The following is a 62,038-nucleotide window of genomic DNA, read 5'->3' as shown; positions in this document are numbered from 1 at the left end:
ATTCAATTGATTGGACATGATTTGGAAAGGCACACACCTGTCTATATAAGTCCCACAGTTGACAATGCATGTCAGAGCAAAAACCTAGAAGGGCCTTGGTCAGGGAGGTGACCAAGAACCCAATGGTCACTCTGACAGAGCTCTAGAGTTCCCCTGTGGAGATTGGAGAACCTTCCAGAAGGACAATCATCTCTGCAGCACTCCACCAATCAGGCCTTTATGGTAGAGTGGCCAGACGGAAGCCACTCCTCAGTAAAAGGCACACGACAGCCTGCTTGGAGTTTACCAAAAGGCAACTAAAGACTCTTGGCATTCAGGCCAAACAGCTCAATCTTGGTTTCATCAGTCCAGAGAATCTTGTTTCTCATGGTCTGAGAGTCCTTTATGTGCCTTTTGGTAAACTCCAAGCGTGCTGTCGTGCATTTTACTGAGGAGTAGCTTCTGTCTGGCCACTCTACCATAAAGCCCTGATTGCTGTAGTGCTGCAGAGATGGTTGTCCTTCTGGAAGGTTCTCCCATCTGTATAGAGGAACTCTGGAGCTCTGTCAGAGTGACCATTGGGTTTTAATAAATACATTGGCGCATTAATTAATTAGCGACAGCCTTTATGACCTTCCACTAATCTGTTTCATGTCTCAGGTAGCCCGTGAAAGCAAGCATGGTTAGAATGCAATAATTGACTAATATTTGACATATTCAAATAATTCCCATGTGCCAACGTATCGTCACGGTTGGTGCCATGGTGAAACCTGCACTCCTGTAGATCTGTTCTGCAAAGAAACATTATTTTTATAGTAAAAAAAGGCAATTTTGCTAGCTGTAGGCATTTAGAATTAAATGTGGAGTGGAGTTTTATAGTTACGGGGTGACATCACGTGCCCTGTGTACCTTCAAAATGATTCAGCAATCATAATTTATTTAAAAAAAAATGTAATATCATCATTTGTTGCAATAAAGAAAGCTCAACAAATGAAAAATCCACCCCTGTATAATGTATAAAAATGTTGTCGATCTTTAGAACATTTCTGCTAAATTTGTCATTGCCATTACACATATCGAAATGATTTGTTTGCGACATTGCTTTTGTCTAATAAAAATGGGTCAATGGAAACATGGCAGCAAAACAATTTTAGATTTTTCAGTTATCTAAACTAATCATGGCCGAATACTGACCGGGGACGCAGGGCATGTGCCCAGGGGCTCTGACCTCCAGGGGGCCCCCATTGATTTTGTTAGTCACTCTCACTCATATATCATTAACATGATATACGTCATGGCAAAATGTTTAGAATTGAATGAAATTTGCTTTAAAACTGCAAAAATGTATCTCTGCCCCATGGCAAAATAAGTAGAATTGCATGAAATATGTTATAAAAGGTCAACATGTTCTCTCCGCCCCATGGCAAAATGTGTCATTCTGCAGAAAGCTTGCTTTAAAACTGAAAAAAATGTAATTTTATAAGCAAAATTATTAGAATTGCATGAAATTTGTTATAAAATTGCAAAAAAAAAATCTGCCCCATGGCAAATTGTGTAAAATATAATTTTTTCTCTCCACCGTCAAGAGGAGACACACAAAAAATGTGCCCGCTTGGTTGGGGGGGGGGGGGGGACAACCAAATCTCACTTAGGTATCCCAAAATGCTAGAGCAGGCCCTGATGTTGACCACCGAAACATTTCACAGGATGTCCCACTTGGTAAACATTTTATGGTAAACACCTGTGTAATGCTGTTTAATTAGCTTCTTGAAATGCCACACCTGTCAGGTGGATACTGTAGATTATCTTGGCAAAGGAGAAATGCTCACTAAGAGGGATGTAAACACATTTCTGCACAGAATTTGAGAGAAATGAGCTTTTTGTGCATATGGAAAAGTTCTGGGATCTTTTATTTGAGCTCATAAATCATGGGAACAACACTTTACATGTTGTGTTTATATTTTTGTTCAGTATACATAGACTCAACAGACAAACTTTGATAGGCCTACCCTTGGAGAACCCAGAATTGGTAGCCTACAAATGTCCAGAAGTGGATAGAAATATAAAAGGGAAATGTGTGCTTATGAGGTGCTTTTAAGACAAGGTGACAACAAATGTTTCTTCTCTGATACCTGCAGGGCCAAAGCCTCTCGTGTTCACAGTAGACCAGCATGGAGTATTGATTTGTCGAGAATCACTCAGATCTGAGAGAAATGTGTTGATTGTTTCCCAGCAGGTCCCTCTTCTAGTGATGCGGTGGGATAGAAGAGGTAAGAGGTAAAGCCATCTCTAACCAAGATGCAGCTCGATTTGAGGAGTTGGGCCCTAGTGATATAGAGGTTAAAAAGGCATACCACAGCCACAGCATACACAGGTAAAGTTTTCACTTCCTCACCTTGAAAGATGGAAGACCAATGATAGTCTGGTAGTCTTGATATCACACCCATACCTGAATCTGACATTACAGAGCACAAGTGTTTTAGTTTAATACATTGGGGGAATTAAGCCCTATATGACTATTTTTATTAGCCTATTTTCAGTATTATAGAATTAAAGGAAAGGGGGATACCTAGTCAGTTGTACAACTGAATGCATTAAACTGAAACGTCTGTTCCGCATTTAACCCAACCCCTCTGAATCAGAGAGGTGCGGGGGGCTGCCATAATCGACATCCACGTCTTCGGTGGCCGGGGAACAGTGGGTTAACTGCCTTGCTCAGGGGAAGAATGGCATATTTTTACCTTGTCAGCTCTGGGATTCAATCCAGCAACCTTTTGGTTACTACTACTACTACTACTAGTAGTAGTAGTAGTAGTAGTAGTAGTAGTAGTAGTAGTAGTAGTATAATTGCAGCAGCCACACATTCGTTGTAGTAATTGCAGCAGTAAATATGTGGTAGTAGTAATAGCAGCAGCAAATATGTGTTTGCAGTAGGCTATGCAGTGGTTCTCAAACCTCTCCTCGGGCCCCCCAGACATTTCACAGTTTTGTTGTAGCCATGAGCTAGCTCACCTGATTCAAGGGCTTGATAATTAGCTGACAAGATTAATCAAATGTGCTAGCTCTGGAATTGTTAAATACATAGAATGGCTGGGAATCACTGAGCCGAGGTTTGAGAACTACTGGGCTAGTGAAGACTGGAGGAGGTGCAGTCCATTTGGCAAAAAAAACTCTGAGACCCATAATGCCACACGTTTCTGGTTTCTGTCATGTGATTTTTTCTTATGACTGGCACCGTTACGTTTGTCAACAAGGGGCTGCTTTGTGAATATACTGGCATTTGGTGAATTCGTTTAGTTTTCTTTTGAGCAACATTAGCTCAATATCTAAATTGACTAATGGATAGTTGCAAATAGAACGCTGTTTTGCTTTCTCTTCCAATCATCATGGCAGAAGTAGAGGAGAAGGTAAGCCTCATCTTGTCTGTCAGACATTACCACAATGTTTTGCAGTCAATTCAATCGACTTTATCTTCATGTATCGGTTTTCTAGGAAATAATTCAAAAGTGTAACTGGTTTAATTGCATTTGCGACCTCGTGTGCAACCATGTATTGTAATAGAGAATGCCTGGACATTGCTAAACAACGTAAACAAAGACAACATAAGACTTAACAGTATTTTCCTAGCTAGCTACTCTTGTACTATTGCTCTATTATGCATGTAATGAGTTTGCTCTAGCAGATTGTAAAGTCTTGCCCCGGTCCATTAATAAACACGTGTAATTTAGGGCAGGAAACCAAGTGAAGAATCCACAGATGAGTCTGAGGTAAGTGTTGTGTGCCAACAATAAGACATTTCATTCATTTAGGCTGAAGTAACTGTAGCAAACATCTATACTGTCTGCATTGATGCTATCCCCACCTGTAAACATAATACAGCAACCTCTTATTTTACAGAAAAAACAGCAGATTTAGAGAAATGTTCTTATGCAATTTTCTGGATGTTTGTCATGTTGTGGAGAAAAAAAAAGTCTGGATCAACAGCAGAATATACCATGTCTGACCGTGTCAGAGATGCATGCGGTTGTGAAGTACACTGTTCCAACAAACATTTAGATTTTTGGATATGTTTTCTATCGTCCTGCTCCTTTAATTTTGTGTCTGCGAAGCGCTAAATAAAATATAGCATGCCAGACTGCTAGGGTGAGGAGCAGCCTCTCTTTAAATGATACAGAGAATGAAATGTCAGGAACAGCCAGTACATTGAACAATTCCACCCCTACTCCCCAAAATAAAAACAATTCAGAATGGGGGGGGGGGGAGAAATCTCAACCAGTAAATGAAAATTCTGCTGCCCCCTATCACCAGTCCGCTCTACTACTTTAACACACAAACACTGACAGGCAAAAAAAAAGCACCTGGGACTGCATGATTGTATGTCCCCTTTGAATTGTTACAAGGCCCTGTTTATTTATTTTTTGTGTTGTAGCTTGCCCGTTTGCTATTCGCCTGTCTCCGTCGCAGGGTTGTCAGCGGACAAACTTGATGAAGGCAGTGAGAGTGCAGTCTATGTGTTTAAGGCTTTGCCAGAGATTACTAGATAGGAACCAAGTAAGATGCTCCCACTAGTCTCTTGGCCCATGCTCTGTAGACCGATTCACATTCCCTCAATTTTTTTCCCCTCATGGGTTGTTGTGATATACATTTTCTGTCAGACTCCTAATTTAGCATGCCCTACTGAATATTTATTAATTTAAAAATGTGTTGATGTGGTAGAGCCTCATCAGCCTAAAAAAGAAAAGAAAAGGAGCTTACCACACTAACAGAAGTCTGCAAAACAGTGCATGTAGTCTCTGTATGGGGCAAGAGTTTGTTGTTGTTCTGTGTTATGGCTCGGTAAACCGTGACAAATGCCCACGCATTAGAAATTTCACAATGAGAATAAACAGGAAATGGACATGGCGGTGTGGAGTGGGAAAGGATGGTTCTTGGAAATGACATTCTCTCCACACGTTGCAAGCCCTCACCTTCTGCCATAGTGCTCGTAATAGCAGTCTTTGTTTTGTGTTGATGCACCATATAGGCGGCCACAGTCTATGCAGCATTGGTTATAAACTGGGTTATGGGGAATATTCCGACTGTGACCGCAAATGTACACTGGAGAATATGGCAGCAGCGCATATTCTCTGGATTCTAGGGAGGGCTGTAATCCATTTCAGTTCCTGGGACAGTGTGTGAAGCAGGCAGTAGAGAGTTTGGATGATCTGGTTACAGGTGGAGAGTTGACTGACCTTTGACATTTGTGTGACTGTGTGTCTCTAGAAACATTTACCTTGCTGATAAGGAATGGGAATTTTGAATGAGATGTATTGAATTCCCTACCTTGCTGATAGGGAGTGGGAATAGAAATTCTATAAATTCCATACAAAATTCCCATTCCCTGTCAGCAAGGTAAATGCATGAATCTGTGCCAGTGTAATAGTCTGTATATTATAGATGAATCATGTTGGATTGTTTCAACTGAATCCCCCTTTAAACTAGGAGGAGGACAGTGTGGAGGAGCCTAAGCTGAAGTATGAACGATTGGCCAATGGGGTGACTGAAATTCTCCAAAAGGATGCTGCCAGCTGTATGACTGTCCATGAAAAGGTACAGATCCTAACCCACCAGGGCTTTTCAGGCTAAACTAAAATAGATTTCAAATGTAATTGTTTGTGCAAATGTTTGATACATATTCAATGTTGTTTGGCATTCTCTCTGTAAAGTATGGAGAGGCAGGCCATTCCTTTCTCACCCACCACACATCAGCAGCCACCAGCCATTGTCTTTTTTCCCTTGTTCCATTTCATCCATCTTTTCGCTCCCCTCTTCTCTTTTTGAATGTTGATATTTTTCCGTGGGCCACTCTGACCTGGATGGCTAATCGTCATGGCACCGAGTGCACTCATGCACGTCTGAACAGAGGACGAGTCATACCTGGTTCTGTCTGCTCACCTGATGTTTTATTAGCCACTATTGATTTTCATGTATTTATATATTTTTTTCCCCCTTTTTCTCCCTCTTTCATCCTATAAAAAAATAAAGTGTGTCAGAGTGAGAGACGAGACATTGCTGTGCTGAAATGCCAGATTTGATCTGACTCTCTTTCTTACCAGTGTTTTTGTGCTTGTGTACCTACCTCCTGCGGGCTACAGTACCTGCACTGTCACACAGGCCCCCAACCCAGCCAACCCCCAGCACCTTTAAAACCACCAACACCCCGCATTGCCTGATGTTGCCTCATACTTTAAGTGCCTGAATCGGGATTTAATTTGAACAATTCCGTTCTGATAAATCCTTTTAAAAGTCACTCCGCCTCGCAAGGTTGACCCCTTTATTTATTTATTTTTGGTTATTTTATTTGGGGAGATTGCAGGGGCTCTGTTTGACATGCTCAGCTGTGCCTGTAAATATAAGCATTTCATTACAGACTGCACTGAAGCATGGTGGGCTCACCGCACACGCAGGCCTGGGGATGGGGGGAGGGAGGGAGGGATTAGGGGGAGGGTCTGAAGCTGGGCCTGGGTGGAAAAATGCACACATAATCTAATGCCAAAAAGTCACCCAGTTTTTATAATTTCTTGTCCCAGTGGACCTACACACACACACACATACTCAAACACACACATACTCTCATACGTGGCAGAAGCAGGAAACATGGGGAGCCAGTTTCTGCTCTGTAGAAAATAATAGCTTTATGGTGGGCAGGAGAGGCAGTGGTTGGGTTGCTGGCGACGCGAGGAGAAGCCAGATGTACAGTGCATTTATTATGTTTAACCCTTTTAATTTGAGAGACAAAATACCATTTCACACTGTCTGCTTTAATAAATAGGGTTTTCCCTCCCCCTGTAATTTCACAGTTTTTGCCCCAGAGCAAACTGATTCCACCCCACTCTACCCGCCTCCCTCAGCTACGCTAGACAGGGTGCATTTTTAATCCTCTTGCCACAGCTTTCGTCAGTATAACATTTTTGCAAAAATCTTGGATTGTTCCCAGGTGTTTTAAAGATTAATCTCAGGTTCATTCCATTTCAGTTCCTTGCGCTGGGCACTCACTTTGGGAAAGTTTTCCTTCTGGACATCCAAGGCAATGTGACTCAGAAGTTTGAAATTGTAAGTACTCCACACAATCCCAAAAGAGTCACTTGCTCTCTGCCTCAGAACTTTCCCAGTCATTTAGTGTCAATGTTGTTGCGGTCTCTCCTCAGAGTCCAGTGAGGATCAACCAGATCAGCCTAGATGAGAGCGGAGAGCATGTTGGGATCTGCTCTGAGGACGGCAAGGTGAGAGCTAGCTCTCTGCTCAGAACTGGTGGCCATAAAGGAGGGCTGTGTCCTAAATGGCACCCTATTCCTATATAGCCCACAGGGCTCTGGTCAAAAGTAGTGCACTATGTAAGACAGGGGTAGGCAACCCTGATCCTGGCGTGCCACGAGCACTTCGTGTTTGTGATCTTACCGACCTGGAAGACCAGGTGTGTTGAATTTAGGCAATCACTGAACTGATCAATTAGCTCAGATGGTCAGGTGTGGTGCCTAGTTGGAACAAGATCCTGCGGCACTCCAGGAAAAGGGTTGCCTACCGCTGATGTAGGGAATAGGATGCCATTTGGGATGCATCCTAGATTTCTGCACCACCATTAGGTGGTATGCATGACACATTCGGACGTTCAACATCACTTTCCACTTACCCCTTTCCACTTGCAATTCTACAATTTAATGAACTCCTATCATCAATTCCAAAAGCAAAGAATATTCCTGTTCATATTTAGGATTGAATAGAACTTGTTACCTGGAGAAAAGTAATTTAGAAATCTGTGCCCAAGTTCTCATAGAAGACTTACAAACCAGAAGCTGTATCTTCTTCATGCCTGTTTACTTTCGTAAATCTACACATTTCTAGGGATTTTGAACAAGCACATGTTCGGTGCTCGTGTTGTGAGGGGAACGACTCTCCCATCCATCTGCCTGTCAGTCATCAGATCTCTATGGATACCCTGTCAGTGTTCTCTGCCTTGTTGTTATCTCTCCTCTCCTGATCATTATTACCATCCTTCATGGATCCTGCAGTCCAGATATGCTCTCTGATATCGCCCCCTCACACGCACTCCAGCAGCAAAACAAGATCTTGTCGACACTGAAAGTTGCGCCGACAATTAAAATTGTCGCCACCGCAGTTGTTCATCCTCGACCAATTCAGTTTGCCGTTAATCCATGTCAATCCTTTCAGATAATCCAGAATCGTCTATGCGATTCAAGATTGAGAGTGCAAAGGCCGTGATGTTGTTTGTTTGCCTTTTTTTGACTCGCGGACAGTCAAGCTGTGGCACAGTATAATTGTTGCATTAGATATTGCTGTAGCTAAGCTAACTGCGGCTGTGGTAAAAACCTGGTATCAAAGCACCGGAGGGTTCAGAGAATCAACCTGTCCACTAATTGGTGACCCGGCAGATGGCTAGCAGTGATCCAATCAAAGTCTTACTGTCCAGAACCCCCCCCCCTTCATACACAACAGTGACTCTGTAACTCTGACTGCTCCCAGACCAGCTGCGGACAGACGTTAATTAGGGACAGAGATGTATTTTGCCCGAAGACCCTGGTCTATTCAATGAACCCTGTAAACTAGGTTGAAGGAATAAGTTGGAAAAACATATATATATATATATATTAGTTTCATTATTTTTCATTTCATGCTATACTGACTTATCCTTTCTTGTCATTCTATCATGTCTTTATTGCAGGTTCAAGTGTTTGGACTCTACACAAGGGAAGGCTTCCATGAGAACTTTGACTGTCCTGTCAAAGTAAGCAGATTTCAATATTCTTTTAACGTCATACTTTTATGACAAGTTGAGAGTATATGTACCGGGTGGTATAATAATAGCCCGCACCATAACTTGTATGCGTTCTAAATTGATCTAATTCCCATATCCTCCAGGTGGTGGCGTTACACCCTCGGTTCAGCAGTTCAAACTACAAACAATTTGTCACTGGAGGCAACAAGGTGAGATTGAAAGGGATTTTTCAATGTGGGTACAGTATACAGCCCATCTCAACAGTGTTAGCAGGAGTGTAGTTGAAAACTGTTGCGGATGAGCTAATGTGTACAGAACTCTATATTCATGTTTTAGTTAACAAATATTCAGCATAAATTAGCCGTTGTTTTTCAAAATAATGAATTTAGATTTGGTTCTGGTGAAACAGATTCACTTGAGCCCCCCCGTGCTTGGTTGATGGCTGTGCACACACAGGCCTTTGTTGACTGGTGTGAAAGCCTCCTACTTTTCCCTGTCTCTCGTCTGGAGTGCACTCCGGGGCAAGCGGCCCATTTTCACAAAGTGCTGCTCGCTCAACAGTGTTTGAAAGGCAGTGCTTCACAAGCACACCAAATAGATGTCATTATCAGGAGGACCCATAGTCTTAGGGTCCCGGGTAGGCTGACACAGCAGTCTCTTCTCTAACATACCCATAAATGTGTCTCAGATTCAGAAAACACTTTATGTTAGGTACTAATGTTCCCTTTCCATTGCCAAAGACTGCAGTCTGCCGCAACGCCACTTAGTGCAAATGGCACAACAGACAAAAAATTCTGTACAGTACGGTACAATCCCCCCCAACAACATTGGAGAAAAAAGTTATATACATACCTACAACACTGGCGACGGTGAAAGTGTTTAAGCTGCTCGACTTATAAAACGCTCATTGTTAGTGTTATTTTTCCATTTTCTCACAATTGGTACTGATTTCTTCCTTCTCCGTGTGCTCAAGACCCTCCGTAAAGCACCCTGTGAGGAAAATCAATAAGGCTCAAATGGAGCCACATCCTGTCAAAGGCAATTCAATTCCGTCTCCACAGTTCTTCCAGTGTCATATCCTCTCTTTGTGGAGAGAACTGTTAACATTTCCAGACTGTTGAATTAAAGGCCGGGGCTGTCTCCCTATCACCGACCCCCCCCGTTCATAATAACTAAAGGCTATTGTACATCCATCTGTATGACTGTGACACTGAGAGATGCTTTTTATGTATATGGCCTTCTCTGAGGTGAAGCCACAGCCGACTGAAAAGGGGGACTACAGCCATCGTTATGTCTCAAAGCCGTTGACGAGAATCAGTGATTCAGAGAAATACCACGTAGGCCGTCAAACCTTCTGAAGTAATGAGGTTCTCGACAATTGATTTTGTCAGTCTTGTATGAAGACCACAATCTTTCATGCCATCTTTAGTTTACCCTTCCAGTTCTTTACTCACATCATGTCATACATAAACACTGATCGGTTAGTTGAATCAGGTAAAGATGAGATCATGTCTGCTCACTGAGCTGCGCTGGACGGTGTTGAAAGACAATGTCTGTTTACTTAATATTTATGATAAAGCTCAAGTTGAATACAATCCTCCCACTCTGGGAGACCCACTGACACAACAGACTGTCCTCCTGTCCCTGTGCTCTACTGCCCTCTGGTGGTGGGAATACAAGAACCACAAGCCACTGCTCTAAGGACACGGTTGCTTGTGCCTGTCTTCAATCCATGGTGGTAAGTTGGATATTAATGGCACATGGTTCTGATGTGAAATGTTTTTTTTTTATGTTGCTCTCCCAAGCTTCTTCTGTATGAGAGGAACTGGCTGAACCGCTGGAAGACATCCACTCTGCACGAAGGGGAGGGCGCCATCACTAACGTCCAGTGGAGGGCCAATCTCATCGCCTGGGCCAACAATGTGGTAAGGACAGCAGTCAAAGCTTCAGAATCAGATCTTTTTTTTGTTGCGTCATACAGCGTGTCATCTTAAATAGACGCGTTGACATGTCTGTCACAAACATGAAATGCGTAGTGCGTTAGACATGCAAAGAGTGAATATACTCTCTTTGTCTTGGCCTCTTTCAGGGGGTGAAAATCTATGACATCAGCACCAAACAACGAATCACCAACGTCTTACGGGATAACGTCAGCCTGCGGCCTGATATGTACCCATGCAGTCTGTGCTGGAAAGACAACTCCACCCTCATCATCGGCTGGGGCTCCTCCGTTAAGATCTGTGCCGTGAAGGAGAGGGACCACGCGGAGATGAGAGACCTTCCTAGCCGTTATGTGGAAATTGGTGAGGGCGGGGCGTGCATGTACTAGTCACAGTATTAATGTAACGACATGTTTTGTGGGGTTTTACTGTAACAGGATGTGGAGGTGATGTGGAGTCATTTGGGCTTCTCTCTTGCAGTGTCTGCGTTTGAAACCGAGTTCTTCATCAGTGGCCTGGCGCCTCTAGCAGACCAGCTGGTCAACCTGTACTTTGTGAAGGAAAACTCTGACCACATGGTACTGTTTGGGTAGATACTGTGTGATGGAATGGCTTAAGTGGTCACAGACATGATATTTGAATGTTGATCTAGTCGACATATTTACGCGCGCGCGTGTGTGTGTGTGTTTGATCAGGAGGAGTTCAGAGCGCGGCCTCGTCTGGACATCATCCAGCCTCTCCCAGAGGGCTTTGAGGAGATCTCATCAGACGCCCTGACTGTCCGCAACTTCCAGGAGAACGAGTGTCGAGACTACCGGCTGGGTGAGTCAGTCAGAAACCTCCCCCCGGCAAACACTACTCCGAGAGACAGTCTGCATTTCCACATTCTAGCTACTTTAACCTACTATGCAGGATAGATCACATGCTCTGTCCTGTACCCTCGTGTCAACAGAACATTCCGAGGGAGAGTCCCTTTTCTACATCATCAGCCCTAAAGACATTGTGGTGGCCAAAGAGAGAGACCAGGATGACCACATTGACTGGCTGCTGGACAAGAAGAAGTATGAGGTCAGTGTTTTTTTTTTAAGGATCCAATCAAGCAGACTTGGTATGAGGATTTCAGTATTTCCCTGCGTTGTACAGTATCTTCTCAGTGATCAGTTGAGAGCAGCTTTTCAGCAAATGTGTTGCATTGAGATACATATTATAAACCTTATAAGACATACTAAGATATGCGTGCTTATAACGGGTAATAATGCATTATACAGGAAGCTCTGATGGCTGCTGAGATCAGCTTCAAGAACGTTAAACGCCATGAAGTCCAGGTACTGTATAGGCATTGGTCATGTTTTATTCGTACCTTCAATAGTGCTATTCACTCTCTATTCTTGCTCCTATTTTACCTACACATATGTATTTTACCGGATCCCACCATAAGTCAACCCGCTTTAGCAAATTAACGACGCAAAGGTTAGTAAAGTAACCTTTGTCTTCTCAGCTGGTTAAAATCACATGATACACACCAGATGAAACTACAGAAGATTCAACACTTGATGAAATGACAGAAGACACAGTCCATTACTCATGTTTTGTTCCCTAATGGAGTTTCTCTTCTGTTCTAATCAGAAAATTGGGATGGCCTACATAAATCACCTGGTGGAGAAGGGTGACTACGACACCGCTGCCAGGTACTACAGCCTTTTAGTTCTTTCAGTTGTGTTTCTTCTGCAAAATACCAGTACAAGGAGTAGATTAAGTGATTGTTTCCCCTCTCTCTCGCTCTCGTTCTCTTCAATCCAGGAAGTGTCAGAAGGTGCTGGGTAAAAACATGGAACTCTGGGAGAATGAGGTGTACAGGTTTAAAACCATTGGGCAGTTGAAGGTGAGTCAGTTCACCTTGTGACATCGCAAAGTGATAGGGCCAGGACGATACCCGTTTTCGCGATACTCCTCAGTATCGTGGCAAGGAAACCAAACACAAAGCAGATTTAACTTTAGGAAAACACCCCTAATGTTGGAAACAAACATCATTATGTTGTCATCCAGTCAAATGTATTTATTTTCCAAGCTATAACACAATATTTTCCATACAGCAGGTTTTAAAGAACCAAAGAGTTTGGTCTGCTTCGTGTTTTCATTTTTTGCCATATTGCGACACGGGTGTCATCCCGGCCCTAAAAAGTGATAAATTACGGCATTAAACACTAAGCAAGTTTTAGAAGTAACAATACTCTGTGTTGCCCTCAGTATTAACTGTTATAAGTATCTCTATCATTTTCTCCTCCCCATATATATTCGTATAACTCTCTCTCGTCTCCTTTTGTCCTCTCCTCCGGTCTCTGCCTCTCCTCCGGTCTCTGCCTCTCCTCCGGTCTCTGCCTCTCCTCCGGTCTCTGCCTCTCCTCCGGTCTCTGCCTCTCCTCCGGTCTCTGCCTCTCCTCTGGTCTCTGCCTCTCCAGGCCATCAGCCAATACTTGCCCAGAGGGGACCTGCGTCTCAGACCTGCCATATATGAGATGATCTTAAATGAGTTTCTAAAGACGGACTATGAGGTATATCTGTCTGTCTCTTCCTGATGTTCTTCTTACTGCCGTGTTGTAGTATTATATCAAGTACTCAAGAAGAACCAAATATAGTAGCGGCAAATATGAACTCATTTACCCAGCCTCTCTCTCTCTCTCTCTCTCTCCAAGGGCTTTGCCACGTTGATCCGCGAGTGGCCAGGAGAGCTCTACAATAACATGACCATTGTTCAGGCAGTCGCCGACCACCTCAAGAAGGACCCCACGAACAGCACCCTGCTCACCACACTGGCTGAACTGTGAGTGACTCTCCACTGGTTTCACAATGTGGATTGACATCATAACCTCTCAATTGTTGCAATGTCCATTTCCCTTTGATAAATTGAGAGCGTTTGAAATGCCACTAAGAATGCGTCTTTGTAATGTCCATGCAGGTATACCTATGACCAGCGGTATGACCGAGCCCTGGAGATCTACCTGAGACTGAGGCATAAAGATGTTTACCAGTTGATCCACAAACACAACCTCTTCTCCTCCATAGAAGACAAGATTGTGCTCCTCATGGACTTTGATAAAGAGGTGGGTAGCCAGAACATCATGCATAATCTTTTGATAAAGTCGACTCCTTGCTGTATCATGGGACCTTGCACCTGTATAGCTGTGTTGTGTATACTTGTCCTTACTTGAATAGTAACATCATCTAGCCTTTTTTTTAAAGTCTGTCTTTGGAGTGCTTTAAGCTGTGCAGAAGTCATGGGAAACCTTTGCCTTGAGTCATCGTGCCTTGCACACCTCTTAATGCATTTGGATTGGAAGACCATAAAGGTCATAAGTCACTTTGTGTTTATCCCCGTCTGAAGAATGGGTTGATTTGTGTTGACAGAAAGCTGTCGACATGCTCCTGGATAATGAAGACAAAATATCGGTATGTTTACCTTGCTACCCTTGATCTTTCATAGTTTCAAATAAAATAAAAAAAACCTGCTAACCACGTTTCTGTCTTCGATGTGCTACAGACCGACAGAGTAGTGGAGGAACTCCGGGACAGACCTGAGCTGCTACACATTGTGAGTCGCACTTTACAAGTTCTTTTCGCGATTTTAAAGTTTCTCGTTTCCTGTGAAATTGTATGACTTTAACAATGCACCCCCCCCCCCCCCTCCTTCAGTACTTACACAAACTGTTCAAGAGGGACCACCACAAGGGTCGGCGGTACCATGAGAGACAAATTGGCCTGTATGCTGAGTATGATCGGCCCAACCTGCTGCCATTCCTGAGGGACAGCATCCACTGCCCACTAGAAAAGGTACTTAGAGACACTTTCACAGTGCGCGCTCAAATACAAATGTCCGTGAAGTACATTTCTTTGAGTTGACATTCATATGATCTTATCAAGTATGTCAGATATATTAGAACCATGATGAATCATCTTACGTGCACAATCCTTCAGGCTCTGGAGATTTGTCAGGAGAGAAACTTTGTGGAGGAGACGGTCTTCCTGCTCAGTAAGTGTCCCCGTACAGTTTATGTTCGTAACGCTCATGAATAAGCCATTATAAATGCTCATAAGTGCTTTATAAATTGTTACAAAGGCTTCTAGATATGGGGAGGGGGGAGGGGGAGGGGCGGGGGCAAGCTGAACTAAACCACCAGCCAGTCAGGTAATTGACTTCATTTGGTCTGAGGAAACTGACCCACTGTAACTTGCCCCTCATAGGCAGGATGGGGAACTGTAGACGGGCCCTTCAGATGATCATGGAGGAACTGGAGGATGTGGACAAGGCCATAGAGTTTGCTAAGGAGCAGGATGACGCTGAGCTGTGGGAGGATCTCATCTCCTATTCCATTGATAAGCCACGTAAGTCACATGAATACACAAGCACTTTCAAACTAACATGGTCCAAGCACACCAAGACAGTTGTGAAGAGGGCACGACAAAACCTATTCCTCCTCAGGAGACTGAAAAGATTTGGCATGGGTCCTCAGATCCTCAAAGGGTTCTACAGCTGCACCATCGAGAGCATCCTGACTGGTTGCAGTCTATACCAGGCGGTGTTAGAGGAAGGACCAAAAAATTGGCAAGGACTCCAGCCACCCTAGTCATAGACTGTTTCTGTCTGCTACCGCACAGCAAGCGGTACCGGAGTGCCAAGTCTAGGTCCAAAGAGGCTTCTAAACAGCTTCTACCCCCAAGCCATAAGACTCCTGAACATCTAATCAAATGGCTACCCAGACTATTTGCATTGTCTCTCCCCCTCTTTTACACCGCTGCTACTCTCTGTTATCATCTATGCATAGTCACTTTAATAACTCTACCTACATGTACATATTACCTCAACTAACTGGTTCCCCCGCACATTGACTCTGTACCGGTACCCCCCCTGTATATAGTCTCGCTATTGATATTTTAATGCTGCTCTGTAATGACTTGTTACTTTCATTTCTTTTATCCTTATTTTTTTTAACTGCATTGTTGGTAAGGGGCTCGTAAGTAAGCATTTCACTGTAAGGTCTACACCTGTTGTATTCGGCGCATGTGACTAATACAATAAGCAGGTCTACAACATAGTGTTTCCATCACTGTCATTTTAAGTTCCTCTTTTTTCCCCTCTTTCTCAAGCCTTCATTACTGGTCTCCTTAATAACATTGGGACACATGTGGATCCCATCTTGCTCATCCACCGCATAAAGGAGGGAATGGAGATTCCTAACCTCCGAGATTCTCTAGTCAAGATCCTACATGACTACAACCTGCAGGTCAGAATATCAGCCATCACATATTGCACCTAGAATATCACTATAACAACAGATGAACAGTCCAACCTTACCTCTTCTCTTATTTGTTTCTCTGTATCTCAGATCTTGCTGCGGGAGGGCTGTAAGAAAATCTTAGTGGCTGACTCGCTCTCCCTGCTCCAAAAGATGCATAGGACTCAGATGAGAGGAGTCCGAGTGGATGGTGGGTAGATGATCAGTTTGAATATGTGTTAATGTTTACTGCTTAAGATTGACTTAAACCTTGTTATTGTTTTCTTTTTCAGAAGACGGCATCTGTGAATCCTGTCATGCATCAATATTACCATCAGGTGGGATTACCTTTAACATATGTTTTATATTGTTATACTGTAGTGTAGACACTATCATAATTGGGATGCTTCTTCCCATCATTATATTTTAACCTATTAAACATACCTCTATTCAGTAATGGCTCTAGCTAATAAACTCATCTGATGAGGCTTGCTGGGTGGAGCTAGATTATTTTATGCTGAATTAGTCTCAGACATCTGTTAGCAATTTATGTTATTCTTCAATAACACAAACTCCAAAGCAAATCAGGGGGAGAAAAATAGGTTTATTCAGAGAGGACAAATCAAGATGTTATGCTGGGAGATAGATGTTCAGATGTCAGTCTCCCCTGTCCTCAGCTTTTCCTCACCGAACAAAGGAACAAGATGCCATTTATAACCCCCCACCTTAGCCTGGGGTTGCCAATCAGAAGTCCTTGTAGTACAACTTGGCCAATGGCCAAATAACAAGCATCCTGCCCCCGACTCAATGTACAGACCAATGACAAGGTGGCACACGTAGGACATGTTGCTCTGAGTTCAGGAGTGACATTCCACAGATCCTAAACGGATGTTGAACTGAAACTGAAACTCCTATTTCCAATTCGCTATTGACCATTAGTACTCTAGTTTTTAGTCCTCTCATCCTCTGCGTTATGTGTATTTATCTTCAAAATGTTCTTATACGTCCATTAATGCATTTGCTCCTTTTATTGTAGATATGGCTCTGAACTTCAGTGTGGCTGTCTTCCACTGCAGACACATGTTCCACAAGGAGTGTTTACCTTCTCCTGGAACAGTAAGTATCTACCCCCATCATCTCCCCTTCTCTTTCTCACTCCATATGGACTTTCAGATGAGAGCAGCAGACTAGGGACTAATATGGCTTTTGCTTTTCACTTTCAGATTCCTGGAGTCCAGTTTTGCAACATCTGCAGTGCAAAGCGGAGAGGACCAGGAAGTGGGATACTGGAGATGAAAAAGTGACAGGAAATGCTCACCTTATCGTGCCATCGCTTCGTCTTTCACCAGTTGGGATGAATGGCAGTCTCTGGGTTGATAGATTTGATCTTTCTCCTTTGCTACGGTGTGATCTTCTGAATCAATGCATAATATATCATTATATTAACTGTTACCAAAATAAAATAATAAATGTTGCACTATGACCTCTTAATACACTTCTTGCAATTTGCTTTGAAATCCTAAATTCAATGAATTTAGGATTCCAAATAAAAGGCTTTTGAAATCTCAATGTGTGCTCAAAGTGATCTATGATTTTAACTGTAGCTCATTGAAGAATCTATTCGGTCCTACAAGGAAAACATTTACTTTTGGTCTTCAGTGACAACACATTTGTGGCTCAGTCGGCAAAGCATGGCGCTTGCAACACCACAGGTCGTGGGTTTGATTCCCATTGGGGCCACCCATACGTTAAAATGTATGCATGCATGACTGCAAGTCGCTTTGGATAAAAGCGTGTACTAATTCAGGAGAGGGCATGCTGCACCATCATAGGAGGATATTCCAGTTATACAGACACACTGCAGACTCTGTCCCTACTGGACACAGCTCTGCACTGACTTCGCTGTCAGACTCCTCAACCCTCCATTCAGAGACTGGCTACCCCTGACCGAAACCGTGACTGGCAGGAGCAGCCTAAGCCAACTGACCTTACCAAACTCGAACTGAATGGTACAAGAGGTCACCCATCCCATATTTCTGCTAATTAATGAATGTCACTTTAAGACCGCAGGACATTTTTGATTTATTAGAAGTTCACAGTGAAGCCAACTGGTTTGCGACTATGACTTCCCATTGTAGCCAATTCAACCGCATAATTATAAAAAAGTTTGGTCAAATTACTCAAGCATAGATTGACATGTTTTTTTTCTTCGAATTTGGCACAGAAACTAGAGGCCATGAGTAACTTGGTCAAAAAGAATGGCACCGATTGGCCTATAGGTGGCGGTGTTATAAGCAGTCTCACTTAAACCTTCATATCTGCCGCCCATAGACAATTGAAACTTTGTCTGTAGGTGTCTTTCCTCATGCTCAAAAAATTTGCCTAAAGGTCCTCGGGATCATAGAGAATGATAGAGGCCTCTAGTGGCCAGAAGGCAGTGTTAGCATGGGCAGCACCATTGAGGGCTTAGGAAATATATGAATAGGAAATATAGTCAAGACGTTGACAAGTTTATAAATAATGATTTTTAATTGAAATAATAATTGTCCTTCAAACTTGCTTTGGCATTCTAGTTGTCAATTTGTTGAGGTAATCTGAATAGATTTCACCCTATGCTTCCAGAAGCACCTCCCACAAGTTGGATTGGCTTGATGGGCACTTCTTACGTAACATACGGTCAAGCTGCTCCCACAACAGCTCAATAGGGTGAGATCCAGTGATTGTGCTGGCCACGCCTTTATAGACAGAACACCATCTGACTGCTTCTTCCCTAAATAGTTTTGCATAGTTTGGAGCTGTGCTTTGAGTTATTGTCCTGTTGTAGGAGGAAATTGGCTCCAATTAAGCGCCGTCCATAGCGTATGGCATAGCATTGCAAAATGGAGTGATAGCCTTCCTTCTTCAAGATCCCTTTTACCCTGTACAAATCTCCCACTTTACCACCAACAAAGCACACCCATACCACCACATTGCCCCCACCATGCTTGACAGATGGCGTCAAGCACTCCTCCAGCCTCTTTTCATTTTTTCTGCATCTCACGAATGTTCTTCTTTGTGATCTGAACACCTCAAACTTAGATTCGTCTGTACATTGAGAAACAAATGCCTCACTGGCAGCTTCAATAAATAGTACCCGCAAAACACCAGTCTCAATGTCAACAGTGAATAGGCGACTCTGGGATGCTGGCCTTCTAGGCAGAGTTCCTCAGTGTTCTTCTGTGTCTGTGTTCTTTTGCCCATCTTAATCTTTTCTTTTTATTGGCCAGTCTGAGATATGGCTTTTTCTTTGCAACTCTGCCTAGAAGGCCAGCATCCCGGAGTCGCCTCTTCACTGTTGACGTGCTCAGTGCTCAGATACTCAACTATGCTCCAGATACTCAACTAGTCTAAAGAATTAGAACAACAGTTTTCAGCTGTGCTAATATCATTGCAAAGGTTTTCTAATGATCAATTAGCATTTTAAAATGATAAACTTGGATTAGCTAACACAACGTGCCATTGGAACAAAGGAGTCATGGTTGCTGATAATGGGCCTCTGTACGCCTATGTAGATATTCCATTAAAAATCAGCCGTTTCCAGCTACAATAGTCATTTACAGCGTTAACAATATTTAGACTGTATTTCTGATCAACTTGATGTTATTTTGTAAGTGACCCCAAGGACATTGACATTTGTAAGTGACTCCAAACTTTTGAACGGCAGTGTGTGTGTATATATATATATATATATATATATATATATATATATATATATATATATATATATCAGTGAGGGAAAAAAGTATTTGATCCCCTGCTGATTTTGTACATTTGCCCACAGACAAAGAAATGATCAGTCTATAATTTTAATGGTAGGTATATTTGAACAGTGAGAGACAGAATAACAACAAAAAAATCCAGAAAAACTCATGTCAAAAATGTTATAAATTGATTTGCATTTTAATGAGGGAAATAAGTATTTGACCCCCTCTCAATCAGAAAGATTTCTGGCTCCCAGGTGTCTTTTATACAGGTAACGAGCTGAGATTAGGAGCACACTCTTAAAGGGAGTGCTCCTAATCTCAGTTTGTTACCTGTATAAAAGACACCTGTCCACAGAAGCAATCAATCAATCAGATTCCAAACTCTCCACCATGGCCAAGACCAAAGACCTCTCCAAGGATGTCAAGGACAAGATTGTAGACCTAGGCTGAAATGGGCTACAAGACCATCGCCAAGCAGCTTGGTGACAACAGTTGGTGCGATTATTCGCAAATGGAAGAAACACAAAAGAACTGTCAATCTCCCTCGGCGGGCTCCATGCAAGATCTCACCTCGTGGAGTTGCAATGATCATGAGAACGGTGAGGAATCAGCTCAGAACTACATGGGAGGATCTTGTCAACGATTTCAAGGCAGCTGGGACCATAGTCACCAAGAAAACAATTGGTAACACACTACGCCGTGAAGGACTGAAATCCTGCAGCGCCTGCAAGGTCCCCCTGCTCAAGAAAGCACATATACCAGCTCGTCTGAAGTTTGCCAATGAACATCTGAATGATTCAGAGGACAACTGGGTGAAAGTGTTGTGGTCAGATGAGACCAAAATGGAGCTCTTTGGCATCAACTCAACTCGCCGTGTTTGGAGGAGGAGGAATGCTGCCTATGACCCCAAAAGCACCATCCCCACCGTCAAACATGGAGGTGGAAACATTATGCTTTGGGGGTGTTTTTCTGCTAAGGGGACAGGACAACTTCACCGCATCAAAGGGACGATGGACGGGGCCATGTACCGTCAGATCTTGGGTGAGAATATCCTTCCCTCAGCCAGGGCATTGAAAATGGGTCGTGGATGGGTATTCCAGCATGACAATGACCCAAAACACACGGCCAAGGCAACAAAGGAGTGGCTCAAGAAGAAGCACATTAAGGTCCTGGAGTGGCCAAGCCAGTCTCCAGACCTTAATCCCATAGAAAATCTGTGGAGGGAGCTTAAGGTTCGAGTTGCCAAACGTCAGCCTCGAAACCTTAATGACTTGGAGAAGATCTGCAAAGAGGAGTGGGACAAAATCCCTCCTGAGATGTGTGCAAACCTGGTGGCCAACTACAAGAAACGTCTGACCTCTGTGATTGCCAACAAGGGTTTTGCCACCAAGTACTAAGTCATGTTTTGCAGAGGGGTCAAATACTTATTTCCCTCATTAAAATGCAAATCAATTTATACATTTTTTTCCCCCACCTGGCTACCCCTACCGCGGTCAACAGCACTGCACCCCCCACAGCTACTCGCCCAAGCCGTCCCCATTTCTCCTTCTCCCAAATCCAGTCAGCTGATGTTCTGAAAGAGCTGCAAAATCTGGACCCCTACAAATCAGCCGGGCTAGACAATCTGGACCCTTTCTTTCTAAAATTATCTGCTGAAGTTGTTGCAACCCCTACTACGAGCCTGTTCAACCTTTCTTTCGTGTCGTCTGAGATTCCCAAAGATTGGAAAGCAGCTGCTGTCATCCCCCTCTTTAAAGGAGGGGACACTCTTGACCCAAACTGCTACAGACCTATATCTATCCTACCCTGCCTTTCTAAGGTCTTTGAAAGCCAAGTCAACAAACAGATTACCGACCATTTCGAATCCCACCGCACCTTCTCCGCTATGCAATCTGGTTTCAGAGCTGGTCATGGGTGCACTTCAGCCACGCTCAAGGTCCTAAACAATATCGTAACTGCCTTCGATAAGAAACAATACTGTGCTGCCGTATTCATTGACCTGGCCAAGGCTTTCCACTCTGTCAATCACCACATCCTCATCGGCAGTCTCAGTAGCCTTGGTTTCTCAATTGATTGCCTCGCCTGGTTCACCAACTACTTCTCTGATAGAGTTCAATGTGTCAAATCGGATGACCTGTTGTCCGGGCATCTGGTAGTCTCTATGGGAGTGTCACAGGGTTCAATTCTTGGGCCAACTCTTTTCTCTGTATACATCAATGATGTCGCTCTTGCTGCTGGTGAGTCTCTGATCCACCTCTACGCAGACGACACCATTCTGTATACTTCTGGCCCTTCTTTGGACACTGTGTTATTAACAACCCTCCAGACGAGCTTCAATGCCATACAACTCTCCTTCCGTGGCCTCCAACTGCTCTTAAATACAAGTAAAACTAAATGCATGCTCTTCAACCGATCGCTGCCCGCACCTGCCCGCCCGTCCAGCATCACTACTCTGGACAATTCTGACTTAGAATATGTGGACAACTACAAATACCTAGGTGTCTGGTTAGACTGTAAGCTCTCCTTCTAGACTCACATCAAACATCTCCAATCCAAAGTTAAATCTAGAATTGGCTTCCTATTTCGCAACAAAGCATCCTTCACTCATGCTGCCAAACATACCCTCGTAAAACTGACCATCCTACCGATCCTCGACTTCGGCGATGTCATTTACAAAATAGCCTCCAATACCCTACTCAATAAACTGGATGCAGTCTATCACAGTGCCATCCGTTTTGTCACCAAAGCCCCATATACTACCCTCCACTGCGACCTGTACGCTCTCGTTGGCTTGCCCACGCTTCATACTCGTCGCCAAACCCACTGGCTCCAGGTCATCTACAAGACCCTGCTAGGTAAAGTCCCCCCTTATCTCAGCTCACTGGTCACCATAGCAGCACCCACCTGTAGCACACACTCCAGCAGGTATATCTCTCTGATCACCCCAAAGCCAATTCCTCCTTTGGCCGTCTCTCCTTCCAGTTCTCTGCTGCCAATGACTGGAACGAACTACAAAAATATCTGAAACTGGAAACACTTATCTCCCTCACTAGCTTTAAGCACCAGCTGTCAGAGCAGCTCACAGATCACTGCACCTGTACATAGCCCATCTATAATTTAGCCCAAACAATCTACCTCTTCCCCTACTGTATTTATTTATTTTGCTCCTTTGCACCCCATTATTTCTATTTCTACTTTGCACTTTCTTCCACTACAAATCTACCATTCCAGTGTTTTACTTGCTATATTGTATTTACTTTGCCACCATGGCCTTTTTTTGCCTTTACCTCCCTTATCTCACCTCATTTGCTCACATTGTATATAGACTTATTTTTCTACTGTATTATTGACTGTATGTTTGTTTTACTCCATGTGTAACTCTGTGTTGTTGTATGTGTCGAACTGCTTTGCTTTATCTTGGCCAGGTCGCAATTGTAAATGAGAACTTGTTCTCAACTTGCCTTAAATAAAGGTGAAATAAATAAAAAAATATAAAAAAAAATACATTTTTTACATGTGATTTTCTGGAATTCTTTTTGTTGTTATTCTGTCTCTCACTGTTCAAATAAACCTAGCATTAAAATTATAGACTGATCATTTCTTTGTCAGTGGGCAAACGTACAAAATCGGCAGGGAATCAAATACTTTTTTCCCTCACTGTATATATGTGTGTATATATATATGTGTGTATATATATATGTGTGTATATATATATGTGTGTATATATATATGTGTGTATATATATATGTGTGTGTATATATATGTGTGTGTATATATATATATGTATATATATGTATATATATATATATATATATATATATATATATATATATATATATATATATATGTGTGTGTCTGTCCATAGTGTTTACTTGTGGATATATCGTATGTTTCAAGAGAAAATAGCCTAATTAAAGAAAAAAGCATCTAATCAACAATGGCATTATTTTCATTGAACTCTGTAACTCTCCCAACTATTGACTTCTTTCACAACTGCCACCAAACGTACCCAAAAAGGCCATTAGATGTAATCTTGTAACATTCCCGCAAAAACCCTTAAACGCTACCAAAATTCTGATAGTTTACTGGTAACCCTGTCACTAATTTAGGTATAACTGAGGTATAACTGAGGTATAATAATTACGCTCTTAACACACCTTACCCCCGCCTCCTCAGTTCCGGCATTTTTGCTCCGGAAGTACACCAAATCTTTGGTTCACAGGAAAAGGAAAAAAACAGCTGTTGTTGGGAAACAAAACAGTAAAGTGAGTTTTAGTGACGAATGTGTTTATTTTATAGTTTCATTATAGGACTACGTATCATAACAAATGACGAGACGTGATTTAGTTAAGCATTTTTGTTCCTTGCAAATTATAGCTAGCTAACATTATTAGCTAGCTTGGTACGACACTAGGCTGTAGCCAATTCTCAAGTGTCAACGTTATCGACTGAAAAGCAGTGGTTTGCTTGCAATCTATTCATTATCAACTAACTGGCGTGCTAATCTTTACCTGCATAGTGAATGGACGTGAGTTTGATCATTGGAGTAACTAGATGGGTGGCTAGATAGATAGCTAGGTAGCTAGCTTTCTTGTTATTGTTGCAGCTAACAACATTAGCTAGCTTGCTAGTTGTCTAGCCATCCACTTAGCTGTTGCGCCCATTACAGCAGGCTAGCTAGTTAGTTTTCGTGCTGTACTTAGCTAGGTTACATATTCCAATTACTAACTTTATAGGCTACAGTACAAGATTTGAGCAATAACCACATACCACGCTTCGAGTAAGTGCTTAATTTGATAAATATCTCTGTCATTGGCTGCTTACTCTGATAGTTATGATATGACACTGACACAGAAGCACATACAGTTTACCAATACTCCATGTAGCGTGGTTATTACAGTCTCAATGGTATTGACTGTGTTATACTTTTTCAATAATAACAATGACAACAAACACCTATTGCCATTCATATATTGCATCACCTTTTCTTCATAGAATGCCTGCCCCTAAAAGACAACAGACTTCTCAGGATCCTCAAACTAAGAGAAGAAAGTTGGATCAGAATGAAGTGGCCATGCCGTCTAACAAAATGACACCAGCCTCTGCAACGTCAAGCAAGCCCCATAGAGAAGGACCTTCACAGAGAAGGAATAAGAAAAAGCCCCCAGCACAACGAAAAGACAGAAATAAACCATCAAAGTCCGGCCGTCATTCCTCCAAGACAAGATCAGCCCAAAAGGCCACCACAAGGACCAAGTCCAATCCCCTTGTCAAGAATGCCAAGCTGCCGAAAGCCACAAGTACCTCATCAAATAATCCCAACTCCAAAGGAACCCTAAAAAGACCAGCCAAGATCTCAAAAACAGCTTCCACAGAGTCAGACGAGGAGCTTATCAGAACTCGCAAACCCGATTGCATCAGAAAATACTCTAATGGGGATAGAGGTAAGCGTAAAGGGGCACAGACTAACCCAAGTGAAGCAGCCTTACCCTCAGACCCTGTGCAAATGGATCACAATTATGGTATACCCCCTGCATCTCGTGGTAGTCATTCTGAATGTGAGCAAAGTAAAACTAAGGGAGTCACAGAGTCCACCAGAAGCCCAAAGAGCCAGAGAGATGTAAAGATGGCAACTCAAGCATCTTCAGTGAAGGCTTCAGATCCCGTACCTGGACAACCTGAGCAGGTGAACCAGAGCAGTGAGACACAGGAGATGCAGGGAGATTCTGTGACTACTCCTACAGATGAAGTTAATGAGAGTGTAGAGACCAAGCCTGACACACAAATAATGTCTCCTGCTATATTAGCATCCTCTGAGAAAGCATCAGACCCCATCCCTGAGCAGTTGAACCAGAGCAGGAAGATGCAGGGAGATTCTGTCACTACTCCTACAGATGAAGTTAATGAGAGTGTAGAGACCAAGCCTGACACACAAATAATGTCTCCTCCCGCTTTAGTAGCATCCTCTGAGAGAGCTTCAGACCCCATCCTAGAGCAGTTGAACCAGAGCAGTGAGACACAGGAGATGCAGGGAGATTCTGTGACTACTCCTACAGATGAAGTTAATGAGAGTGTAGAGACCAAGCCTGACACACAAATAATGTCTCCTCCCGCTATAGTAGCATCCTCTGAGAGAGCTTCAGACCCCATCCTAGAGCAGTTGAACCAGAGCAGTAAGATGGAGGGAGATTCTGTGACTACTCCTACAGATGAAGTTAATGAGAGTGTAGAGACAAAGCCTGACACACAAATAATGTCTCCTCCCGCTATAGTAGAGTCCTCTGAGAGAGCTTCAGACCCCATCCCTGAGCAGTTGAACCAGAGCAGTGAGACACAGGAGATGCAGGGAGATTCTGTGACTACTCCTACAGATGAAGTTAATGAGAGTGTAGAGACAAAGCCTGACACACAAATAATGTCTCCTCCCGCTATAGTAGCATCCTCTGAGAGCGCTTCAGACCCCATCCCTGAGCAGTTGAACCAGAGCAGTAAGATGGAGGGAGATTCTGTGACTACTCCTACAGATGAAGTTAATGAGAGTGTAGAGACAAAGCCTGACACACAAATAATGTCTCCTCCCGCTATAGTAGCATCCTCTGAGAGAGCTTCAGACCCCATCCCTGAGCAGTTGAACCAGAGCAGTGAGACGCAGGGTGTTCAGGAAGGTTCTGTGACCACCCCTACAGTTCAAGTTAATGAGAGTGTAGAGAGCAAGCTTGATGCATGTATCAAGTGTGCAGACCCTGTATCTGAACAGAGCACCAAGACGCAGGAGATGCAGGAAAATGCGACAGGTCTTGTTAATGAACGTCTAGAGACTAAGGTCAATGCGAAAATACTCTCTCCTCCAGCTAAAGGCCTAGTAGCATATAGCAGCAGTAGTGATTCCGAAAGTGAAAGTGAGGAAAATGAAAGGAAGGCAGTCGAAGAGTCAAGAGATGTGACAAGAGATGTGACGATGGAAACTCAAGTGTCTTCAGAGAAGATCTCAGACCCTGTACATGAACAGGTGAATCAGAGCAGTACGAGCCAGCAGATACAGGAAGATTCCATGACCACCTCTACATATGAAGTTTGTGAAGGTCCCATGACCACCCCTAGTGAGAGTGTAGACACCAAGCTTGATACAAATATAAAGTCTCCTCCATCTATAGAAGCGTTTTCAGAGGACGCTTCAGACCCTGTCCCTGAACAGGTTAATCAGAGCAGTACGAGCCAGCAGATACAGGAAGATTCCATGACCACCTCTACATATGAAGTTTGTGAAGGTCCCATGACCACCCCTAGTGAGAGTGTAGACACCAAGCTTGATACAAATATAAAGTCTCCTCCATCTATAGAAGCGTTTTCAGAGGATGCTTCAGACCCTGTCCCTGAACAGGTTAATCAGATATGCATCGAAATAGAGGATATGCAGAAAAATTCCATGACCACCTCTCCAGATGAAGTAGTTGAACATTTAGATACCAAGCTTGATGCAAAAATAGATATCCCTCCACCTCTAGAAGCATCCTTTGAGGAGACCCATACAGTTGAAGTCAGTGAGAGTGCAGGGACCACACTTGATGCAAATATAAAGTGTCCACATCCTGCAACTGTACATGTGATGCAGAGCACTGAGATGCAGGAAGATTCTGCGCCCACCCCTGCAGATCAAGTTAGTGAGAGTTTAGACACCAAGCTTGATATCGAAGTAAAATCTCCTCCACCTGTGGAAGTAGCCTCAGAAGAGACTTCAGACAATGTCTCAGAACAGGTGAAGCAGAGCACTGAGAGACAGGAGGTCCAGGACGATTCCATGACCATCCCTACAGATAAACTTAGGGAAAGTTTAGAGACAATGTCGGGTGCTAAGATAAAGTCTCCACCCCTAGAAGCACTTTTCAGTGCTCTGAAGGAGTCCAGTCTTTGCAGACACCCCCTGTCTGATACAATGCGCTCAAATGTCAAAGAGTTTCTGGAGGTAGAGGATTCTTTAGAAATCATGAAAAAAGACTGCGACTTTGGTGTGACAGAGAGTATTGAGTGTACCTTAGACCTGGAGACCCCGATTATTGTTGAGGATATGGAGATCGGTCACTGTGTCGTGGAGGTGGTGGGAGAGAATGGGGAAGATGTGGATATGGATAGTGATCTGGAAATCATAGACAACTCTAAGGAGGTGCCAGAGAAGACAGTCCAGCTAACCAAAGGGTCTGAAGATGAGTGCCGTCTGGATAACAGTGAAGCTGGCACTGAAAAGAAAGGCACAAGTTCCTCCAACCAAGACAGAACTAATAGTGGCAAGAAGGAAGTTGCTAAAAAGACACAGGGTAGCCCGGAAAAACCTAAGAAACAGCAGATGAACCCTCAGGCCCGGACTAAAGCCAGACTAGCAGCGCTAGCTGAGCAAAAGGCAGCCGCCTCCAAAAAAGCGAGCAGGCAGCTCAACCTCCTTGCCTTATGTGAGGAAATAGCGGACGATATCGCCACGGACACCATGCTATTAAAGACGGAGGAAGAGGAGGAGCAGGTTGTAACGGTTGAGGCTGAACCCAGCAAGGAGCCAGAAGGCCCAAAGCCTTTCACACAGGCTGAGACTGTCCCTATCCCTCCAACTCCTGCCGGGCCCAAGGAGCCCTCTACCCCAGTACCCGCTGCTGCAGTTTCTGCTCCAGCCAAGCCCCCAGCTCCAGAGCCACCACAGAGGCGCTTCTTCATCAGCCAAGTGACGGTGCCCCTCAAAATCCACGAGAAGAAGAAGCTTACAAGGTTCCAGAGGCTGCGGCAGGTGGAGCTGCAGCGGGAGAAGAATATGTCCTGGACCATGGTGAAGAAGCTCAAGTCCGATCAGGCCAATCAGAAGATGTTTCCGGAGACAGAGGCTAAACCTGCCCCCACATTACTGTCCACTCCAGCAGTAGCAGCACCCATCCCGGTGACCACAACCCCCCCACCCCCCTCAGCCAGTCCAGCAGCACCCACAGTAGCTGCACCCTGTCCTACCCCAGCTGCAGCCAGCCCAGCAGTAACCCCTAAGCTTGAGCCCCCCAAAGTTGAGCCCCCCAAAGTGACCCCAAGTAAGGGACCCACCCTTAGAAAGAGGACGCTTCCAGCAGTACCCCCGCCGATGCCCAACGGGCTGAAAGCTCAGAAGGCCAAGCCTGTGGCGGAGTATAAGCCTTACAAAGCCAGGCCCAAGTACTCCTTTGATGACTTTCAACTGGATGACGAGCCGAAACCCACAGTGCAGAAAGCAGTACTGTCGACCGTGCAGAGGGCAGCATTGAGACCTACATCTACCACCATTCCGAGGGCAGCAGTGACACTTACGACAGCGGCCAAACATGAGGTAGCTTTCTTGAACGATGATCTTAAATGACAAATTGCACGGATTCGTTTTTGTGTGGCAAAAACTGTATTGAAATTCATTCTAGAAAATGCATTCTAAACCTGTTCTCCTTCCACAGGACTCAAAACCTACCGGCCAGAAGACAGCAGTGCCTACTGGCCAGAAGGCGGCAGTACCAACCATGCAGAAGACGGCAGTACCTACCATGCAGAAGACGGCAGTACCTACCTTGCAGAAGGCGGCAGTACCTACCTTGCAGAAGGCGGCAGTACCTACCTTGCAGAAGGCGGCAGTACCTACCTTGCAGAAGGCGGCAGTACCTACCTTGCAGAAGGCGGCAGTACCTACCGTGCAGAAGACGGCAGTACCTACCGTGCAGAAGACGGCAGTACCTACCGTGCAGAAGCCGGCAGTACCTACCGGCCAGAAGACGGCAGTACCTGCCGTGCAGAAGACGGAAGTACCTGCCGTGCAGAAGACGGCAGTACCTGCCGTGCAGAAGACGGCAGTACCTGCCGTGCAGAAGCCGGCAGTACCTGCCGTGCAGAAGCCGGCAGTACCTGCCGGCCAGAAGCCGGCAGTACGCGCCGCGCAGAAGCCGGCAGTACCTTCCAGCCAGAAGCCGGCAGTACCTGCCGCGCAGAAGCTGGCAGTACCCGCCGCGCAGAAGCCGGCAGTACCTACTGCGCAAAAAATAGTTGTACCTACCACTCAGAAGACCGCACCAACTGTGCAGAAGGCAGTTGTGACAAAACCAACAGTGCAGAAGGCAGTAGAGACACCAACCCCTATGCCCAGAAATGGCAAACATGAGGTAACATTCTTGGTTTTTATTCTCCTTGAAGTAACTTTCTTGGTTTTTATACTATTGAAAACGACTTATAATACAATGAGTGCATACATTTTTTTTTTTATATCCCTGTGGGATTTGAACCCACGACCTGCTAGAGCTTGGCGCTAGCAATGCTCTTACCCACATCCTTCTAATTGATCTAAAAAATATTGTCTTGTGTGGTACAAGTGTCTTCATCTCCCCTCCTCCCACAGGACTCCAAACTCACTGTACAGAAGGCAGAAGTGCCTAAACCCACTGTACAAAAGGAAACAGTGGTACCTACACTTACCCCTCAAACTGAGGAGAAAGCAGAAGCATCACCTACGCCCAAAACTGCCAAAGATGAGGTAACATCCTTGGACCTGTTCTTTCTTTATTAAGATGTAAGAATGGTATTTTTGTTTATCAATTATATTGAAATCTATTCAATAACTGTACAGGAGCCGGTTTCCCGAAAGCATCTTAGGGATAAGTTCATCATATGAACTTAGCCTTAAAATGCTTTTCGGAAACTTAACCCTGGTAACTTCAGTGACACATTTAGAAGCAGTGTGGATGATCATACAGCTGTTTTCATGCCTGACATAGTTTTGGGGATGCAATTTGTCCCTCTTAACCTCTTGTCTTGCCACAGGATTACATAGCACCAGTGTCTTCCCCTCCCTTTGAAGAGGCCCCACGAGATTCTGTTGACAAGGATCAGTGTGAAGAAAAGCCTGCTGGTACCCTCATGTCTGATAACATCCAACCAAATGAAATTTGAACAGTGTTATAACTACGGCTGTCAGAGCGCTTTATCAATTTACCTGATTTTGGTAACCGTTACTTTGGACAAAATCAAGACGTCAATATCCTGGTAGTGCTTTTTGTAGAAAAGAATTCTGAAATTACAGCTCAATTTGAGAAAATTCTGAATTTGCGATTAATCACAGCAAATCCTGCAATTAACTCTATTACGTTTTTTAAATAGTTTGACAGCCCTAGTTATAACACATCCTCAGTGTAACATGCTTTGTTATAGAATCTGTCTCTTTCTTCTCAGTTGCTGAGATTAAACCGGCATCCCCAGAGGTCAAGACAGAGGGCACGACAACAACAGAGTCCTCTGACTCGTAAGAACTTGCACTCAAATTGCAATAAATCTTTTCCACACAAAAAACTATTCTCCAGAGTTAATTCGAACAATTTCTGTGTTTCCGTGGTAGTGTGGTCGTGCAATCAGCAGATAATAGCAGTCCCCTCTCTGACGCATGTCTGCAGAAAGAGATAAAAAAACTAAAGGAGGCCGACAAAGATGAAAATCAAACCACCACTGTGAGTGTTTTGGTCTTTTGCCAAATACTGCCCACTATATTACTGTACTTTGAATAGTTCTCTTTTATAGAAGAGGGGTGTTATCCAAAGACTATATATGTTCCTACCATGGTCCCAGATCTGTTTGTGCTCTTGCCAACTCACTCGCTGTCATTGCCAAGCATTTGGCATGACAACGATTGACAAGGAGTTGATAGCACAAACAGATCTGGCACTCAGGCTAGTAAGTTCCTGTAATTGTATAGAATCTAGGTACCGTATTTATGTCAGAACTGATCCAGTCTGCGTGTCGTCTCCTAGGATGCAGGGCAGAAGCACTTTGGAGCGGTGACCTGCGGTGTGTGTGGGATGCTGTATTCCGCTGCCAACCCGGAGGATGAGTCCCAGCACCTGCACTTCCACAACCAGTTCATCAGTGCTGTCAGATATGTGGTGAGAACTAGCGGTCTAACACAGAATGCATGCGTCCAAAATGGCACCTTACTCCCTATGTAGTACACTACAAGAGTACTGTATATTGGGAACAGGGAGCCATTTGGGACGCGGGCCTTTGCATGCCAGCTCTACCTAACGCGTCACCTCTGACTCAAACAGCATCTCTCACACACATCATGCATCTCTCATCCTATAAGCCACTGATTTGTCATGTCGTCCACAGGGGTGGAAGAAGGAGAGGATTCTGGGAGAGTACCCCGATGGCAAGATCATCCTTGTCCTTCCAGATGACCCCAAATATGCACTGAAGAAGGTGTGCTTCAGGCTCGAACTTTACACATTATCACATGGGAAAACCTTTACTGTAGTACAATCGCAATATATAACAGCATTATTGATCTTAAATATACTTTGAAGCCCCTGATACATATCACAATAGTTTATTTGTCCTGCAGTCAAGGGTTATATTCACTAGGCATCAAACGGAAGAAAACGTACCATAACGGGGAGGGATAAGAAACTCTGGGTTTCGTAGCGAAGCGCTGTCCTGTTGCAAAACGTTTTGATACGATGTGCACGACTGACTACGACCCTGCGAGGATGTCTCACGGTCTGTTTGTTGTGCTGTCAGGTTGAGGAGATCAGAGAGATGGTGGACAACGACTTGGGCTTCCAGCAGCTGGAGACCAAGTGTCCCTCCCAGACCAAAACCTTCCTGTTCATCTCCAATGACAAGAAGGTGGCTGGGTGCCTAATCGCTGAGCACATTCAGGAGGTGAGCAAGACATCTGCGTGGGTTGGGGCTGTACTACTTCCTTCTCCCCCAGTACTTGTTGAGTGTCGTAGTATTCTCTATAGAGCTCAGTGGGAGCATTTCCCAAGCAGTCACAAGTATAGGGATATCACAGTAGACTGTCTGCTCAGTCTGAGTCAGTATAACACTAGTAATTAGTCAGTCCTATAATTAGGACTGCAGGCAGTTTGTTCCCAGTTTATTTCACCGCAGGGTCATGTCATTATAAAAGCCTTATTGTTTCCCAGGGAGCCCATGTAAGTGATCACGTAGTACTGGATGCAGTATCCATCATCTAGCTTGTATTGCAATAACAAAGCCAGGAGTATGTCATTGGCTAATTACTGTAGAAGCCGTTTTGTTGTCTGATTGTAGAAGTCTGGTACCGTGGCCATTGTGAGAGCAGGCTAATTGAATAATAGTCAAACGAGTGAATGAGTGGGTGTGTGGAGTGATTTACCGCACAGAGGAGTGTGCTTATCTCTCCTTCTGCCCCATGGTGGAAACAGGGATGTCACCAGGCAGATTAAAAACTTGGCACAGCTGATACAGAGCGCTGTAAAATGGAAGGGGTGTGGGACCTCTGAGTGTGTTTCTGTCCGCGAATGTTGGGATGATCTGCCGTTACGGGAAGTGTGCGCGTGCGTGGGAAGGGGTTTGAGATGGAGACTTTATTGTAAGGATGTATTTGCTCTTGTTGTGCGTGTGTGTGTGCAGGGCTACAGGGTGATCGAGGAGGCGGTGCCCGAGGGCTCGGAGGGAGAGAAGGTGATGTTTGAGCGTCAGAGAGCCTGGTGCTGTTCCACTGACCCAGAGCCAGCCCTCTGTGGCATCAGCCGCATCTGGGTCTTCAGCATGATGAGACGGACGGGCATCGCCTCGCGCATGATCGAGTCTCTCAGGTCAGTCTTAACTAGCTGCAACACTTTTGTTTTGTGTGTGTGAAAATCTACAGAATTTCATTGTGTAGTGCAGAGCCTGTTGGTTTAGGGGTATAACGCTCGCTCCTTCAGTCACCTATATACACTGCTCCCCACCGGAGACGGTTAAATCGCTGCGTCCACCTTTCCTGCTGTACTCCCACTTGCCTGTCTCCACCTCTGTTTCGGACTGTCCAAATAAGTGTCCAAAGTGTGCTTGTAAAATGTCAAAGAAATATATATTTAAATCTGTAGTTTCTTCTCGTATTGCCCTCCTCAGGAACAACTTCATTTACGGCTCCTACCTGAGCAAGGAGGAGATTGCCTTCTCTGACCCAACGCCCGACGGGAAGCTCTTCGCTACACACTACTGCGGCACATCGCAGTTCCTGGTTTATAACTTTGTCAGTGGGACTCGTTCAGACCAACCAAGTCTTAGCGTGGTGTAAGCAATCGCATCAAGGTGGATTTTTTTGTTGTTGCTGAGGCCCAGTGAGACTTGCCCTCACCAACTAACCAACCAATCTCTGGATCTTGTCGTGGGGACAGCCTGTCACAAGCACATTGTGGTTCTTTTAGACTGAAGAGTTAAGACTCAGACTGACTCTTCTGAAGGGGGACATCTTGGTTTTTAATCTCAGGTTGAAAACAACAACTTGTTGTTTGAAAAATATTTAAATTCTCCCTTTAATCCCTGCATAGTATTTTGAGACAAATAATATTTTTCTTTATGTTTTTTAAATAAGAAACAAGCGTTTTATTGGAAGTATTAAAGCGTTTACATGCATGAAACTTGACAGCAATAGAATACAAAGAGCATTTCACAATTCATAGTTTCCAAACATCGGAGAGAGACACTACATTTTACTCAAACGGTTCGAAAACAATGCTGTGGTCCTGTTCTAATAATGCATTTAATTCATTTTAGCCTCTTAAATCAGGTTGAAAGTTGCTGTACTAAGGTGAAGACGTATTCCTCTTGTGTAGGGGATGTTCTTACACACATCATGTTCATCATCTCTTGACATTTCATTCAGTGATATTATGACCACAGAGGTTCCATTATGTGATGGGGTACATTACTAAACTCAGCAAGAAAAGAAACGTCCTCTCACTGTCAACTGTGTTTATTTTCAGCCAATTTAACATGTGTAAATGTTTGTATGAACATAACAAGAGTCAACAATTGAGACATAAACTGAACAAGTTCCACAGACATGTGACTAACAGAAATTGAATAATTTGTCCCTGAACAAAGGGGGGGGGGGGGGTCAAATCAAAAGTAACAGTCAGTATCTGGTGTGGCCACCAGCTGCATTAAGTACTGCAGTGCATCTCCTCCTCATGGACTGCACCAGATTTGCCAGTTCTTGCTGTGAGATGTTACCCCACTCTTCCACCAAGGCACCTGCAAGTTCCCGGACATTTCTGGGGGGAATGGCCCTAGCCCTCACACTCCGATCCAACAGGTCCCAGACGTGCTCAATGGGATGGAGATCCGGGCTCTTCGCTGGCCATGGCAGAACACTGACATTCCTGTCTTGCAGGAAATCATGCACAGAACGAGCAGTATGGCTGGTGGCATTGTCATGCTGGAGGGTCATGTCAGGATAAGTCTGCAGGAAGGGTACCACATGAGGGAGGAAGATGTCTTCCCTGTAACGCACAGCGTTGAGATTGCCTGCAATGACAACAAGCTCAGTCCGATGATGCTGTGACACACCGCCCCAGACCATGACGGACCCTCCACCTCCAAATCGATCCCGCTCCAGAGTACAGGCCTTGGTGTACCGCTCATTCCTTCAACGATAAACGGGAATCCGACCATCACCCCTGGTGAGACAAAACCGCGACTCGTCAGTGAAGAGCACTTTTTGCCAGTCCTGTCTGGTCCAGCGACGGTGGGTTTGTGCCCATAGGCGACGTTGTTGCCTGTGATGTATGGTGAGGACCTGCCTTACAACAGGCCTACAAGCCCTCAGTCCAGCCTTTCTCAGCCTATTGCGGACAGTCTGAGCACTGATGGAGGGATTGTGCGTTCCTGGTATAACTCGGGCAGTTGTTGTTGCCATCCTGTACCTGTCCCGCAGGTGTGATGTTCGGATGTACCAATCCTGTGCAGGTGTTGTTACACGTGGTCTGCCACTGCGAGGACGATCAGCTGTCTGTCCTGTCTCCCTGTAGCGCTGTCTTAGGCGTCACAGTTCGGACATTGCAATTTATTGCCCTGTACACATCTGCAGTCCTCATTCCTCCTTGCAGTATGCCTAAGGCAAGTTAGCGCAGATGAGCAGGGACCCTGGTCATCTTTCTTTTGGTGTTTTTCAGAGTCAGTAGAAAGAACACTAAAGAGGCCTAAGTTTTCATAACTGTGACCTTAATTGCCTACCCTCTGTAAGTTGTTAGTGTCCCGTTCCACAGGTGCATGTTCATTAATTGTTTATGGTTCATTGAACAAGCACGGGAAAACAGAGTTTAAACCCTTTACATTGAAGATCTGTGAAGTTATTTGGATTTTTACGAATTATCTTTGAAAGACAGGGTCCTGAAAAAGGGACGTTTCTTTTTTTTGCTGAGTTTACAAAAGTTCGCTCACACAATTTCTCATAATGTGTTTGTTTGATTCTGGTGAGTTCTTACTCACTATTTCCTTCACATGAAATTGTCGTTCTCACTCTTGCTGCCATGTGTCCTAAAAGGGAGATTCCCTTTTTGGATAGTTATCCCTAGGCGGTAGCATGGACGGACTAGCAGGCAAGGAAACAGCTAATAACATTGGTTGGATTTCTAGATGGGGCATTTTGCTGTAGTGTTCCTATTCAAGGCTCTTTACCCAAGTTGCCTCAAATATATCTAACTGTACAAATGTTAAATTTGAGCCATGGTATAAGTGAATTGGCAAGGCAGTGAGCATTTGCTTGTTTCCTCTACTGTGTATGTTTGTGCCTGACTGATAGACTGACTTGCGATACTGTAGACTTCCTCAAAAGTTCGCGTTTAAGCTGCCCTCAACGGAGCATCCCCCCCCCCCCCCTGAATTCACATTTTTTTATGATATATGATTTCTTCTGTCGGTAGAAAGTTTTATCAATGAGGTCATGCATTGTCCTAAATGCGAATAATAACTAAGAATTCAAAGTAAATCATGTGATATGAATAATATCAGCAATGCCATTGAAAAGGGTTTAAAAGCTTCGTGTTATTTGGTTTTTTATTAATATTATTATTAATAATATTACTACAGGAAGCCAAGGAACTGTTGCTCAGCCATCAGAAAGGGTTGTGATTCATACATTCTCTTGTATCCATGTGATGTATTAATTCATCACATTGCCCTTCATGTTAAAACATTTTCTTTTAGAAAAATTGTCATGTGTAAGAAAACTAAATGGATTTATACAGAGCTGTCATGTAAATAGTTATTTAAAAATAAACATTTTGAAAAACTATCCTGCTATGGGTAAGTTGATTTTAAGTTGCAATGTCTCCGTTGAGTGTTTTGAACATGCATGTAGCAATCATAATATTATAGCTAACATTGACAAGGAAAGCTTTGTGGTTATATGTCACATCTATTCTATACCACCTTGGAATAGGTTGGGTGACGAAAGCTTCTTCCACCACCTAGTGGACACAATACATGTCAACAGATTTTCTTTGTTCTGTGCTACCAGTGGTGGCCAGTACAGACAAAGCCCAACGTTACCAGGAAGTTTGACGAGATATTTCTGTGCATCTCTTATCAGTCATGGTGGCTCTGACAGACAGGTTTCTATCCGTTTTGCTGTTGAATGTTCTAATTGAAGCCACAGTCATTATTACCCCAATCAGCATGAGTGGGTGGGTGTTGTATTACTGTCAGTCCAATGTGTCCGAATAGTCAATCACACGTTTCCTTATGAGTTTCATATCAGCTCTCTGAGACTGGCTGATACTAGAACGGGAAATAATTGATGCTACGACACCAGTCAACCATCACGATTTAGGTCCCGAAATCCATCTGGCCACCATGTTCTCATTCTGTTTCTTTGTAGATGGATCGACGTAAACACTCTCCTGTTAGTGCATTCCACGGCTCTCCTGTCACAACACCGGGCCTGCTCGAAAGTTACTTCAGAGAAACAAAATAACCTTAGAACAACACGGACACTTCCTCAGGCGGAGGGCGTGAGAAAACACTGAGCAACGTTGATCCTCAGAGCTGCTCTGATACTGATCAGGAAATATTGTGGAAATGACTGAACATTTACAACAAAAAATAACAGGCCGGCCGAACTTTTCAGTAAATCTGAAAAGATCAAAACCAGGAGGTTAATCTCTATTACAGTGTAATACATTACTGCTTCCAAACGCTATATAGAGGAAATATAGTTCATATAATTATTTTCACAAATGCAGGGTCTACTGGTTAGCCACTAAACGTGACCACACACATAATCAGTATATTCACCCAAAATGTGCATCTACAGTATATGAGCCCTTTACAGATGAATCTTGTACACTTGTCAACCTGTGGCTACATTAAACACAGAGAATAGACAAACAGGTTGGACAAAAACAGGTATAGCTTTTGTTTTTATTTACAAATTACAGAAATTCAGTAAAGAAACACTCAATAGAATAAATCACAGCTGCCAGAAATGTACACCTATGATAGAAGTAGTGTAATAAAAGTTTGTTATCGCAAGTTGTGCTTAGGGCTATCGTTTATAAATGCAAATCTAGAGATTTGCTTTCTGAATTCATTCTATACTTTATGAATTCACTCTCATGTAATGATGCGAGAGAAATGCATTTACACAAATAAATGAACTGTACAGCTAATACACTATACAACGTTAAGTACCAGGGGGTTACTGACAGACAATACATTTCTAGAGCTTGTGATCAAGCACCGTTTTGACCACACTGCACAGGCATGACCATGAACCTTGAAGGGGGGTCATTCCACCAATTAGGTGCCTTTTGAGTAGTGTAACTTGGTGAAACAAAACAAACATTTTGTTTCACCTAATAAAAAAATTCTGTCATAAAGAGCACATGTTCAACTTAATAAAAAATGTTTTCCCATCTCAAGAGGTTTAAACCCTGTTACACATCACCATAACAGGGTTGATGGCTTCATCTTAAATCATCCATAAATCCCCTTGTGACAGGAGGAGGCAATTGAATGCTAGCTTCCCAATTGTTTTTTTTATTGTTAAAACATTTATAGCCTGTCTATCTATGGGCAACAGCGTTGATGTGTTATGCTAGACCTGCTCAGTTTTCCACCGCAAATTGCTCAAAATAGTAGAACCAGCTCGCCTGCTTTTACACGGTTTGACTATTAGATGTTCAGTGTTTTGTTGTTTTTTTTATTTAAAAAATATATAGAAATGTAAAAAAGGAATTGTTTACCATATTGAGTTGAGTTCACGTTATAGGGCTCACCTTGTGGTCCCGTGTGGCTCAGTTGGTAGAGCATGGTGTTTGCAACACCAAGGTTGTGGGTTCGATTCCCACGGGGGACCAGTACAGAGAAAAAATGTATCAAATGTATGCATTCACTACTGTAAGTCGCTCTGGATAAGATTGTCTGGTAAAATGTAAAAGAGGGACGGTTGTTGTTTTTTTATCTTAAAATGAATCACTAATCACATGAAATAAATTATCTTTATTCATATAAAAAATCAGATTTATAGAATTTTCCATGTGGTCTATATTAAAGGGAACTTTATTTAATATAGCACTTTTAAATTCTATATTTGTGCACAGTTTCTACTTAAAATATCAAAGGGACGCAGAAGGCACTGATTTTGTGGTACGACCCAGAGGCATGTTAGGTTCTGAGTAAAGGGGATTGCCATTGCGTGACATCAGTGAGGACCTGATCTAAAGCGTTTTAAACAAGATTACAGTAATGCACAGGATGCTCATTCTTAGGACAGCCCACCTACCTAGTGCTAATGGAGGGTGGAAAATACACAGTACACAGAAAATACACAGTACACAGAAAATACACAGTCAAGGTGTTATTGTAAATATATGTACAGATGCCATATTTACAGAATATATTAAAAGGTATTAAAAGTTGAACATGGCATAACAGATTGTTGAGTAAAATGTTTTTTGGAAAATTGTACAATTCACATGATATAAAAAAAACTAGTGAAATAAGTTTCATCCATTAGTGTTGTCTATTCCACCGAAGTTATTGTAAAATGTATATTTTCTTAACAATCTATTACAATGTGTTACGATATCATGCTGTATAAGCCATCATAGTGGCAACGTTAATGTTCAGGCACAAAGTATTCATTAATAACTTTATCCCACAGGACACACTGAGTCTTATCCATCTTAAAGAAAAATATGACATCTCCTAGTACCTTGAATGCCCTCAGTAATAAGCTGACTTTTGCAGAGAGCCCATATTTAAGTGTCACAGTCAAAGGATGGGGCAGTGCTGGCCACAGGAGAAGTAGAGAATCTCTAGTACATCTGGCTCCTGTGGAATTTTCTTGACATCTGTCTGACCTTTGCCAGACTGACCTTTGCCAGGCTGGACCACCACAACCTTTCCACCTCCCGGGCCTTCTATCAGAGGGTGCACTTTATTATCTGGCATCTTGAAGTCAGTAGGGGAAAAAGCTGGCAGTGTTCCATTCTTCTCAGCCCACAACTTGGGTTCCTCTGCATTGTCTTTACTGTCCTTCGAGATGTCACCCATGGCACTGCCCTTGCTGACAGAACTTAGGTCATCCTGGTACGGGTCTGAGTCACAGCCATGAGGCAGGTTGAAATAGGTGCACTTTGCCACTAAAGGCTTCACAGTCTTCACCATGTCCTCCCGATCGTTGTGGCCGAAAAGGGAGTAAGGAACATCTTCTTTTGTATGTTTGCACTCATCTTCAGTTAACACAGATGTGTTCTTGTTTATATTAATAGGCTCTGAAACAGACTTTCTGATCACGCACTCTCTGAGGAGCCACCTATTTTCATCTATCGGGACACAGTCTCCAGGCCCGACCTGTGTATTGAAGGCGAGACAACGCGTTGGCTCACTGTATGTGTCAAAAGAGCTTGTGGCATTGAAGTATGATAAGTCCAACATTACTTTGGTCCGTGCATTATGGAATGGGGAAAGGCTGATCTTACCAGGAAATTCTCTGGACTTTGGTCTTGGGACAGATATTGGCTGACTTTCACTGGCAAGGACTTTTTCATTTGTATCTTTCTTCCCATAAAGCCTTTCAATAGTTCTCCTGACAAAGCCTTTTGTGATGGATTTCTTCACGGAATCATCCTCACCACTGGACATCTCAGTTGACGTCAGTGATCGATGACTACCGTCAGAAGTCTCTGGTCTGTTGTCAGACAGATCTGAGCTGTTTGGGCTGGTTAGTCTTGTTTGTCCATACTGAATGTCCACAAGGCTTTTTGCCATAAACATTTCCTTTATTTTCTTGACTCTATTTCCCTCAGGCTCTCTAGTTATACAGCCATCATAGCTAAATGCTAGCGAGGAGGATTGTGGAGCTGGGGGGGACGTGACTACAGTTTCTGATGTATTTATAGGCCACGTTGTCCTTTTACAAGTGTGCACAGAAGCTTTGTCTTGCTCTTTGACATCCTCAATAACATAATTGGTTGTTTGCGTCTCAGATGCTTCCTCCACAAGCTCGGCTTGTTCATTAGATAGATGGGATACGTTTGTTAAATCATCGCCATCTGAGAAAGCGGGAACCTTTATGTGGGCAAACGGTTTGATGCCCGTTGTCTCTGTAGTAATGCTTTTCCTTTGCTCTACATCAGCAATCTTCTTATCCAATAGTTTTACTCGCTCTGCTACAGATGGTAATGGTTCCTCAAAACGGTTGGTTGTTTTTGCCTCAGTCGTTTCGTATTTCGTATCCTCCTCAAACGGCTGTTTCTCTACGAAGCTTTCCTCGTACTCTGCATAACTCTCATCCTCTGTATATGGCTCATCCTTTACGCCAACATGTTCTGCCTCAGAGCTAGGCAGCTTCTCTTCATAGCGTACCTGCTTCTTCTCTGTGCTACGCCGATTATCCTCAACGTTGGCTTCTTCTGCAGTATCAGACTGTTGTTCAAAGCTAACATGCTGCTCACTATCCTTTCCGCTGTCCTTATCCATCCTGTCATCACTAGAATGCTGTTTGACCAAGCTAGGCTTAATTTCTATGACAGTAGACACTATTTCTTTTTCGGTAGTCTGCTTCATCCATAAGTGAGTCTGCTCATCCTTCACGTTAATGTGTGCATTTGCATTGGGAAGGTTGTCTGCCCGGTTTTCCTCTTCCTCGTCTAAGCTAGCCTGGTCGTCTTCAGGGGTAAACTCTCTTTCCTTTCTACTAACCTGCATCTCTATACATTTAACCTCTTTCTCTTCATGACTTGGTTGGTTCTCAATGTGACATTCAAGCTCTTCCTCTAAGCTAGCCTGCTCTTCTTCAAGACTAGACATGCTTTCCTCACTGCTAACCTTTACATCTGTATATTTAACCTCAGGCTTTTCATGGGTTGGTTTGTTCGCAACATGACGTTCCAGCTCTTCATCTGAGCTAGTCTGGTCTTCTTTAGGGGTGGACTTTCCATTCTCACTGCTATCCTGCAGGTCCAAGCATTTGGCCTCTGGGTCCTCATGGTTTTGGCCTATGTGACACTCACATTCTTCCTCTGAGCTAGCCTGGACTTTTTCTACGCTTTCCTTACAGCTGACCTGCTGCTCCATAGATGTAACCTCCTGCCCCACATGACTTGGTGGGTTCTCAATGTAGTATTCCTGGTCTTCCTTCAAGCTTTCCTCCTCCTTACTGCTAACCTTCAACTCAACATATTTAACCTCTGGCTCCTCTTGGTCGTTTGGTTGGTTCTCAAATGGACCTTCCTGTTCTTCCTCTGAGCTAGCCTGGTGTTGTTCAGCAGTGGACTTTCCTTCCTCATTACCAAGCTGGTGCTCCATAGTGTTGATCTCTTGCTCCACATGTGGGTTCTCAATGTAGTATTCTTGCTCTTTCTTCAAGCTTTCTTCCTCCTTCACATAGCCTGCTTGTATGTCCCCATCCTTCTCTTTAGCTGCCACAGAACAGGCTGTCTTGTCCAAATAGCCATCATGCAGTACTAAACTGTAAGCTTGCTCTATCTCTGAGGATGTCTGTTCTTCATCATGGTCAACCTGTTTGTGTGTACATTTAGCCTCCTCTTCCCAGTTGTCAGAACCTTCCTTATTTGCTGCCTGTCTGTTTCTGTGGCAAATGTAATCCTCTTTAAAGATGTGTTCTTCTGAGGAGAAGTACTGCTCTTGCCTACTGCTTGGGCTCTCTGGGATTGGTGACGTTGTATTTTCAGCCACCTCTTTGGGATGGTGAATATTTGTAAATGTTTTAATGATGGATTTAACATCAACATTAGCCTCTATATTAAGCACATTATCATTGGCAGCCTCTTCCTTAGGGACTGCAGTTGAATTGGCATTTACCCTTCCCTCTGGGGATGACTCCACTTTTTCATGAGCTTTTTTAGACATTTTTATTTCATTTCCATCCATGCTCACCCCTGTTGAAAGGGCTGCCAATGCTTCCTTGACCTTTTCAGGCGCATCAAGCTCATTTATTAGCTCATCGATATCCAGTGTTTTTTCTTTAATGTTGTAGTCCTCCAATGGGCGTGTCTCAAACAAGAGATCATGCTCTGAACTGTTCAGTGCTGAGCTGCGACTTCTGACTTTGTCATTGAGTTCCTGGAAGCCCTTCCAACTTTGCAGCAGTTGTGCTGAAGTAGACTTTTGCAAATCTGACAAGCTAGCTTTCAACTCCTCTGCATCCTCTATGTTGGCAATTTCTCTCAGAGACTCTATCATTTTCAAAGCCTCAGCACAGCTTACACTGTTTGCATTCAATTCAGGTATGTTCCAGTTAGTGAAGCATTCCTTTAAGGTAATAACAGATAAGAATGCCAGGAGAGCTTTGGAGGATGACCCAAATGTAGAGGCCACATGGGAGGAGAAATCAGGTAAGCTGTTTGACTTTTCAAGACAAGATGGACGATTGTTGTGTGTGATTTGTCTAATTGACCGAATTGAGAAACAGAGCTTCTCTAGCACAGGTTTCATGTCTGGCTGGGGAGGCAGTTTTTCTCTGTATGATGGTATCTGTGCTTTTGTTAGAGGCTCCTCTGCTGTTACTTTTGTACTGTCTCCCTGATCTGAATTGCTCAGGTTATCATCACCATTTGTCTCTTCATGATTCACCAAAGCGGGACTGGGAGGTATTGGTGTCTTCTTCATGGAGGAATTGAGGTGTACTGGCGTTGACTTAGGCGATAATGGCGTTTGGTGGCTTTTCCTTGGTAAAGGTGTCCTTTTCAAGGTGGGACTTACTGGGGATGATTCGATTTCCAGAGAGTGATTTCTAGATACTGGCTTTTTTTTTGCCTTGAGTCTCATAGGTGGTGACACTATTTCCAAAGTCTGAGAATATGGTGACAGTCTATTTTTCAATGTGCGATTACTAGGTACTGGTATCTTTTCTGAAGAGAGATTACTGGGAGCTGACTTATTTCTCGTCATAAGAGTGGGTAAATTTGTTCTTTCAGGTGAAAAATTGTTGTGCAATTGTGTTTTCAAAGAGATATGTCTTGGTAGTGGTGTCCTTCCTTGTTGAGGACTGCTAGATAATTGGGTCTTTTCTGAAGTGGAGTCACTGGGTAATGAAGACTTATTTGGTGGCGATGTCTCTTCCAATGAGTGGCTGTTAGGTAGTTGTGTTTTATCTACTGCGATTTGACCAGGATTTGATAACTGGGCCTTCTCCAAAGTAGGATTACTGGACAATGAAGACTTCTCCACTGACAATCTTCTGAGTGATAGTTGCTTTTCTAGGGAGGCATTACTGATCAATCGTGTCTTCTTCGTTGGGAGTTTAGGTGATGATGTTTCTTTCAGAGTGGAGTGGTTGAACAATGTTGTTTTTTCCAATACATGGCCAGTGGGTGATAGAGCCTCCTCTGATGAGGGGGAGATTGATAAGGCTCTTTCATCTGATGTGAGATTAGTAGGTGATGTCGAGATGAAACATGAGGGACTACTAGCTAATGAAGCCTCATTTAAGACATTGTTGGATGTTAAGGTTTTAGCAGGCTGTGATGTCTTGTCAGATGAGAGACCATTGGAGATTGGTGCCTTATCCACCAACACTTTTTCCACAGTAGGACCACTGGATATTGAAGACTTCTCAGCTGAGGCTTTCCTGAATGATAGTTGCTTTTCCAGGGAGAGATTACTGAGCAATCGTGTCTTTTTTGTCGAGAGTTTAGGTGATGGTGCTTCTTTCAGAGTGGAGTGGTTGAACAATGTCTTTTCAAATACATGGCCAGTCGGTGACGGAGCCTTGTCTGATGAAGGACTGCTTGGTAAGGGTTGTTCTTCATAACCTAAACTACTAGGCGATGAACACATTAAATATGAGGGACTGCTAGCTACTGAAGACACATCTAAGACTTTGTTGGACAATGGCGTCTTCTCTGTTTGTGTTTTAGCAGGCAGTGGTGTCTTCTCAGGCGAGAGACTGTTTGAGACTGGGATCTTCTCTTTTAAGGAGCTATTTGGTACTAATGTATTTTCCAATGACAGATCATTTGGAATTGGTAGCTTCTCTACTGAGATCTTTATGGGCATTGATGTTTGTTCCAACGAAGGACTGTCAGAGGGTGATGGCTTTTCTACTGAGATTATTGCAGGAGGAAAGACAGAGAAACCGTTGGAGAGAGCTGGATTTTCAGCTGAGGGATTAGTGGGCAACCTTTCCTGTATAGTATCAATGTGTAATGGGGTCTTTTGCAATGATGGGTCAGAAGGACATGGTAATGTTGTGTTTTCCATAGTCAGGTTTGTCTGTGTTGCTATATTTTCAAATGTTCTATGTGGAAATGCTGCTGTTACCAAAGATGGACTACTTGGTGTTTGTGTTTTTTCTTTCAAAAAACAAGACGCATCTTCTTCAATATCCATTTCACAATTGATTTCTGACACATCTGGAACAATGTCCCCCTCAGTTTCTACCTGAGACATTGTTGGTGTCTCCACATTTTGAGTTTCCTCCACTGGGTCTGGGTACACAGTTGGGAGGGCTTTCTCTAGCCAGTTCTCAACATATTCATTGATATTAGAAGAGGATGAAAGGAGTGACGGCAGTGACATATCATGACTCTCTTTTTGAATCCTTCTCTCCTCGTGCACGGACCTCCGCCTTTTCAGTGTTCCCTTCACCTGGGCCTCCGTAGGAAATGAAACGTGCAATAATTTCTTCTTTACTGAAACTGAAGTTTCATTTCCATTTTCACTAACATTTAGTTCTTTCACTGACGATTCCTTTGGGTTTTCAATATTTAATTTGATTTCCTTTCCTTTTAGTTTATTTTTCATTAGACTTCTGGCAGGTTTTGGTCCATAAATTTTCCTTATTGATGCATTGCGGCTAAACCCCCCAGTTTTCACTCTTTTATTGTTTTCAGGGCCATTTGCATTACTCTCTTTACGTCTTTTGTCTGGTGTTGTACTCTTACGAACCTGGTACTTTCTCAATTTGGGCTTTGAGAAACTTTTCTTGACTTTCTTTACACCTTTATTGGTGGAATTTTCTTTGCTTGCTTCAGAGACCAACTTTGGGGTCTCATTGTCTTTGGTGGGCTTGGAGAGACTGGTTTTATGGACATTTAGTACCCTGTTTTTTAGGACAGATCCTCCAGCCTTAAATGTGGGTATGGTGAAGTCAGATGACAGAGACTGGTCAGCCCTCCGCACGCTGATCGACTCTGAGGCTGTAGATAGTCTTTCCAGCTCCATCTCTAAGTCATTACTGGAGGAGAAGCGGGCTGTTTCCGAGGTGGCTGGTCTCCCATACATCAGACCATACATGGACACACCCTGGACACTGTACTGGCTGTTATCAAGGAAATTGTCCTGACAGGTCTGCTGCTCGTATATGTGCATTACACTTTCTCTGACTTCCTCCTCACCATTTTGGATCTGTAAAATCTCAGCCGCCCCAGATTTAAAAGTGGATTGCATCTTATTGTAGTTGTTGATATCCATAGAGCCAACTCTCCTTGGTTTAGGGACTGGCCTGCTGCTGCATTGTCTGACCATGCAGTACTCCTCTTTGACCTCTCCATTCTTAGTTGTCTCTCTGTAGGAGTATGATCCCACAATGTTCTCCTGAATCTCATCTCCTGATGGTGTGTTGATGTTCTCCAATGAGGCCTGCTTCTGTCTGGATCTCCTGGGTCCTGGGGTAGGAGCCCTCCTGAGAGAGACCTCACCGACATGTATTTTAGAATTATCCTCATCTCCTTCCACACTGGTAAGTCCACTGGCCTCTGGAGACATATCATCCTCATCATCATGATCATCCTTTTTAGCATTGTACCCACTGATGGTGCCCATGGCGTTGGGTTGTGTTGGTGGTAGGGCATTGGACTCAGGAGATCTGATCTCCAGCTCAGACTCAGCCACACTGAGCTGGCTGGCCACACTGGACCTGGTCAGGGTGGTGGTCCAGTGGATGGTCTCCTCCTCCTTGATGGTCAGTCGTACCTTCATCTCCACCGTCATGCTGCCATCCTGGTTCACCCGAAAGGACTTCTCAATGTCATCATCACCGGGCATACCGTTGTCTGCCCCTTCATGTCCGTTGTAGGTGTCGGCGTCCGTTTCGGCAACTGACTCCAGAAAATGGCCAGCCTCCAGCACCACAGATCCCGTGTTGTTACTGGGGAGGTCACACTGACTTCCTGCAATGGAGTGGTGTATCTGATTCACAAAGTATCTCTCTGACGATGAGGAGAAAAGACGTGATTTGCTGCTGGATACAGACTTCTTTTTCCCTTTGGAGTGGATCAAAGGAGAGAATGTGAAAAATGATGGATGGACATTTTTTGGAGGCAAGGATGTTTCAGCAGGTCATCAAATCCCCCAGAAGCAAGAAGAAAAAGAGAACAAAAACATTAGTTAGAAAACCAGATCCACTGTCCACACTGTTCTTACTGCATAATGACTGGCCGCATATAAAGATGTAGGTCATCCATGGTATTATGGATGAAACTAACGTCTCAGCACTTTCCCACTGCTTATCCCGTAACGGTACGTAGACAGGGAGGGGATAGATTACCGCTAGTACAGTAGCACTGTAGATGTGACATACATTCATGTCTAACAGTGCATTTTCATATTCTCAAAGTAATGAGAAACATGGCAGTTAAAAGGGATATGCTGTCAAAATTCTATTTAAATCATCAAGGCAAAACATACAAAATGTTGAGTGAACATAGCTAATTGGACTTACGGAGTGCCGGTTGTTTTAGTCTTTTAGATGCCATTCGTCTGGCAGGAAGCCATGTTGGAGCAGAAGATCTCTGTGTCTTGTAGTTTCCAGACTTAAAGGCCTCCCGACCGGCAGCTACTACAATCCCAGAGCATAGAATCAGAGCAGGGAGCCCATCCACCTGTAGACAGACAAATTAAATATTTTTATTGTACTCTAATAATAGTGGAATTCAATTTTGATTTGAAAAACGGCATCTATTAATTATTAAAATAGCCCACTTTTAAAATCCTGCCTTAAAGCTAATACTGTATTTATCCAAATTATTTTCACCAAATATGTACCTAAATCATGTAGGTACCTAAATCATGTGCAGTTTGCTAAAAAATAGAAGTAGAAGAGTTGAAATGATCAATTGAATTGTTTGTAATTGATAAATTGATAATTCAATAAATATTGGACAGCAAGGCTAAATCAATCTCATGACACATTAAAAAAAAGGTGAACTTTCTGAGGTCCCTACTCCCTAGAAACAGTATCCCAGAATGCCTTCTCGGTTAATATGATTAACAATTAAGGAGCTTAGGACTTTCTCTTTCTCTGGCTGTTATGTGTCAGTCAGGCAACATGCTGCCAATCAGTTAAGGCTGGGTCACCTCCAGTCATGACGTGAGGGCATCGCAGGATAATACCAATGTTGAGTGAGGTAAGAGTTGAGTGCCTGAACCTCTAAAGGAGAGGCACACGTGTTTGGTTACAGTATCAACTGTGGTGTCCTGCTCTAACTGGAGCTTGAGGTTGAACATATGAAAGAAGTGTTACTAAACAATAACAAGCAAATCTGAATTATTATTATTATTATCAGTAACTGTAGTGTCCATAGGCATGGAGAGAGCACTTACCCTTCTTCCATCCGGTGTGTGTAGTTTGACCACAGGAAAGTGCATCAACTCGGACACGTAATCCAGCAGCGCCTCAAAGGTGGGAGTGGTCCTTTTCTGTAGCATCATATTGTGTTTGACACTTGGGTCCCCATTCCGAAACACCATTAGCCTCTTAGGTGTGCGCACAGTCACAGGTGTTTTTTTGCGCATGGGCCTGCCAGGGTTCTGTTTGGCCAGTTGCAAGGCCCGACGGCGGGCGCTCATGGGCCTGGCATGGTACCAGGGCGGAAGCTTCTTACAGGCTGCTGCCATGTTGATGGGTTTGACCTTCCGCTGGTCTGAGCAGATGTAGGCCTTCCCATCCTCCAGTTCATCTAGTGTGTGCACCGCATGGACACCCCGCGGGGTGGTGATGTTCCTCACTCCGAACGGCAGCGGGACCTTCTTGGAGAGGCTGTCCAGGAGGGCATCGAAGGTCTTAAAGGTGCGGCTGTTGATGGCCATGCGCAGGCCACTGAACTGAGGGTCACCGCTCTTGTAGAAGCAGACGTGCTTGGAGGCGATGGGGTCTGTGATATAGGGGTGACGTGACGTGGTCACTGTGTGCCCACTCCCCGAGGACTGGTCCTGGGGGGGCCTTCTTGGCCCCACCTCACTCATTTTGGCTGGTTGATAGGCTATGGAGAGAAAGAGGAGATGAATGACAGTGGGTCATTTAATTAGAAGAAATCATGATAAACAGTAGATTGATTATTATCAAATCAAATCACATTTTATTTGTCACGGGCCGAATACAACAGGTGTAGGTAGACCTTACAGTGAAATGCTTACTTACAAGCCCTTAACCAACAATGCCGTTTTAAGAAAATACCTAAAAAAACTAAGTAAAAGTAACAAATAATTAAAGAGCAGCAGTAAAATAACAATAGCGAGGCTATATACAGGGGGTACCGGTACAGAGTCAATGTGCGGGGGCACAGGTTAGTCAAGGTAATTGAGGTAATATGTACATATAGGTAGAGTTATTAAAGTGACTATGCATAGATAATAAACAGAGAGTAGCAGCAGTGTAAAAAAGAGAGGGGGGGCAATGCAAATAGTCTGGGTAGCCATTTGATTAGATGTTCAGGAGTCTTATGGCTTGGGGTAGAAGCTGTTAAGAAGCCTTTTGGACCTAGACTTGGCGCTCCGGTACCGCTTGCCGTGCGGTAGGAGAGAGAACAGTCTATGACTAGCGTGGCTGGAGACTTTGACAATTTTTAGGGTCTTCATCTGACACCGCCTGGTATAGAGGTCCTGGATGGCAGGAAGCTTGGCCCGAGTGATGTAATGGGCCATACGCACTACCCTCTTTAGTGCCTTGCGGTCGGAGGCGAGCAGTTGCTATACCAGCCAGTGATGCAACCAGTCAGGATGCTATTGATGGTGCAGCTGTAGAACCTTTTGAGGATCTGAGGACCCATGTCAAATCTTTTCAGTCTCCTGAGGGGGAATTGGCTTTGTCATGCCCTCTTCACGACTGTCTTAGTGTGTTTGGACCATGATAGTTCATTGGTGATGTGGACACCAATGAACTTGAAGCTCTCAACCTTCTCTACTGCAGCCCCGTCGATGAGAATGGGGGCGGGCTAGGTCCACAATCATCTCCTTTGTCTTGATCACGTTGAGGGAGAGGTTGTTGTCCTGGCACCACACGGCCAGGTCTCTGACCTCCTCCCTATAGGCTTTCTCATCGTTGTTAGTGATCAGGCCTACCACTGTTGTGTCATCTGCAAACTTGATGATGGTGTTGGAGTCGTGCCTGTCCAGCAGTCATGAGTGAACAGGGAGTACAGGTACAGGGAGGGACTGACCACGCACCCCTGAGGGGCCCCCGTGTTGAGGATCAGCGTGGCAGATGTGTTGTTACCTAATCTTACCACCTGGGGGTGGCCCGTCAGGAAGTCCAGGATCCAGTTGCAGAGGGAGGTGTTTAGTCCCAGGGTCCTTAGCTTAGTGATGAGCTTTGAAGGCACTATGGTGTTGAATGCTGAGCTGTAGTCAATGATAGCATTCTCACATAGGTGTTCCTTGTCCAGGTGGGAAATGGTAGTGTTGAGTGCAATAGAGATTGCGTCATCTGTGGATCTGTTGGGGCGGTATGCAAGTTGGAGTGGGTCTAGGGTTTCTGGGATAATGGTGTTGATGTGAGCCATGACCAGCCTTTCAAAGCACTTCATGGCTACAGATGTGAGTGCTACGGGTCGGTAGTCATTTAGGCAGGTTACCTTAGTGTTCTTGGGCACAGGGACTATGCTGGTCTGCTTGAAACATGTTGGTATTACAGACTCAGTCAGGGACAGGTTGAAAATATCAGTGAAGACACTTGCCAGTTGGTCAGCGCATGTTCGGAGTACACGTCCTGGTAATCCGCCTGGCCCTGCGGCCTTGTGAATGTTGACCTGTTTAAAGGTCTTACTCACATTGGCTAAGGAGAGCGTGATCACACAGTCATCCAGAACATCTGATGCTCTCATGCATGCTTCAGTGTTACTTGCCTCGAAGCGATCGTAGACGTAATGTAGCTCATCCGACGAGCATTGGAGTTGGTGCAGTACGATTCAATCTTAGTCCTCTATTGACTCTTTGCCTGTTTGATGGTTTGTCGAAGGGCATATCGGGATTTTTTTTATAAGCTTCCGGGTTAGAGTCCTGCTCCATGAAAGCGGCAGCTCTACTCTTTAGCGCAGTGCGGATGTTGCCTGTAATCCATGGATTCTAGTTGGGGTATGTACGTACGGTCACTGTGGCGACGACGTCATCGATGCACTTATTGATGAAGCCAGTGACTGATGTGGTGCACTCCTCAATGCCATCGGAAGAATCCCGGAACATGTTCCAGTCTGTGCTAGCAAAACAGTCCTGTAGCTTAGCATCTGCTTCATCTGACCACTTTCGTATTGACCGAGTCACTGGTGCTTCCTGCTTTTAGTTTTTGTTCTCATATTAATCTTGTCCATCTATGACAAAAAAGGTTTTTTTTGTTTAAAGTCTATTGGCTATAAATCGATTTCTGAATGTGCTACAGCAACAAAAACCACTCTCTCCTGCTGCGTTATGATGTAAGGATTCCAGGCATATGCGTTGTTAGTGGCTGGGACGTAGGGTTCAGCCGGGAGTTGATGGACAGTCCGAAGATCGAATGAAATGGTAGAAGGGACATCCCAGCTTAAAGTGGTGTCAGATTTCACATCCTGCTTAACACAGGCAGAAGAGACATACTGCTGCGTCCGTGAGAATCAGGGCTACCGCTCAATGCAAGGCATTTCGATTTATAATAAAAAATGTTGGTTGGAACCAGAACAGGTCCTCAAAACAGGGGACTTTACACCTAAGAGGTTTTAAAGTGCTGTGAAAATATTTTCAAAATTAGTAATACATCATACAAGTGGGAGGTAATGTAACAATTATCTTTCCTTATGTACTTGAATGAGTATGCTATTTCAAGTATTTAAAAAAGTATTTATTTTTTGTCTATTATATAGGATCTTTACCAAAGAAGAAGTGAACACATGATGATTATGACCACAGGCTTAACACAACAGACAGGCCCCATTAGCAATGCTCATTACGCATAAAGGACATCAACAAAATCACATTTTCCTCGTTAGGCCTAATTGTTTACTGGTCCGATTAAACTGGTAACAGATTGAGTGACGTCTTGAGGGCATATGTTGTTTACTTCAAGGGACATGGTGTTATCAGGCTTAACAGACTACTGAGAAGTGGAACCTTGCATGACTGACATTTTCAATTGCCTAATTACCCATGTATAGGTTATTGCTGACTACAACAATGAATGAAACAACATTGTAATTCATTATATAGGATTCTTTGCTATTTCAGGCTATTGGATAATATTAAAGTAGTTGAAAATAGTTTAGTCTCTTTGATCCAATTTCTGATCAGGAATTTGTACAAATAAACATTTGTGCCGATAGTGTAACTATTTATCACATAGGCCCTTTCATTTCTATCACAAAATATTATTGTAAAGTAACATTGCCGACACTGTTATATGGTAGAAATATACACCGTTATCTATATTTTACCTACAAGGTTATCTATGTGTTACCTACAAAGTAGCTAGGCTAAAGGTAGATTAATTTGAACAGAGGTATGTGCGACAGCTCAACTCCTCTCATCGACAATAAAACGAAAACAAAAGTAAATTAACATTTCATTAACATAAAAGATTGAGTAAACTCACCTAATATCCCATGATAAAAATGCCAGTTGGTGTATCCACAAAAGTATCGACAAAATGTTGTCCCATGCTCTGCATTATGGCTACTGTTGGCCAGCTCGGTGCTGGGAGCTAAGGGTTATTTAGGGAGGCAACATCATGGTTAATTTGCTTAATCTTTGCTGAAAGATAATCTCCCCTAGAACAGTGTTGTGTGTGAAGAGAGCGACTATACATTGCCCAGATCAAAGAATATAATTAATTCAGCTATCATTCATTGTTTCCAGGAAGTAATTTGAGAGATTCCCACCTGAGGTGATAACGTACTGTACTTTTAGAATTTAAATTTTTATTTTAGGGGCGAGATCAGCTTTAATATTGCAGATAGATTGTAGCTTCCATCAATGTAATTGTCTGCGTCATCTCCAATCATCCATATATTTTGGGTAAATACTGTATATACAGTACATTGATACATACATAGATACATACATATAAACACACACACACACACACACACACACACACACACACACACACACACACACACACACACATATATACACTGCTCAAAAAAATAAAGGGAACACTTAAACAACACAATGTAACGCCAAGTCAATCACACTTCTGTGAAATCAAACTGTCCACTTAGGAAGCATCACTGATTGACAATACATTTCACATGCTGTTGTGTAAATGGAATAGACAACAGGTGGAAATTATAGGCAATTAGTAAGACACCCCCAATAAAGGAGTGGTTCTGCAGGTTGGGACCACAGACCACTTCTCAGTTCCTATGCTTCCTGGCTGATGTTTTGGTCACTTTTGAATGCTGGCGGTGCTTTCACTCTAGTGGTAGCATGAGACGGAGTCTACAACCCACACAAGTGGCTCAGGTAGTGCAGCTCATCCAGGATGGCACATCAATGCGAGCTGTGGCAAGAAGGTTTGCTGTGTCTGTCAGCGTAGTGTCCAGAGCATGGAGGTGCTACCAGGAGACAGGCCAGTACATCAGGAGACGTGGAGGAGGCCGTAGGAGGGCAACAACCCAGCAGCAGGACCGCTACCTCCGCCTTTGTGCAAGGAGGAGCAGGAGAAGCACTGCCAGAGCCCTGCAAAATGACCTCCAGCAGGCCACAAATGTGCATGTGTCTGCTCAAACGGTCAGAAACAGTCTCCATGAGGGTGGTATGAGGGCCCGACGTCCACAGGTGGGGGTTGTGCTTACAGCCCAACACTGTGCAGGGCGTTTGGCATTTGCCAGAGAACACCAAGATTGGCAAATTCGCCACTGGCGCCCTGTGCTCTTCACAGATGAAAGCAGGTTCACACTGAGCACGTGACAGACGTGACAGAGTCTGGAGACGCCCGTGGAGAACGTTCTGCTGCCTGCAACATCCTCCAGCATGACCGGTTTGGCGGTGGGTCAGTCATGGTGTGGGGTGGCATTTCTTTGGGGGGCCGCACAGCCCTCCATGTGCTCGCCAGAGGTATCCTGACTGCCATTAGGTACCGAGATGAGATCCTCAGACCCCTTGTGAGTCCATATGCTGGTGCGGTTGGCCCTGGGTTCCTCCTAATGCAAGACAATGCTAGACCTCATGTGGCTGGAGTGTGTCAGCAGTTCCTGCAAGAGGAAGGCATTGATGCTATGGACTGGCCCGCCCGTTCCCCAGACCTGAATCCAATTGAGCACATCTGGGACATCATGTCTCGCTCCATCCACCAACGCCACGTTGCACCACAGACTGTCCAGGCAGGATTTGGCGGATGCTTTAGTCCAGGTCTGGGAGGAGATCCCTCAGGAGACCATCTGCCACCTCATCAGGAGCATGCCCAGGCATTGTAGGGAGGTCATACAGGCATGTGGAGGCCACACACACTACTGAGCCTCGTTTTGACTTGTTTTAAGGACATTACATCAAAGTTGGATCAGCCTGTAGTGTGGTTTTCCACTTTAATTTTGAGTGTGACTCCAAATCCAGACCTTCTTGGGTTGATAAATTGGATTTCCATTGATTATTTTTGTGTGATTTTGTTGTCAGCACATTCAACTATGTAAAGAAAAAAGTATTTAATACGATTATTTCTTTCATTCAGATCTAGGATGTGTTGTTTAAGTGTTCCCTTTATTTTTTTGAGCAGTATATATATATATATATATATAAATTCACGTTTTGAATTCAGTGCCATTTTGCATATCAGTTCCTAAACCATGTGCCATGGAATTGATACATTTTCCCAACTATTTTGCAATCTATATGGCACAGCTGTCAATTTTTTGGTCCTTAAATGAAACTGGTATACTTTTTTATTCATCACAATTTTCTTTAACCAATTTTGGTCTTTAATTGCAGGGCCGACAGACAAGTTCCTTACTTTTCCCCCCTTCCACTTGCCTCTTCCATTTTTTTGCAGTAATGCTGCAATTAGTGTGTTGTAATTTTGGGTAGAGCAGACATTTCCATATATTTTTGTTAGCTGCATGTGTGACATAACTCCACCAGTCATATTTATGATATAATTTACAAAGATGAATCCTGTTTTAAACATTTTATTGAAAAATAAAGTATTTTTTTAATCAATTACCAGATTTGAGTTTAACCACAATAATTGTTGTATTATTTGTTCTGGAGCCTGCCTGCCGTCCTGTACCTTTGCCCTTGTTGATGTAATACATTTTTTTACTTCGACACGGTCTGCATCTGGTCTTACCTTGATACCTGATAAGCATCATACCCAAGAAGATTCAAGACTGTAATCACTGCCAAAAGTGCTTCAACAAAGTACTGAGTAAAGAGTCTGAATACTTATGTAAATGTAACATAAAAAATAAAAAAAGTAATACATTTTCAAACATTTATTATGGGGTATTGTGTGTAGATTGATGAGGGATTTTTTTTTTTAAATGGACTGGATATTATTATTTACCATTCGGATCCTTTTTCAGTAATAAGTCAATCAGATCTTCTTGTTGAGTGTCTGATAATTTACCATTTATATAGGAGTGGTTAAAATATGCTAATAACGGTCCTCTGAGGATATGAAAAAAAAAGGTTTGGTATACCTCCACTAATACGCCATCCAGCCCTGGAGTTTTCCCAGACTTAAAGGCTTTAATTGCATCAAGAAGTTTTTCCTCTGTAATTAGGCCTTCACATGAGTCTTTCTGTACATCTGTTCATTTTACATTATTAATAGAAAAACAATCCATAATATTAGCTTAGGTTAGTGGAGAAGGAGGATACTGAAATGAAAACATATGCTTAAAGTACTTTACTTCCTCTTTCAAAATATTGTTTGGTGAAACATGGGTCATTTGTAACAAGTTTCAGTAAATTCTTTTTGGTAGCATTTCTATGTTGAAGATTAAAAAACAATTTGGTGCATTTTTCCTCATATTCCATCCAGTTCACTTTATTTTTTTATAATATATTACACTTGGTCTTTCTTGAATAAGTTCCTCCATTTCTTTTTGTTTTTCCTCTAACTTATTCTGAGCCTCTATGGTACAGTTTTTATTGCTATCTACTGTATCTGTACTGTTAGTCCTTCCATTTCCTTTCTTAATATGGACTCTTTTGACCTAAATTGCTTTTGTATTGGAGATGAGTACTGAATTGCATGGCCTCTAAAGGCACATTTAAAAGTGTTCCATACACCAAGGGGATCTGCTGTATCTATGTTATGTCAGAAAAAGTCAGTTATAAATTCTTCTGTCCTAGTTTAAAAAAAAGTTCTCATCCAACAGGCTTTGATTGCATTTCCAATATCCTCGCCCACGTGGAAGTTCTGTAAAAGTAATATATATGCCAATTATTTGATGGTCCGACCGCATTCTGTCCCCTATCGACACTTTTTAAACTTTTGATGCAAGAGAGAATGACATAAGAAAGTAGTCAAGATGACTAGCTTGATTGAGCATCCACCATGTAAACTCAGAACAAAAAGAAACGTCCCTTTTTCAGGACCCTGTCTTTCAAAGATAATTCGTAAAAATCCAAATAACTTGACAGATCTTCATTGTAAAGGGTTTAAATACTGTTTCCCATGCTTGTTCAATGAACCATAAACAATTAATGAACATGCACCTGTGGAATGGTCGTTAAGACACTAACAGCTTACAGACGGTAGGCAATTAAGGTCACAGTTAAGAAAACTTAGGACACTAAAGAGGCCTTTCTACTGACTCTGAAAAACACCAAAAGAAAGATGCCCAGGGTCCCTGCTCATCTGCGTGAACGTGCCTTAGGCATTCTGCAAGGAGGAATGTGGCCAGGGCAATAAATTGCAATGTCTGTACTGTGAGACGCCTAAGACAGCGCTACAGGGAGATTGGATGGACAGCTGATCGTCCTCGCAGTGGCAGACCAGAACGTGTAACAACACCAGCACAGGATCAGTACATCCGAATGTCACACCTGCGGGACAGGTACAGGATTGCAACAACAACTGCCCAAGTTACACCAGGAACACACAATCCCTCCATCAGTGCTCAGACTGTCCGCAATAGGCTGAGAGAGGCTGGACTGAGGGCTTGAAGGCCTGTTGTAAGGCAGGTCCTCACCAGACATCACCGGCAACAACGTCACCTATTGGCACAAACCCACTGTCGCTGGACCAGACATGACTGGCAAAAAGTGCTCTTCACGGTTTTGTCTCACCAGGGGGGATGGTCGGATTCGCGTTTATCGTTGAAGGAATGAGCGTAACACCAAGGCCTGTACTCTGGAGCGGGATCGATTTGGAGGTGGAGGGTCCGCCATGGTCTGGGGCGGTGTGTCACAACATCATCGGACTGAACTTGTTGTCATTGTAGGCAATCTCAACGCTGTGCGTTACAGGGAAGACATCCTCCTCCCTCATGTGGTACCCTTCCTGCAGGCTCATCCTGACATGACCCTCCAGCATGACAATGCCACCAGCCATACTGCTCGTTCTGTACGTGATTTCCTGCAAGACAGGAATGTCAGTGTTCTGCCATGGAGCCCGGATCTCAATCCCATTGAGCACGTCTGGGACCTGTTGGATCGGAGGGTGAGGGCTAGGGCCATTCCCCTCCAAAATGTCCGGGAACTTGCAGGTGCCTTGGTGGAAGAGTAGGATAACATCTCACAGCAAGAACTGGCAAATCTGGTGCAGTCCATGAGGAGGAGATGCACTGCAGTACTTAATGCAGCTGGTGGCCACACCAGATACTGACTGTTACTTTTGATTTTGACCTTTGTTCAGGGACACATTATTCTATTTATGTTAGTCACATGTCTGTGGAACTTGTTCAGTGTATGTCTCAGTTGTTGAATCTTATGTTCATACACATATTTACACATGTTAAGTTTGCTGAAAATAAACACAGTTGACAGTGAGAGGACGTTTCTTTTTTTGCTGAGTTTATATCTCACTACGTACTGTACCTTACCATTTCGTATCGCTGCAAAACCATGACAGTGATTGCTTTTTAGGAGGTTAAAGGCAACATTTGAATTATGGCTAATTGAAACTTTGGCTACCACCTGACAACAGGTAATACATTAATTTCATACAAATATGGCAAATACTGCTAAATTAAAACATAACATATTTCGTTTTAGCCGGATTTTTCAAATGTAAAATAGGGCACCATGTTTGTTATTACACTATAAGTGAGAATAACATTGAATACTGATAATATAAAGTGTAATTAGTAGCACATTTGTCTGGAATCTTATAAAATTAAAGCAGGTTTGTCCATTCTGACCAGTAGGGCCAGCAGATGGTAGCTTACCCATTTCTAATTTCCCAGCAAAGCAAGGCAGTAGGCCTAATCTCATTCTTTAGATGATAAGGATTACGGGGCTTTCCATTAGAATACCCTCAGAGAGGAGCATTTTATTCTCAATGAGGTGAGGTGTGTAGGGCACACACGTCACGGTCATTTCAGGGATACACTCACCTTTACGCTGAGTTTAGCCCACCTTCTCACGTTGTTTAATTAATACAGCTGTATCTTACACATGCAATCAGTGGAGCCAGTGCATGCAATTTACCTTGAATATCTTTGACGTTTGTGATCCCACATTTTCCTATAGAAAATATATTTATTATTAAAACACATTTTATTTTTGATATACGTCTAACTTTCCACAGATTACAGAGTTATCAAGGTTGTAGAGTGGATTATGATGAAATCTGAACTGAGGGTATTAGCTGGTTGCTTATGATCATCTGTATATCTGCAATCAGATGTAATGCGAGGGCGACCAAAACTGAACTACACCAACTATTTATAGTGAGAGAGGGGATTTACTCAGGAGGTGGCTTCATTCCTGAGAAGGCTTGCTATGTAAGGCCTTGATCAGTATAGTAAGGGACCAAAGGAACATTCTAATGCCAATTCTACTTACAGTAACAAATGTTTCAAAACAAAACTATGTCAGTGACATGATGCAACCCCAAACATCTATTTTAAAATTATAATTGTGTGTGGGGGAGCAGCATGTCTTTCTGTGAGTGTGTGTTTGCTTGATGTTCCAGGAAAGAATTCCTGCTGAGCCTGACCAGACAGACGTGAAAGAATTCAGGAATGCCATTGCGGCCTCCCCGTGCACCCACTGTGTCCACTGTGTGGCCTGTTCCCAAAACAATACGGAGCAGAAGAATTTGACAAATCCTTAAAAGGAAGCTGGAGTGAACAATGGAAGAAGGCCTCCAAGTAAACAGGTAGGCTTGGAGCCTGCATGCCCCTCATTTCAATCCTCTCCTCCCTCCAGTGATAAGAGACTGGGGAATGTTTAAAGCAGGGGGCTTGGGGGGGGGCACACAGATAGAGCAGCAGAGATCCTGCCCCACAACTGACACATGCCTTGTTCCTACTGAAAATTCACCCAAGCTTCAAGCTTCATCCACCTTCAATGTTAACACGGGGGTTCTGTTTCTTTAACTTTCAGATTCTTCTAAACCAGATGTTAATGTGATCATCTACCTCTTCTTCTCACAGTCCCGATTACACTTAAAATTACACACTGTCACAACATCTGTCTCAACATTCCATGTGCGTTGCCACTCATACCATACCCTTAGCATCTATAACTAATTGGTGACAAGTTAGATTGAAACTAATTCTGTTAACGGGAAAAAATGTGTGATATGTTTTGGCCCTTGTACCCTCTCTATATTTGGCTTGGTGTTCTCTATGCAGCTGCTCATGCAGATCTGTCTGCGCGTACTCACGTCAGACACCTCTCTACGATGTAATTCCTCAATCCACGGCCACACTCCTCCAGTATGTCACACACTAAGTGTTGGGGTCAATTCCTGCTCTTCAGGTCAACAACACCCAGCATTCACAGAAATAAACACCTTGGTTTTGCTCTTTGTTCTAAAGAAGTTATGGGAGGCAAGAAACAAAAGCTTATTGAATGCATTGTTTTGAATTAGAATATTCCTATATGGCTGACGTGGGTTCCTGGTAAGATTCCAACCATCGCAGCTGCCAGTTAACCAATTACATGTAACTCAACTGCAATCTCACCAAGAGTTACGACTACGACTGGTCATTCCAATTAAAAACCAAGCAGCTGATCAAGCTCCTATCTAAGCTATGCTCTGTAACATACACCAATGGAAAAGTTTTCATATTTTCAGAGATTTCTTAGTAGAGTATGTAATGGTACAAATTCCATTTATCCTGAGAGGACAGTTAAATGTGGAGTCAAGTAAAAAAAATCCAGCCAGCCCACTTTGTTAATGTCCAAAAAATGCCTGCTATTCAGAATTCCATCCGAATGACATCATGCTTATAGGGTTGCACCTTTTTCCCTTTTTCATCAGCGGAATTCCCAACTTTTGAATGAGCAGTGTCTGCCAAACAGGACTCAAGAGGTCACTCCACCCATTCGCACATGCATGTATACACACTTTCCATATCGACAGATCCTCCCAAAACACACATTTGCAGACAGAAACACACACACTCAGAGGTCCCACACCCCTTCCATTTTACAGCGCTCTCTATCAGCTGTGCCAAGTTTTTAATCTGCCTGGTGACATCCCTGTTTCCACCATGGGGCAGAAGGAGAGATAAGCACACTCCTCTGTGCGGTAAATCACTCCACACACCCACTCATTCACTCGTTTGACTATTATTCAATTAGCCTGCTCTCACAATGGCCACGGTACCAGACTTCTACAATCAGACAACAAAACGGCTTCTACAGTAATTAGCCAATGACATACTCCTGGCTTTGTTATTGCAATACAAGCTAGATGATGGATACTGCATCCAGTACTACGTGATCACTTACATGGGCTCCCTGGGAAACAATAAGGCTTTTATAATGACATGAACCTGCGGTGAAATAAACTGGGAACAAACTGCCTGCAGTCCTAATTATAGGACTGACTAATTACTAGTGTTATACTGACTCAGACTGAGCAGACAGTCTACTGTGATATCCCTATACTTGTGACTGCTTGGGAAATGCTCCCACTGAGCTCTATAGAGAATACTACGACATTCAACAAGTACTAGGGGAGAAATGACTGATAGACATACAGTAATTTGATAATCTAAACATGTTTCTATTACGCCCCATTGTAATGTTGTACATTTCACAATCTTGAAGTGTGCAGAGTAGACCTCTCTTTTGGGTCGGTTGGGAGACAACAATCATTTAATAGCTCACACAATCATTCAATAACATTGTAATAAAAAAGCAGAAATTTGTCTCTGTCACTGTGTGAGTACTGACCCCAGGGCTGAGTGCCACACGGCTGTTAGCTTTGGAGAGACGTGGGGCGGGCGGAGGGCCAGCCTGCTGCCGGGACGGAGGACGGCCTGGCTATGTTGCGCCCCAGATAGCGTCCCGGGGTGAGGAGTGATTTATCCGTCTATGTTTGGGATGGGGCCACCATCAAACAACCTCCCTCTGATTAGGGGTCAGTCTCAGACAGAGCAGCCAGCCAGCCATGAGTTGAGCAGAACAGACCAGACGGGTAGCCTGCCTCCGTCGCGTCCGAGACACCGGATGCATCCCGACCACCACACAAATGGAGTTTCCATACGCTGCCCCAAACACACACACACACACACACACACACACACACACACACACACACACACACACACACACACACACACACACACACACACACACACACACGGTGAGCCAGGAGTCAACTCAATTGAGCTGGCCTTGACATTCCCTCAACCCAACAACAATAGGATTCGGTAAATCTCAGTCCCCCACTGTTTAACTCCTGTCCCAGTGGAGTATTAAATACCACTGTGTCTT

At 43.6% G+C, this 62,038-nt stretch overlaps 3 protein-coding genes across 10 annotated transcripts; 2 read left to right on the top strand and 1 right to left on the bottom strand.

Annotated features, from left to right (window-relative positions):
• The first annotated feature begins 3,161 nt into the window (after positions 1-3,161).
• vps41 (VPS41 subunit of HOPS complex) lies at positions 3,162-17,437 on the top strand. Of its 2 annotated transcripts, none has more exons than XM_014180818.2 (28): positions 3,162-3,386; positions 3,708-3,746; positions 5,461-5,568; positions 6,994-7,071; positions 7,167-7,241; positions 8,699-8,761; positions 8,896-8,961; positions 10,558-10,677; positions 10,842-11,055; positions 11,173-11,270; positions 11,388-11,514; positions 11,645-11,760; positions 11,961-12,017; positions 12,319-12,380; positions 12,493-12,574; positions 13,152-13,244; positions 13,386-13,513; positions 13,649-13,793; positions 14,098-14,139; positions 14,231-14,281; positions 14,383-14,520; positions 14,665-14,719; positions 14,932-15,072; positions 15,835-15,971; positions 16,074-16,173; positions 16,256-16,300; positions 16,999-17,078; positions 17,186-17,437. In XM_014180818.2, the coding sequence occupies exons 1-28, from the start codon at positions 3,366-3,368 to the stop codon at positions 17,264-17,266; spliced, it is 2,562 nt and encodes an 853-aa protein (XP_014036293.1). In that variant the 5' UTR covers positions 3,162-3,365; the 3' UTR covers positions 17,267-17,437. The 2 variants fall into 2 exon arrangements, with proteins under 2 accessions (XP_014036293.1, XP_014036294.1); XM_014180819.2 differs by having other exon boundaries at positions 11,173-11,271; positions 11,386-11,514; positions 16,259-16,300.
• Positions 17,438-23,868: 6,431 nt separating this feature from the next.
• LOC106590156 (titin) lies at positions 23,869-34,441 on the top strand. 7 transcript variants are annotated; one of them, XM_014180812.2, is made up of 13 exons: positions 23,869-23,970; positions 24,701-25,449; positions 25,600-29,036; positions 29,155-29,850; positions 30,084-30,218; positions 30,506-30,593; positions 30,914-30,983; positions 31,077-31,185; positions 31,486-31,617; positions 31,844-31,933; positions 32,252-32,395; positions 33,131-33,315; positions 33,614-34,441. In XM_014180812.2, exons 2-13 carry the CDS (start codon positions 24,702-24,704, stop codon positions 33,780-33,782), a joined length of 6,003 nt encoding a protein of 2,000 aa, XP_014036287.2. In that variant the 5' UTR covers positions 23,869-23,970; position 24,701; the 3' UTR covers positions 33,783-34,441. The 7 variants fall into 7 exon arrangements, with proteins under 7 accessions (XP_014036287.2, XP_014036290.2, XP_014036288.2 ...); XM_014180815.2 differs by having other exon boundaries at positions 24,701-25,893; positions 26,056-29,036; XM_014180813.2 differs by having other exon boundaries at positions 24,701-26,055; positions 26,209-29,036.
• Positions 34,442-37,957: 3,516 nt separating this feature from the next.
• Positions 37,958-52,881, bottom strand: LOC106590155 (uncharacterized). Its single transcript, XM_014180806.2, has 4 exons — positions 52,791-52,881; positions 48,560-49,218; positions 47,679-47,838; positions 37,958-47,220 (listed from the first exon to the last, which is right to left on the bottom strand). Exons 2-4 carry the CDS (start codon positions 49,199-49,201, stop codon positions 39,764-39,766), a joined length of 8,259 nt encoding a protein of 2,752 aa, XP_014036281.2. The 5' UTR covers positions 49,202-49,218; positions 52,791-52,881; the 3' UTR covers positions 37,958-39,763.
• Positions 52,882-62,038: the final 9,157 nt, after the last annotated feature.

This window comes from Salmo salar, chromosome ssa29 (genome assembly GCF_905237065.1).
Source record: "Salmo salar chromosome ssa29, Ssal_v3.1, whole genome shotgun sequence".
NCBI lineage: Eukaryota > Metazoa > Chordata > Actinopteri > Salmoniformes > Salmonidae > Salmo > Salmo salar.
The sequence above is the reverse complement of the archived record's forward strand: the minus strand, read 5'-3'. Positions and strand labels throughout refer to the sequence as shown.

Bases quoted from the DNA above. Each gene is read 5' to 3' on its own strand.
- LOC106590155 (XM_014180806.2), bottom strand. From the start codon at position 49,201: ATGAGTGAGGTGGGGCCAAGAAGGCCCCCCCAGGACCAGTCCTCGGGG. The intron at 47,839-48,559 runs GTAAGTGCTCTC...GTCTGTCTACAG, and splicing joins ACACACCGGATGGAAGAAGG to GTGGATGGGCTCCCTGCTCT. The intron at 47,221-47,678 runs GTAAGTCCAATT...TCCACTCCAAAG, and splicing joins ACTAAAACAACCGGCACTCC to GGAAAAAGAAGTCTGTATCC.
- vps41 (XM_014180818.2), top strand. From the start codon at position 3,366: ATGGCAGAAGTAGAGGAGAAG. The intron at 11,271-11,387 runs GTACTGTTTGGG...GTGTTTGATCAG, and splicing joins AGGAAAACTCTGACCACATG to GAGGAGTTCAGAGCGCGGCC. The intron at 17,079-17,185 runs GTAAGTATCTAC...TTTCACTTTCAG, and splicing joins GTTTACCTTCTCCTGGAACA to ATTCCTGGAGTCCAGTTTTG.
- LOC106590156 (XM_014180810.2), top strand. From the start codon at position 24,702: ATGCCTGCCCCTAAAAGACAACAGACTTCTCAGGATCCTCAAACTAAG. The intron at 29,037-29,154 runs GTAGCTTTCTTG...CTCCTTCCACAG, and splicing joins CGACAGCGGCCAAACATGAG to GACTCAAAACCTACCGGCCA. The intron at 29,851-30,083 runs GTAACATTCTTG...CTCCTCCCACAG, and splicing joins CCAGAAATGGCAAACATGAG to GACTCCAAACTCACTGTACA.